General features: G+C 46.8%; 1 protein-coding gene across 4 annotated transcripts; it reads right to left on the minus strand.

Moving 5' to 3' along the window:
- Nucleotides 1–1,337: 1,337 nt before the first annotated feature.
- Nucleotides 1,338–38,950, minus strand: XPNPEP1 (X-prolyl aminopeptidase 1). Of its 4 annotated transcripts, none has more exons than XM_069754251.1 (20): nucleotides 38,849–38,950; nucleotides 30,582–30,707; nucleotides 27,483–27,546; nucleotides 27,032–27,136; nucleotides 26,617–26,709; nucleotides 26,219–26,362; nucleotides 24,619–24,714; nucleotides 24,434–24,515; nucleotides 21,862–22,072; nucleotides 19,606–19,695; nucleotides 12,729–12,779; nucleotides 12,312–12,370; nucleotides 9,117–9,194; nucleotides 8,957–9,028; nucleotides 8,324–8,384; nucleotides 8,106–8,175; nucleotides 6,295–6,468; nucleotides 5,896–5,972; nucleotides 2,405–2,503; nucleotides 1,338–1,700 (listed from the first exon to the last, which is right to left on the minus strand). In XM_069754251.1, exons 2-20 carry the CDS (start codon nucleotides 30,696–30,698, stop codon nucleotides 1,572–1,574), a joined length of 1,872 nt encoding a protein of 623 aa, XP_069610352.1. In that variant the 5' UTR covers nucleotides 30,699–30,707; nucleotides 38,849–38,950; the 3' UTR covers nucleotides 1,338–1,571. The 4 variants fall into 4 exon arrangements, with proteins under 4 accessions (XP_069610352.1, XP_069610354.1, XP_069610353.1 ...); XM_069754253.1 differs by lacking the exon at nucleotides 38,849–38,950 and adding an exon at nucleotides 35,182–35,283; XM_069754252.1 differs by lacking the exon at nucleotides 2,405–2,503.
- Nucleotides 38,951–72,089: the final 33,139 nt, after the last annotated feature.

Raw genomic sequence — 72,089 nt, forward strand, 5'->3', positions numbered from 1 at the left:
CCAGAGCCCCGAAGCCGCTCAGGCTGCTCCAGAGCCCCGAAGCCGCTCAGGCTGCTCCAGAGCCCCGAAGCCGCTCAGGCTGCTCTTGAGCCCCGAAGCCGCTCAGGCTGCTCTTGAGCCCCGAAGCCGCTCAGGCTGCTCCAGAGCCCCGAAGCCGCTCAGGCTGCTCTTGAGCCCTGAAGCCGCTCCGGCTCCACCCGTGCCCTGAAGCCGCTCCGGCGGTACCCGAGCCCCTAAGCCGCTTCGGCTGCTCCCGAAACCTGAAGCCGCTCCGGCTGCATCCGTGCCCTGAAGCCTCTCCGGCGGTACCCGAGCCCCGAAGCCGCTTAGGCTGCTCCAGAGCCTCGAAGCCGCTCAGGCTGCTCTTGAGCCCCGAAGCTGCTCCCGAGCCCTGAAGCCGCTCCAGCTGCTCCCGAGCCCTGAAGCCTCTCCGGCGGTACCCGAGCCCCGAAGCCGCTCAGGCTGCATCCGAGCCCCGAAGCTGCTCCCGAGCCTGCTCCAGTGTCCGTTTTGTCATGTGTTTCATAAAAGGAGTTAATAAGCCTGGATGCAAAGTGAATCATTTAATTCTTGTACAGGAAATTACAGCACAATCAAAATAATGCCAATTTGGTGAGTGAAAAATATGTTAAGCAGCGAGTAACATTTCGACCTCGTCCTGGTCATCCACCTGAGTACGGCTGATTAACTCCTTTTATGAAATTTGGGATTTTTCCGGTTCAGCCAGCACCTCTAATTTCTGTGAGCTGTGTGCGCCTTCCTCTTTTTCCTTGTCATGTGTTCCCGGATCAGCACTGTCTGAACCTGCATCAGTATCCCGTCCTGCTTTGGACTCAGAGTCCGTGTTTGCGATCCTAACCCTTGGGGTCAGCAGCTGCAGTGTCGGGGACGGTCCTTGGTTTGGTACATAGCGGTCACCTGCAGCTCAGGCCTAACTCCACCATCACAAGCTGAAAACCAGGTGGTCGCTTAGGTGCGCCCCTCCTGGGAGCCCGGCCCGGGTACAGTGGGTCCACGATCCACGTGAGTGAGAATAATACAGGATCAGCAGAGGATTACAGTTCTCCACTATTTGGAAAGCTCCTTCTCATACCCCTCGCTTGGGCGATAAAATAAAAGCCTATACTCACTTCCCGTGCAGGCGTCGCTGGAACATCACGGGAGGGGAGTAACGGCTTTTTTAGTTTATCAGGGCCAAACAGTGAGATCAAGAAGAGGTTGTCCTAGTAGTCCGAATAGTGGACAAACCCTTTTAGTTGCATTTCTATGCAGCGACTCCACTTTTATGTTATGTAAACTCATTGGATATGTAAATTTAAGACTCATTTGAAGCAATAAAGGAAAACAAAGAATGACGTTTCCTTTATTTCTCCATTCTGTAATATTACACTTGTCAGATCACCGCAGGCCTGATTGAGTGACTGCTCCTCCTGCTTCCCCTGAGGTTGTAAGGCCAAAAAAACATCATCTATGAAACCGTGATAAAGATGCGTCCATTACTTGGCTCACAGCAAATCTCAAAACTGTCAATGAAACGGTTAAAAAAACACCTAAGAGTATAAAAAAAAAAATTAATTCGATTTGCAGATGGGCTGCGTTTCTTTTATCAGCCACTGGAGGGCGTCCTGGCGTCCTTGCTTTTCTAATTCGGCTCCGACAACTTCTCTGCACTTGTTGTGGTAGTCGTTCACCCAGCGGATCTGGAGGAGGGAGAAACAGAGGCGAAAAGAGGTAAGAAAAGGAGCTAAACCCGCGCCGTCCACCACAGATCACGGTCACGCTGCGGAAATCAGTGATCTGATTAGCCCCCAGGACCCGCGGTTAATGCTGACAGTGGCATCTAAGTGGTTAATCAGAGGAATGACGTCCTCTTTAAGCAATGTGGCATCTCCCACTATTTCCCAGTGCTAACTGGTTATTTCTGCAGCTGGGGGTCTAACAATGGCCGTGTGTTATTGCATTTTGCATAGTTGTACTTTGTGCAACTTTTATACAACAAAAAGTGTCGGAACGGACACGAGGAAATCCCTCAAAGTGTTACAGAGATGGGGAAAAAATAAAAAAAAAGTTTAAAGTTAAAAAACACAAGTTTTCCCCTGCACAATGCTTTACTATGGGAAAAATGCAACAATGGTCGCAACCATAACCAGTTTTGGACACCAAAATTTGCAACAATTAAACGGTTTTCTTACATAATAGGGGTAAAAAATGGTGATCTGTAATGTTACGTGCGCCCCAAAGCTCAGCGGATGATATGTGGAGCCCTCGGGATATAGACAAACAATGCAGTGGATTTTTTTCTTATTTTTTTCTTCTTTTATTCACCACACTAAGGGTTTTTAAAAGGGGTTTGTCCAGTTGTGGACAACCCCTTTAAATGACATGTGGCGCCATCAGCTCTCACCTCTTTCACAGTTAGCAGGTCGACATTGATCATCTTAGTCTGGATCGGCACCAGTGTGATCGGCTCGAAGGTCAGGCTTCCCCGCTCCCGGAAGTTGTACTGGAAGTATAGGAAAGAAATCAACCTGGGAACGGCTCCTCCTGCCTCACCGCCTGTTTACACGGGGCGGAAAATCTGCAGCCGATAACAGAACATGCAACGTGCCCGGTATTTTACCAAATCTGATCCACGTGCACAGGACAGATGCACACACAGGTTTTTTTAATAATTTTTTTGGAGCCGCTTGACTGCTGAAAATACCATAAAAAAGAAAAAATAAATATTCATTTCAATGTTGATCCACTTTGCTGTTCGTGAGTCCGGTCTTTTGAGCATGCATTTAAAAAAAAAAAAAAAAAAAAAAAGGTCCTTTTCAGGAAGCAAAAAACTGCTATAAAATCTTTGTGAACAAGGAGCGTTGCCTGAAGTGGAGTCCACTATAAAACTCATTGTTTTTGATTGCGTGAAGAAAACTGTGAGCAAAAAAAGAAATACACAGCAATTCTGCATCCAGAGTTACAGGCGCCCCCTATGTATGTGTGGATGCACCATACAAGATCAGGCGGCTCCAGGGGGGACAGGATTAGGGGTCCATCAGTAAGATGAGGAGGCGGATGTTCGGGATAGATCACACACCGGGATCATCAATGTAACAAAGCCCAAACACAGCAGGGAAGAGTCAGAAGCAGACAAATATCTAATGTGCGTGGGGGTCTCCTATGTCGCGGAAAAGAACAATCTGGCACCACTTCTAATATGTCCCTTTTCTCAAACTCCTGTCCTCCTCCTTCCTCCGGGCTCCCCCTTGTCCTCCTCCTTCCTCCCCCTTGTCCTCCTCCTTCCTCCGGGCTCCCGTTGTCCTCCTCCTTCCTCCGGGCTCCCCCTGTCCTCCTCCTTCCTCCGGGCTCCCCCTGTCCTCCTCCTTCTTCCGGGCTCCCCCTGTCCTCCTCCTTCTTCCGGGCTCCCCCTGTCCTCCTCCTTCTTCCGGGCTCCCCCTGTCCTCCTCCTTCTTCCGGGCTCCCCCTGTCCTCCTCCTTCTTCCGGGCTCCCCCTGTCCTCCTCCTTCCTCCGGGCTCCCCCTGTCCTCCTCCTTCCTCCGGGCTCCCCCTGTCCTCCTCCTTCCTCCGGGCTCCCCCTGTCGTCCTCCTTCCTCCCCCTTGTCCTCCTCCTTCCTCCCCCTTGTCCTCCTCCTTCCTCCGGGCTCCCGTTGTCCTCCTCCTTCCTCCGGGCTCCCGTTGTCCTCCTCCTTCCTCCGGGCTCCCGTTGTCCTCCTCCTTCCTCCGGGCTCCCGTTGTCCTCCTCCTTCCTCCGGGCTCCCGTTGTCCTCCTCCTTCCTCCGGGCTCCCGTTGTCCTCCTCCTTCCTCCGGGCTCCCGTTGTCCTCCTCCTTCCTCCGGGCTCCCGTTGTCCTCCTCCTTCCTCCGGGCTCCCGTTGTCCTCCTCCTTCCTCCGGGCTCCCGTTGTCCTCCTCCTTCCTCCGGGCTCCCGTTGTCCTCCTCCTTCCTCCGGGCTCCCCCTTGTCCTCCTCCTTCCTCCGGGCTCCCCCTTGTCCTCCTCCTTCCTCCCCCTTGTCCTCCTCCTTCCTCCCCCTTGTCCTCCTCCTTCCTCCCCCTTGTCCTCCTCCTTCCTCCCCCTTGTCCTCCTCCTTCCTCCCCCTTGTCCTCCTCCTTCCTCCAGGCTCCCGTTGTCCTCCTCCTTCCTCCCCCTTGTCCTCCTCCTTCCTCCGGGCTCCCGTTGTCCTCCTCCTTCCTCCGGGCTCCCGTTGTCCTCCTCCTTCCTCCGGGCTCCCCCTGTCCTCCTCCTTCTTCCGGGCTCCCCCTGTCCTCCTCCTTCTTCCGGGCTCCCCCTGTCCTCCTCCTTCTTCCGGGCTCCCCCTGTCCTCCTCCTTCCTCCTCCTTCCTCCAGGCTCCCCCTGTCCTCCTCCTTCCTCCAGGCTCCCCCTGTCCTCCTCCTTCCTCCAGGCTCCCCCTGTCCTCTTCCTTCCTCCAGGCTCCCCCTGTCCTCTTCCTTCCTCCAGGCTCCCCCTGTCCTCCTCCTTCCTCCGGGCTCCCCCTGTCCTCTTCCTTCCTCCGGGCTCCCCCTGTCCTCTTCCTTCCTCCGGGCTCCCCCTGTCCTCCTCCTTCCTCCGGGCTCCCCCTGTCCTCTTCCTTCCTCCGGGCTCCCCCTGTCCTCTTCCTTCCTCCGGGCTCCCCCTGTCCTCTTCCTTCCTCCGGGCTCCCCCTGTCCTCTTCCTTCCTCCGGGCTCCCCCTGTCCTCTTCCTTCCTCCGGGCTCCCCCTGTCCTCTTCCTTCCTCCGGGCTCCCCCTGTCCTCTTCCTTCCTCCGGGCTCCCCCTGTCCTCCTCCTTCCTCCGGGCTCCCCCTGTCCTCCTCCTTCCTCCGGGCTCCCCCTGTCCTCCTCCTTCCTCCGGGCTCCCCCTGTCCTCCTCCTTCCTCCAGGCTCCCCCTGTCCTCTTCCTTCCTCCAGGCTCCCCCTGTCCTTCTCCTTCCTCCCGTTGTCCTCCTCCTTCCTCCCTTTATCCTTCTTCCTACAGACTATCCCTGTACAGCGGCGCTCCTGGCCGCTCAGTTTTCGGGCTCCTACATGTAAGTAGAGAAGTGCAGGAAGGAAGGGGTCCTAGAGTTAAGGCCCCTTCACACTAAACGACGCTGCAGCGATCCAGACAACGATCCGGATCGCTGCAGCGTCGCTGTTTGGTCGCTGGAGAGCTGTCACACAGACCGCTCTCCAGCGACCAACGATGCCGGTAACCAGGGTAAACATCGGGTTACTAAGGGCAGGGCCACGCTTAGTAACCCGATGTTTACCCTGGATACCATCCTAAAAGTAAAAAAAACAAACGCTTCATACTTACCTTCCGCTGTCTGTCCCCGGCGCTGTGCTTCTCTGCTCTGGCTGTGAGCAGAGACGTCACCGCTCTGCTCTCCGGCCGCTGTGCTCACAGTCAGTGCAGGAAAGCGCCGAGGACAGACAGCGGTAGGTAAGTATGTAGTGTTTGTTTTTTTTACGTTTACACTGGTAACCAGGGTAAACATCGGGTTACTAAGCGCGGCCCTGCGCTTAGTAACCCGATGTTTACCCTGGTTACCAGCGAAGACATCGCTGGATCGGTGTCACACACGCCGATTCAGCGATGTCAGCGGGAGAGCCAGCGACCAAAGAAAGTTCTGGACTTTCTTCCCCGACCAACGACATCACAGCAGGGGCCTGATCGCTGCTGTGTGTCAAACTAAACGATATCGCTAGCCAGGACGCTGCAACGTCATGGATCGCTAGCGATATCGTTTAGTGTGAAGGTACCCTTACACAAACCCGGGGGCCCCTCACTCTCAGGACCAATGAGTTGCTGTGTCGGCCGCACAGATCATATAGTCAGAGCCTAACCATAGCCCATCCTCATTAGCTGTGAGGATCACGGGACCCCCAGGAAGGAGGCTCCGACTTCAGACCTCACCTTAGTGGTGGCGGGAACCACAAGAACCAAGTTCTCAATCCTGATCCCAAATGATCCGTCTTCATAGTAACCCGGCTCTAAGAAGCAAAAGATAAGAAGTGCATATCTTACAGTCTCAGGAATCATTTTGCTTCCTCCTTTTGTCTCTAGTCACATCCAGAGCTGCATTCACAATTCTGCTGCGGTAATGGAGTTCTGCAGTGCACTCCAGCGGCTGCATTGCATTTGGGAAGATACAGTTTTTTTGCTTTACACATCTCCAGGAATAAACCTGGGCACACCCTGCGCCGTACACGGGGGATTGCAGAGTGACCGGAGCAAAGAAGGGGCCGGCAGAGTTCTGAGCGCTGGTTTGGCTGTGACTAGAGCAGACGTGACATTGTACGGGGCTCATCTCACCGTCAGACAGAACCATGCCGGCTTCTAAGGGCTCGTCAGCAAACGTCTTGTAGCTGATGCCGCAGGGACCTTCGTGGACGTTGAGGAAAGAGCCGACGCCGTGTCCGGTGCCGTGCAGATAATCCAGACCCGATTCCCATAACGCTGCGCGGGCAAAAGAGTCCAAGAGATGTCCTGCAAGACAGATGTACACTGGATGCAATTGTAGCAAACCCTCAGCTGTGCCAGATATTAAGGCCTCTGGAAGATGCTGGTGTAATGATCACCCCCCCAAAGGTTCCCGTTTACAGCCGGCGGGTGCAGTGAAGGCAGCACCCGGCAGTCACGGATGGAGGCGCTGGAGCCGGTGAGGCCACACGTCTCGTCTCAGCGAGCGCGGCGGATCGTAATCAGATAAATTAACGTTACGATAATTGGCAATAAACTTATTGTTCTGGAGACTGAATCCACCTCCGACATAATGAGATCCGGGGAGATACATTGTACACGCGGCTCGTGTCCTAATTAGGAGGCGATTAGTTAACAGACGTCGTCCTAATTGTTTTCTTGCCATACTGAAATTGCTACAACGACGGAGGCGACAGGCGTGAAAGTCAAAAAGTAGCGGAGGACGGAGAAAAAGAAGATCTGAAGGTTTCAGTACATCGGGGGTCTGTCTCCGCCGGCCGAGAAGAGCCCACGACATGGCTGCATGGCGGTCCTGGCCGCCCTCTGTTAGCTCCTCCTGGCAGCCCACCATTGCAAGACCACCCGCCTCTGCCCACGATGTACATTACACGGACAGGAGAACGCGTCCGTCTGTAATGTGAAGCCCATGTCCACCGCACGGCCGCCCAGGTTCATTATTCCTCCAATTAATTCATAAAAATGTAGTTTTATGTCTGCAGCTCCTCTGCAAACATGTGTCTCCATGGTAACAGACAACAAACAAACTGTGTAGTCGGATCCTGCAGACATTCTCCCTTCTACTCCCTTAAAGGATCCATGGCGTAAGTGATAAGTGCACGATTGATCAGGGTCCCGTCCCTAAGACCCCGACCAGACCTAAGGGTCCTGTATCCCGCATTTAGGAGGAGCCGTAGTCACACATATACACCTCTCCATCCATTATCTATAGGAGTTCAGCACTCGACCATCCCCCCCTCAGACCCATAGACCATGAATGTAGCGGTTGGAAGCCTGCACATTACCACACCTTGTAAATTGTAGACCCTAATTCTCATTACGCAAGGGGTCCTGCTAGTCATACACTTATTGGTTGGTGATCCAACCCTTATAAAGAGAATAAGGTACAGATGGAAGAGATAACCGCCGGATCAGACTACACCGGACGTTTGTTGTCTGTTACCATGGAGACGCAGATCTCTGCACGAAGACTGCAGATGCAAAATAACAGAATTAAAGGCTATCTGCAACATTCCGTTTTTTTAAAGGATGCACTGGAGCAATAAAAAATAAATAAAAAATAACTGGGTTCAAAGGTATAAGGTGTAGAGGAAGTGAAGAACGCTGTGGAATGCTGGGACTTGTAGTCCCGGCAAATGTGTGGAAATGCACTCTTGGCCGCACTGTGACCAGTCTCGTTCTTTAGAGATTTTTATGCTAAATTTCCGACCAGACGAGTCCCGTTACAATAACTGGAGTGCACTTGAGATCTGTTCATGGTGGTCTCAGGTGGATCAGGGTAAATGGTAGCGTTACTCCAGGGCAGTGCAGGGGTTAATTTATATCTGCCGTGGATTGAATATGCAGTAAATATGTCCGCAGTAAGAGCAAAGCCCGGTGCGGGGCGTCCGCTGCACTGTACTCACCCTTGATGCCATTGGGAAACACGGCGGAGCTGACGGCGATGTGTCCCTTTAACACATAGGTGAAGCACTCCTATAGGAAGGGAGAGAGCATGCATCACACACACCTGTCACGGCGGACGATCAGTCCGGGGTCACGCCGTGCGCTGCCGCTACTATGGCCACTTTCCCCATAACTTCAGTAAGGGCGGTAACAACTGCAGCGCCGAGGATGGGCTCACCTTCTCGTAGTCCGTGGGCGTTCCAAAGTGCACGGTTCTGGTGACATCTGTCGTTCCGTCCCTTTTCAAAGGGATAAAGAAGAATTTAGGATAATGTTTTTTTTTAAAGAAATTTCCCATCAAAAATGCATTAAAAACACCGGCAGCTCAACTCCAAGTGAGGAAGGCCGAGCTGCAATACCAAAAACAACCTGAAGACGGCCGAGGCGCTGTTTTGAGAATAAAGCAACCATATGTTTCTAATCAAGGACAACCCCTTTAAGTGCCTAACTGCAATGGCAGCCCTTAATATCCCATTGCAACGGTGGCCCCTCCCCTTTGTCTAACCACTCCAATGCCTATTCAGTTACTGATCATTTGAGGGGTTTGGCAGCCAGGATCAGAGTCACCTCTCATCCCGGCCATTACAGAAAAGCGATATAGACCTAAATCCACAATGTACCGTCCTTCGCTGCTGAGAACTGCAAAAGTGACAACTAATATGGCCGCCCGCAGACACGGTTCTTAGTTTGGTGAAAATGGCTGTTGTAACAGGACGCGAAAATACCAATGTGGATGGATAAACTGATTATCCTGCATGTATTAAAACCAGCAGGTCGCCCACGGAAACCCAGCGTCGAGCGTCGGCCTTACTTGTACTGAGCTCCGGAGTCCAAGAGGAAAATCTCTTTCACACTCAACTTCCTGTTCGTTTCGGGAACCGGCCTGTAAAGAGTAAACCGCCATCAAAAAGTCACCAATCTCTTTTCTTTTTATCCCATAAAGCATTACAAAAATATAAAAAAATTCTCACTTGTAGTGAATGATGGCGGCGTCGGGTCCGGAGCTCGAAATCGTCGCAAAACTCAAGGAAACGAAATCTTCTTGTTGGCTGAAAGGGAGAGAAATGGTTAAATCGTTTCCAATATCTGGTTACATTGTAACATTCCGTGATTCTTTTCTATTTATTGGCCGTTATTAGATCGCTGCGTGTTATCGACATTCAGATCAGAAGCCCCCCCTGGGGTCTGCTCTAGGATCGGGGGGCTGCCAAACCACGGAGGACACCCCAGTAAGTGCCATCACAGGGGTCTCCTCGGAGGTGCCTGAATTGTATAAACATCTGATGGTTGGGAGTTCTAGTGGTCGGATCTGTACAATCGCTAAAACCAGGGGGCTGCAGAGCTCTTCTGGGACCATCCAATAGGAAGAATAATAAATTATATACAGTTAAGTCCATATATATTTGGACAGACAACATTTTTCTAATTTAGGTTATAGACATTACCACAATGAATTTTAAACAAAACAATTCAGATGCAGTTGCAGTTCAGACATTCAGCTTTCATTTGAGGGGATCCACATTAAAATTGGATGAAGGGTTTGGGAGTTTCAGCTCCTTAGCATGTGCCACCCTGTTTTTAAAGGGACCAACAGTAATTGGACAATTGACTCCAAGGCTATTTCATGGACAGGATCAACTCCAGGCCTTTTATCTGCTTATTAGAGAATGCCATAACGAAGTCCATGAAATAGCCTTGGAGTCAATTGTCCAATTACTTTTAATCCCGTTAAAAACAGTGTGGCACATGTTAAGGAGCTGAAACTCCTAAACCCTTCATCCAATTTTAATGTGTCTACCCTCAAATGAAAGCTGAAAGTCTGAACTTCAACTGCATCTAAATTGTTTTGTTTAAAATTCATTGTGGTAATGTCTATAACCAAAATTAGAAAAATGTTTTCTCTGTCCAAATATATATGGACGTAACTGTATATAATATATCCTCCCATCAATAACAATTCAATATAACTTGTACTTAGTTTGCTACATTCCTGCGTGCTCTGGACTTAATCAATAACTGACCGCTTTCCCTGAGTGAGACTGCCCACCAGACTCAAACCCAGAGCAAGCAGGAATTTGACTCAATAAATAATAAAATTACACCTAATCTTTTCCCAAAAAGTTACACTGACTTCAGATATTAGAATTTATGTATTGTCCTATTTGCAGGCATGTTATGGAGCAAAAGGAGCATAGTAGATTAATGTATGGTTTTCTTGGGAAAATCTTAGGTGTAACTTGTTAAGTAAAATTCATGCTTGCTCTGGGTTTATGAGTCCGATGGGCGGAGTTACTCAATGACTTACCGCCTCCTGGACTCGTAAACCCAGAGCAAAGCGCAATATCACTCTACTCAGCTTCTCCCGCTCTATATCATGCTGCCTGCAGATAGTGTAGATTTGTATTGTTCTCTCTGCAGGCACCATGTTATAAAGCAGGAGGAACTGAGCAGATTGATATACAGCTGTCTAGGAAAAAGATTAGGTGTTAGTTATTTACATAAATCCCTGCTTTCTCTGGGTTTTGAGTCCGGTGGGTGGAGCTACTCTTACTTGATGCCCAATGGACTTGTAAATTACGGGGGAAGCAGGAATTTAGCTCAATAAATGACAAATTACACCTAATATTTTCCCAGTAATTTGGGCACCCTGCATGGTTAGTACATAGTAACGCCCCCTCTTGAAGGTATCACAGCTTGTAAACACTTTAAGAGTGTTTCAATTATTGTTTGAGGGATTTTCCTCCATTCTTCGTTGGAGAATTCTTTTCATTCTATGAGATTCCTGGGGCGTCTTGCTTCCTCTGCTATTTTGACGTTTAGCTGCAGATGCAATGATCAGGTCAGGGGACTGTGAGGGCCATTGTAAAACCTTCAGCTTGTGCCTTTAGAGGTCGTCTATAGAGGATTGTGACGTGTATTTAGGATCATTATCCATTTGTAGAAGCCATCCTCTTCCTCTTTTCATCTTCAGCTTTTTTACAGATGGTGATATGTTTGCATCACAAATTTCTTGAATTTTCATTGAATCCATTCTTCCCTCTACCTGTGAAATGTTCTCCATGCCATTGGCTGCAACACAACTGCAAAGCATGACTGATCCACCCCCATGTTTAATGGTTGGTGAGATGTTCTTTTCCTGAAGTTCTGTGCCCTTTATTCTTCACACTTTGATCATTGAGGCCAAAGAGTTCTGTTTTACCATCATCGGTCCACAGGACTTGCTTTCAAAATGCATCAGGCTTGCTTAGATGTTCTTTTGCATACTTCTGATGCTTAATTTTATGATGAGGACACAGGGGAGGTTTTCTTCTGATGACTTTTCCATGAAGGTCATATTTGTGCAGGTGTCTCTGAACAGTAGAATAATGTACCACAACTCCAGAGTATGCTAAATCTTTCTGAAGATCTTCTGCAGTAAAGCCGGGGTTCTGATTTGCTTCTCTAGGAATCCTTCGAGAAGCTCTCACTAAAATTCTGCTTGGTCTTTCAGACCTTATCTTGACCTCCACTGTTCCTGGTAACTGCCATTTCTTAATTGCAATTTTAACTGAGGAAAGGGCAACTTGAAAACACTTTGCTATCTTCTTATAGCCTTCACCCATTTTCATTTTCAGGGTGCTAGGCAGCTGCTTAGAAGAACCCATGGCTGCTGGTTTTTGGCACAAGGTTAGAGGAGGCTGGGAAATTTACATCACCCGGACTTTCCTAACACGATAGTGAAAAAGCCATAACCCTAACAGGCTAACTAAGGTCTGACACCTTTGTCAAAGTTATCTGAGCACACAAATCCCAAGGGTGCCCAATTGCATCGGCCCATTTTCCTTTTTGTAATTTTTAAAATGTAAAAAAAAATAATGACAACTTTGTTTTTGCCTTAAAATACAGAGGAAATGTGTCAGCTTTAACTTTAGGCCTTTTAGATATTATTTCATCTTCAACTTGCTTAACTGTTCACAATAACAGTACCTTTGATCAGGGGCGCACAAACATTTACGTGTATATCATACTGTCTGCAATAGGACAATATGAATACGATAGTAACCAGGTATCACACAGGTCTGACCAGTACGGACTGGCGAGGCTCCTCACCCGTGATGGGTTCTGCTGGTTACATTATTACTACACATCAGAACTAGATTATCACAGCGACATCGGAAGCGTTTTACCTGCGGAATTCCTCCGCTTTATCGGAAGCCGATATTTCTGTCACCGTGTCCTTCTGTATCTGTGATGGGAAAATACTGTAATATTAGAACAAGACGAGGCGGAATTCTGACTGTTCTCATCAAAGTCCGGAATATTCTACACCCCCCGGTCATCTGACTAATGTGCTAGACGTTTATTTGCAGTTTTGTTTTTAGAAGCTTTTTCTATTTTTTTAGTGATGCGTTGCAGGTTTTCTTTTTTTTAGCGCTGGATATCAGTGACAGATTGAGTCACCAATTTATTCATCCCCCATTCTTTATACTGCAATGCTACTTGTCAGACTGGTTTCTGCATAGAAGGATAAGAAGTCAGAGATTCAGAATTGAATCTCGATAAGAGGAGAAGACTACAATTATGCATTAGTTCGGTATTTTTACCTCTTTTTCCAGCCAGTTGAAAAATTCACATAGAGCAACAGCGTCCTTCACCTGCGAGAGGAAACAGAGAAATGATGATGGAGGTGGCAGAGGAGTCAGCAGCGAGGGGGCGTGGCCTGAACGTCCATGTAAGCGGACGCGTGACAGAGCGCTCCCGCTGCTAACGCTGAGTTTATCCTGATAAGCCGCAGCTGAGCGGCGATTCAAAGCGCTTACCGGCTGCAGGAGAGTCCCGGGAGTGCGGCGGTAAATAGCGGCGGCCCCGAGATCGGCAAACATGACCAGGAGGAGACAAAGAGACGCCGGAGCTGGCGAGGCAGGGACCGGCCAAGATGGCGCCGACGCCAGGGAGAAGGCGGAGAAGGACAACGCGGCATGCCAGAAAAGAATGGCGGTGGCGGCAAAGCTCCAGCAGTTTGCTAGAGTGGAAGCCGCAGGGAACACAGGAAAAGCAGAGGAGGACGCCGGAGGGGACACAGACACAGAAGGAGAGGAGGAAAGCCCAGCAGAGGAGCAGGAGGTACAACAGGGGAGCAGGGATGGTGACATGGCGGTGGTAGCGGGGGGACCTGAAGATAAGGAGTCAGGAGCAGAGCCCACCCTTAGAGATGTCTTTGCACTGGTATCATCCTGCAAACAATCCCTGACCCAGCAGATACAGGAGGTTAAAGGGGATACAGCCCAGATAAATGCAGCCCTGCAGAAGATTGACAAACGTGTGGGGGCTGTGGAGGAAAGAGTGAGCACGGCAGAAGATCATATAGTGCAGCTGCAGAAAGCGGAGAGGAAGTTTGCTCAAACAATATCGGAGCTGGCTGCAAAAAATGAGGATCTGGAGAATAGGTCCAGAAGAAATAACATTCGTATAGTGGGTGTCCCTGAAAAAACTGAGGGGAGGAATCCCACGGAGTATATTGAAAGCTGGCTCCTTGAGACTTTGGTGATGCAGCACTGACAAAAGTATTTGCGGTAGAGAGAGCCCACAGGGTCCCACCGAAACCACCTGTCCCTGGAGCAAGTCCCCGTACCATGCTTGCCAAAATCCTAAACTACAGAGACAGAGACATTATCCTGAGGAAGGCTAGAGACATGACGGATCTGACAATTGGAGGTCAAAGAGTTGCTATTTACCCTGACTATTCCGCCCTGGTACAGAAACAACGGATGATGTTCACGGGTATCAAGAGACGGCTGAGAGAACTGGGAGTGCAATACTCCATGATGTTTCCGGCACGACTGAGAGTGGTGGCGTTGGATAAGATTCATTTTTTCCAGACGCCGGAGGACGCTACCCAGTGGATAGATCTTAACGCTAAAAAGCTTAAAGGGAAAGGAGATTGAAAATGTGAGGCGGGTTGGTCGGGAGATATCTTAAATCTTTCAAAAAGGGGGGAAAAAAAGAGATTGATTGACAGTACACTGGTAATTGAAATGTGAAGGTTGGAGGGTGGAGCTGGGTATTATTCAGGGAATGCACTGGGAGAGCTGGTGCGGCGGTGAAATATGAGGGAGGAAGGGTGTGCAGCGTACTAAAAAGTTTATTTAGTTTCTTGCAGTTGTAATATAATACAGGTTTAATTATACTGTTCTTCTAAGAATTGCGCCGAATTCTGTTATAAACGGTAGCGGGAGGCGGAAGGAGAAGGTTGTGTTAACAAGAGTGTTCGCAATGGGTGATGGTGCCCCACTCTTGATAAGAGGCAGAATGTATAGTATTGGGGGGTGTGGGGGAGGGGGGGTAGGGGTAAGGGTGGGGAGGGAAGTTAGACAGCTCAGAACGGGAAGTAAAGACATAACTAAAGATGATGAGTCACATAATAGGGGACCGCTTTAAGATATTGAGCTGGAATGTGAGAGGCCTGGCGGATAAGTCTAGGAGAGCTGCGAGCTTGCAGTATGCGAAGGATCAGCGGGCTTCTATGATATGCTTGCTAGAGACGCACTTGATACAGGAGAAAGTGGATGTACTGAATAGACGTTGGATACAGAAGGGGTATCATTCTACCTTTTCGACGTACTCAAGAGGTGTGTCAGTGTTGGTGCCGGTGGGAGTGCAATATGAAGAGGTGAAAGTATGCGTGGATGCTGAGGGTCAGTATGTGGTGATACAATGTATATTGTATGGAGTGAGATTGTGTGTTGCGGCAATGTATATTCCACCTCCATATTCAAGTAAGAAGATCAGGGAGGTATTGGAGAGGGTGGGACGATGGGAACCACTGCCAATCTTAATTATTGGGGATTTGAACAATATCTGTGATGACTTTTGGGATAAAAATAAGAACACCCAGAATAGGTCGGAGGGGCACACTACAACATTTGGAACCTATGTGCGTGAATTAGGCATGATTGATTTATGGAGAGTTAGACATGTTGGGGAGAGAGGATACTCGTGCTATTCACCGGCTCATGCTACGCTATCCAGAATTGATATGGCACTGGGTAACCGCCTGTTGGACACAATGGTGGGGGAGGTGCGTTATCTGCCGAGGGCCCTTTCGGATCACAGTCCAATTGAGGTGGAGGTTAGGTTGTTGGGGACACGGACCGCAAGTGGGAGAGAATGGAAGATCCATCCTAACTGGTTACAGAGCATTGACTTGGACGGTATAGGGAAGGAGGTGACGGAATTCTTTGCGTTAAATGATGGGAGTACAGATGCTCTAACCGTTTGGGATGCAATGAAAGCGTACCTGAGAGGGTTACTATTTAGAGACATTAGTAGGTGTAAGAGGAGGACAAGGGAAGCGGAGAGAGTGGCGTTGGAGGAGCTGAAAGCCGCGGAGGACGAGATGGTTGTGCTGGGGACTTCCGAGGCAGAGAAAAGGTTGAGAACAGCGCAAAATTGTATGGAAAAGATTCTGCTGGGGAAACCTGAAAGGAAGCGGGAGTTTCAGAGGGTGGCTTATTTTCAGGAGGGAGAGACAGTTGGACACATGCTATCGGTGGTAGCCGCGGCTCAGCGTGGTGCCTCGTATGTACATTCGTTGGTTTCAGATGGGGGGAGCAGGGTATCTGAAACACCTGAAATTATAAAGGTCTTTGCGGACTTTTACGCGGACTTATATTCCTCCAAGGTCAATGAGTCAGCCGGAGAAACGGAGACTTTCCTTGAGAGTCTGGGTCTTCCGAAATTGAGTGAGGAGGATAGGGTGAGCCTCGATGCCCCTATCACCGAGGAGGAACTGAGTCGGGCGCTGAAGTCTATGGCCAATGGGAAGGCACCTGGGGTTGATGGGTTACCAGCCGAAATCTATAAAAGTTTGGAGGAAGTGCTGATTCCCAGATTAAAGTTAGTACTGGAGGAGGCTGGATGCCAAGGGTATCTCCCAGCATCTATGAGGGAGGCTAATATAGTGGTTATTCCGAAGGAGGATAAGGATCTGGGGAAGCCTGAGTCATATCGGCCAATCTCTCTGTTAACCATCGATGTCAAGCTCTTGGCCAAGGTGTTAGCTACCCGTTTGTCCAGCGTCATTGCTAACCTTGTACATCCGGATCAGTCTGGTTTTATGCCTGACAGGTCTACAGCGGTTAATCTGCGGAGGCTGCATATGAACCTGCAGCTGAAGTCTGACAATTGTGGCCGAAGGGTTATTGCATCCTTGGACGCCCATAAGGCGTTTGACAGTGTGGAGTGGGGATATCTCTGGCGGGTGTTGAAATGTATGGGTATTGGTCCGCAATTTGTGGCGTGGACTCAACTGTTATACTCACTACCAACAGCTAGAATTAGAGTGAATGGGGAGCTTTCTCAGCCTATAAAGTTGGCCAGAGGTACGAGGCAGGGTTGCCCACTGTCGCCCCTTCTGTTTGCCTTAGCTGTGGAGCCACTGGCCGCCAAGATCCGGCAATCGGATGAGGTCCCTGGGTTCAGATATGGGAGTGTGGAGGAGAAGATTGCATTATATGCAGATGACATCTTACTGTTCCTGGCGGACCCGGATGAAGCCTTGAAGGGGGCTATCGAGATCGTTGGGAAATTTGGAGACTTATCGGGATTGAGGATAAACTGGGATAAATCGGTCCTCTTTGAGGTGGATGAGGTGGAGGAGAGTAGAAGTGAGCCATTGGGAGAGGGGCGGCTTAAGGTAGTATCCCTTTTCAGATACCTGGGAATATGGATCTCGATGCCAGTTACAGAGTTTTTATATAGGAATTTGACACCTCTCATGGGCGCTCTTAAAGCAAAAGTGGATGCGTGGAATAAATTACACTTATCGGTGGTAGGTAGGGTTAATCTCATTAAAATGGTTGTGATGCCCAAATTACTCTACGTCCTACATAATGCGCCAGTTTGGATTCCACGTGGGAAATTCCGGCAGATTAATGCTCTATTTAGAAGTCTGATATGGGGGAGGCGGTACCCACGTATTCGCCTGGAGACGCTTCAGCGACCCAAGGAAGATGGAGGATTGGCTTTACCTAATCCTGAGTTATATTTTCTTGCAGCCCAGAGCCAGCATTTGAAGGGCTGGGCGCGGGAGGCGTCCTCCAGTGCGGTACAGCACTTGATGGAGAGGGTGACAGACCGACGACCGGTAGCGCAGTGTCTGGAGGATGGTTCCTTGGATGCATTGGGGAAATTATACCCAACTATGTTTTTGATATATAAATTATGGACCAGACTGCGACAGATTCGGGGGGTCACGGGGCTGACTAAATTTACACCGATATGGTTTAATAATAATTTGGTTGAGTTTGCGGCCCTTGGAGTGCTGGCGGAGTGGCAGGCCAAAGGAATCCACTTGGTGGCTCAGATAATTCAACAACAAGGATTAAAGTCCTTTTCGCAGCTGCAAGGGGAGTTTGGACTGAGACCGACTGGGGAATATCAATATGCTCAGATGAAACATGCTTTTAAAGCTCAGAACAAGGGCGGTGGTGTTGAGATCCAAGAGGACATAGTTCTGGAATACGTGTGTGGGGAAGGGTCCACAAGGGGAGTCATTACCACCCTTTATAAGGACCTTCTACATGCACATTTGCTAGACTTCCCTTTAAAAGCGAGAGCGAAATGGGAAAGAGATTTAGGCCCAATGGAGGATGAAACCTGGGAGTCGGTGTTGGAGTCGGTTCCACGAGTGTCGCTGAGCGAGCCGTATAGACTATCGCAGCTGTACATCTTGCACAGAGTCTATAAATCACCGGAAGTGTTGTGCAGAGCGGGGTTGCGTGCTGACTCTGAATGCCCGAGATGTAAGACTGGGAATGCAGGAATATACCACATAATGTGGACATGTCCAAGACTGGTTGCTTTCTGGTTGGTGGTAATGAGCCGTGTGGAAGGGGCGTATAAATGCAGAGTGCCGAGAGAACCGATGGTGTGCTTACTGGGATATGTGGAAGAAATCAGAGTGGATAACACCTGGAAGATAGCAATAGCTAGGCTATTATATATGGCAAGGAAGGTAATAGCAAGGAACTGGATCAAAGAGGAACCGCCTACAAGGGGTGAATTCCTGAATTATGTTAAATATGGTCTCAATCTGGAAAAGGGGGTCTATAAAAGACGTGGGAAAATAGAAACATTTGACAAAATGTGGTCTCCGTGGCTCGAGCTGGGATGAGTAGTTATGGGAAATGGGAGGATGAGGGCCTCTGAAAGGAAGAGAGTGCTAGAGGAACAAGCGAACATAAGTGAGTCAAATGGCTCAAAGAACCATCAATACTGGTAACAAAAGTATAACTGGGTATGAGCTGTCAGGGGAGGGGGGGGGGGGTTAGGTTTTGTTGGGATTGTTGGGGGCTTGGAAAATGTTAAAATTTTGCAAAATACTGGAAAATGCATAAATTGTATTGTTCACATTTGCTTTCAATAAAAAACTATTTAAACAAAAAAAAAGGAGTCAGCAGCGAGCAGAAGAAAAGCGTTACAGGAAACGAGCGGCCCCCACCACGAGACTAATGCGTCCCCCAGCCACGAGACCAGAGCTCCCCCCCACCACGAGACCAGAGTGTTCCCACCAAGCCACGAGATCAGTGTTCCCACCATGCCACGAGACCAGAGCTCCCCCCAAGGCACGAGACTAATACGTGCCCCAGCCACAAGACCAGAGCTCCCCCCAAGGCACGAGACTAATACGTGCCCCCAGCCACAAGACCAGAGCTCCCCCCCAGCCACGAGACCAGAGTGTTCCCACCAAGGCACGAGACTAATACGTGCCCCAGTCACAAGACCAGAACCCCCCCCCTCCACGAGACCAGTGTTCCCACCAAACCACGACACCAGAGTGTTCCCACCAAGCCACAAGACTAATACGTTCCCCCAGCCACAAGACCAGAGCTACCCCCCCCCCCCCCAACGACGAGACCAGAGCGGCCATCCCCCCCACCCCAACGACGAGACCAGAGCCTCCCCCACTCACAGGCCCAGAGCGACCCCCCCCAAGCCACGTGACCGCAGCGCCCCCTCCCCAGCCATAACCCCAGAGTGGACCCTAGAGGGACAGCAGCAACCCACCCCCTCCACCTATCAACCCAGAGCAGCCCTGTAAACCAAAGCCCGCCAGCCACGGGATGATCAAATAGCTGGAGAGAATGATCCCCCTAAGGGGAAATCGTAGCCCCTCAAAAACACCAGATTACATAGAACGTTTACTCTTCTGTCCAGTTATTAATTCTTCTTGGACTTCCGAATATCAAATCTGCCGAGTTCCCAGTGATATCTGGACACGAGAAACAGCACTAAAATCGTACACATTCAGGCATCTGGGAAAGGTGGGTGACCACCTGCCCTGTAACGGCGCCATTGTGAGCCGAGACACCAGTGGGTGGGGGGTCTCATTACACATAGTCCCCATTAATGTGCATGGATGAGGGGAGTCCTTACGCAAGACGATTAATAGTAGTCCCATTGCCCCGTCCCTGTACTCACATGCGCCCGTCTCATGCCCTCCACCTCCCTGGCGTTCTTCACAGCTTTGGAAAGACATACAGGTGTGTATGGGGACAGGTACCTCTGAGTCTGCGCACGGAGAAAAAATAATAATAATATAAGTGATATTAAATCTCAATCTAAAAACAGCAAAATCTCAAACATGGAACCAGTATAAAATAGAAAAAAAATTATATATACAGTACAGACCAAAAGTTTGGACACACCGTCTCATTTAAAGATTTTTCTGCATTTTCAAGACTATGAAAATTGTACATTCACACTGAAGGCATCAAAACTATGAATTAACACATGTGGAATTATATACTTAACAAAAAAGTGTGAAACAACTTAAATGATGTCTTATATTCTAGGGCAGGGGTCCCCAACTCCAGTCCTCAAGGCCCACCAACATGTCATGTTTTCAGGATTTCCTTAGTCTTGCCAAGGTAATAATTGCATCACCTGTGCAATGCAAAGGAAATCCTGAAAACATGACCTGTTGGTGGGCCTTGAGGACTGGAGTTGGGGACCCCTGTTCTAGGGTCTTCAAAGTAGACACCTTTTGCTTTGATGACTGCTTTGCACACCCTTGGCATGCTCTTGATGAGCTTCAAGAGGTAGTCAGCGGGAATGGTTTTCACTTCACAGGTGTGCCCTGTCAGGTTTAATAAGTGGGATTTCTTGCCTTATAAATGGGGTTGGGACCATCAGTTGTGTTGAGCAGAAGTCTGGTGGATACACAGCTGATAGTCCTACTGAATAGACTGTTAGAATTTGTATTATGGCAAGAAAAAAGCAGCTAAGTAAAGAAAAACGAGTGGCCATCATTACTTTAAGAAATGAAGGTCAGTCAGTCTGAAAAATTGGGAAAACCTTGAAAGTGTCCCCAAGTGCAGTGGCAAAAACCATCAAGCGCTACAAAGAAACTGGCTCACATGAGGACCGCCCCAGGAAAGGAAGACCAAGAGTCACCTCTGCTTCTGAGGATAAGTTTATCCGAGTCACCAGCCTCAGAAATCGCAGGTTAACAGCAGCTCAGATTAGAGACCAGTTCAATGCCACACAGAGTTCTAGCAGCAGACACATCTCTACAACAACTGTTAAGAGGAGACTTTGTGCAGCAGACCTTCATGGTAAAATAGCTGCTAGGAAACCACTGCTAAGGACAGGCAACAAGCAGAAGAGACTTGTTTGGGCTAAAGAACACAAGGAATGGACATTAGACCAGTGGAAATCTGTGCTTTGCTCTGACGAGTCCAAATTTGAGATCTTTGGTTCCAACCACCGTGTCTTTGTGCGACGCAGATGGGGTGAACGGATGGACTCTACATGCCTGGTTCCCACCGTGAAGGATGGAGGAGGAGGTGTGATGGTGTGGGGGGCTTTACTGGTGACACTGTTGGGGATTTATTCAAAATTGAAGACATACTGAACCAGCATGGCTACCACAGCATCTTGCAGCGGCATGCTATTCCATCCGGTTTGCGTTTAGTTGGACCATCATTTATTTTTTATCAGGACAATGACCCCAAACACCTCCAGGCTGTGTAAGGGCTATTTGACCAAGAAGGAGAGTGATGGGAGCTACGCCAGATGACCTGGCCCCCACAGTCACCAGACCTGAACCCAATCGAGATGGTTTGGGGTGAGCTGGACCGCAGAGTGAAGGCAAAAGGGCCAACAAGTGCTAAGCATCTCTGGGAACTCCTTCAAGATTGTTGGAAGACCATTCCCGGTGACTACCTCTTGAAGCTCATCAAGAGAATGCCAAGAGTGTGCAAAGCAGTCATCAAAGCAAAAGGTGGCTACTTTGAAGAACCTAGAATATAAGACATATTTTCAGTTGTTTCACACTTTTTTGTTAAGTCTATAATTCCACATGTGATAATTCATAGTTTTGATGCCTTCAGTGTGAATGTACAATTTTCGTAGTCATGAAATTACGGAAAAATCTTCAAATGAGACGGTGTGTCCAAACTTTTGGTCTGTACTATGTATGTATGTATGTATGTATGTATGTATGTATGTATGTATGTATGTATGTATGTATGTATGTATGTATATATATATATATCTCCGTCACACTCAGGGGGACCTGATCCCGGCTGTAGCTGATCACAAACCTCTGCATTGAAGCCAACAGGAACTATTTCTTTTAATGGTGGGTGACGGCATTTGCTGTCATTTCGGGTAGAATGAGGACATGAGGACCCCCAGTTTGGGGGTCTCGGTGTCCGATCACAGCGACTGCACCTTGGGAATGGTCTCTGACAGCGCGTAGCTGGCCTTGTCGCTGATCCACACCCTCTCCTTCGGGGGCAGCGCGGCACACACACCCTGCAGGGCGCTCAGTACGGACTCGTACGGCTCCAGCTGGATGCTGAACTCAGCGGGAGGAGAAGAGTCCAGGAGGAGGTGCTGTCTGACAGCGGGATCCCGCACTCGCTCGCCAGAAATGAACAACCTGTACATGGGCAACAGGGAGATTTATCATAGCAGACTGACATGCCATTATTTAGGAACAGCGGCTGCATCCTGCGAAAGGCGCCGGCTAAATGCCAATCATCCGCACATCGCACTGACGCTGCATCCTGCACTGAGCTCGATTTATTTCATGTCTATACTAATGGCATAAATATCCCCTGCCTGCATCGTCAGTGGCTCATGCTGATCCTTCTCCCCCTGCTTTACACTGCAGCACTGTGTTCAGTGCACACACTCTATACGAAGAGCTGATTAATAACTATTGCTAAACTGAACAAAAACGGTTCATAGATTACCAGCAAACACAAAGGGAGGAGCTATGAATAGGAGGAGCTGCGAGAAGGAGGAGCTATGAATAGGAGGCGCTATGAGAAGGAGGAGCTATGGAGGAGGAGAAGGAGCTATGAGAAGGAGGAGCTATGGAGGAGGAGGAGAAGGAGCTATGAGGAGAAGAAGGAACTATGAGGAGGAGAAGCTATGAGTAGAAGGAGCTATGGAGGAGGAGAAGAAGCTATGAGGAGGAGGAGAAGGAGCTATGAGGAGGAGGAGAAGGAGCTATGAGGAGGAGAAGGAGCTATGAGGAGGAGAAGGAGCTATGAAGAGGAGAAGGAGCTATGGAGGAGGAGGAGAAGGAGCTATGAGGAGGAGAAGGAGCTATGAGGAGGAGAAGGAGCTATGAAGAGGAGAAGGAGCTATGAGGAGGAGAAGAAGGAGCTATGAGGAGGAGAAGAAGGAGCTATGAGGAGGAGAAGAAGGAGCTATGAGGAGGAGAAGGAGCTATGAGGAGGAGAAGGAGCTATGGAGGAGGAGAAGGAGCTATGAAGAGGAGAAGGAGCTATGGAGGAGGAGAAGGAGCTATGGAGGAGGAGGAGCTACGGAGGAGGAGAAGGAGCTATGAGAAGGAGGAGCTATGGAGGAGGAGAAGGAGCTATGAGAAAGAGCTATTAGAAGGAGGAGCTATGAGAAGGAGCTATGAGAAGGAGGAGCTATGAGAAGAAGGAGCTATGAGGAGGAGCTATTAGAAGGAGGAGCTATGAGGAGGAGCTATTAGAAGGAGGAGCTATGAGGAGGAGGAGCTATGAGGAGGAGGAGCTATGAGGAGGAGGAGGTATGAGGAGGAGGAGCTATGAGGAGGAGGGGCTATGAGAAGAAGGAGCTATGAGAAGAAGGAGCTATGAGAAGAAGGAGCTATTAGAAGGAGGAGCTATGAGGAGGAGAAGGAGCTATGGAGGAGGAGAAGGAGCTATGGAGGAGGAGAAGGAGCTATGGAGGAGGAGAAGGAGCTATGGAGGAGGAGCTATGGAGGAGCTATGGAGGAGGAGCTGGAGCTATGAGAAGGAGGAGCTATGAGAAGAAGGAGCTATGAGGAGGAGCTATTAGAAGAAGGAGCTATGAGGAGGAGGGGCTATGAGAAGGAGGAGCTATGATGAGGAGGGGCTATGAGAAGGAGGAGCTATGAGAAGAAGGAGCTATGAGAAGAAGGAGCTATGAGAAGAAGGAGCTATGAGGAGGAGCTATTAGAAGGAGGAGCTATGAGGAGGAGGAGCTATGAGGAGGAGAAGGAGCTATGGAGGAGGAGAAGGAGCTATGAAGGAGGAGAAGGAGCTATGGAGGAGGAGAAGGAGCTATGAGAAGGAGGAGCTATGAGAAGGAGCTATGAGAAGGAGGAGCTATGAGAAGGAGCTATGAGGAGGAGCTATGAGGAGGAGCTATTAGAAGGAGGAGCTATGAGGAGGAGGAGCTATGAGGAGGAGGAGCTATGAGGAGAAGAAGGAGCTATGAGGAGGAGCTATGAGAAGGAGGAGCTATTAGGAGGAGCTATGAGGAGGAGGGGCTATGAGAAGGAGCTATGAGGAGAAGGAGCTATGAGGAGGAGGAGCTATGAGGAGGAGGGGCTATGAGAAGGAGGAGCTATGAGAAGAAGGAGCTATGAGAAGAAGGAGCTATGAGAAGGAGCTATTAGAAGGAGGAGCTATGAGGAGGAGGAGCTATGAGGAGGAGGAGATGAAGAGGAGATATGAGGAGGAGCTATGAGGAGAAGGAGCTATGAGGAGCAGCTATGAGAAGAAGGAGCTATGAGAAGGAGGAGCTATGAGGAGGAGGAGCTATGAGAAGGAGCTATGAGGAGGAGAAGGAGCTATGAGGAGGAGCTATGAGAAGGAGGAGCTATGAGGAAGAGGAGCTATGAGGAGGAGGGGCCTGGAGAACCATTACATATAAGACTAATTTTTTATTTAGTTACAGATCAGCTGAATTAAATTTCCGAACCTTAATTTGACACAACAGCCCCATGGGCAGTGACTGCGGAGTGGCCCTTCATAGATCCGGGGCAGAATCTCACCTGATCGTATCCGTCCCTATTATGGCGTACGCAAAGAAGACCGGATTATATTCCACATCCGAACCGCGGAGGTTGAAGAGCCCTGAACAAGGAGGAGACACGATCAGATGAAAGCCCCCGCTGACATTTCCCACTCACTGTAGAGGCAGCTGCAGGGGTCTGAGGTCTTATATATCACCGCTTACACGCAACCTCGTCCAACGCAGTCAGGACGATCCACGCGGCTTTCCTCTCCGCCATCTTAGCCCGGAGCGCCAAAATCTTATCCTGCCACGACGCCCCTGTGGATACAGAGATATTCATCACATTGCTAGAGAATTTTTAACCCCAGGATCTAAATCACAGGATGGAAGCCAACAGCAGCCATGACACCTGCGGGGGCCACAAGCTCTACGAGGAGGGGTCCTGGTTTTATGGAGACAAATCTGAATCATAAAAAGTTGTGCAACTTTCTAATATTGATTTTTTACGGCAATTGTTCCTTTTTTCCCCTCTACCGTTTGGTGTTTTCTTGCCAGTTTTAGGTCTGCACCAATATATTCTTTTAATATGCGCCTTTCTTCACGTCTATGTTAATTCCTCTTTTAGTTTTTATATGTTCATGAATGTGGGGAGAATTTTTGCTATCCAGACGATTTATCAATTGGGACTTTAAAAAAAAAAAAAAAAAAAAAAAAAAAAATTGCAACATTTTGCTCCAATGTTCTCTGGTCCTTGCCCCCTAGAGTGATTTTATATCCGGCTGCAATTTTATTTTATTTTATTTTTAGTAATTTTTCTGACATTTCAGCACAACATAAGACAAGATGCAAGAAAAAAGAAAAAAAAAAAAAAAGATAAGCTTTGATTTTGTGCCAAATTCATCATCATGTGAGACATGTTAAAGAATTTGGACCAAAAAAAAGTGAATTGAGCCGTCTGTTAAATTTCTTACCCTTGTCAATATCTCTGCATGCTGTCAGTAAATACAAACTCTTTTTTACTAAATGCTGGCCTAATGAGGGTTTCCTACAATTATTCTCAGTCCAGGTAATCCTCTAGTGTTCCGCTCCGACTGATACATTGTAGCAAACACTCAAACGTGCTATCATGGATATGGGTGGCAGCCAAGAAGCTTGTGTCCTCTAGTACAGGGGTCCCCAACTCCAGTCCTCAAGGCCCACCAACAGGTCATGTTTTCAGGATTTCCTTTGCATTGCACAGGTGATGCAATTATTACCTTGGCAAGACTAAGGAAATCCTGAAAACATGGCCTGTTGGTGGGCCTTGAGGACTGGAGTTGGGGACCCCTGCTCTAGTGTTCTGCTCTGGACTGATACATTGTAGCAAACACTCAGAACCGTGCTATCATGGATATGGGTGGCAGCAGAGAAGCTTGTGTCCTCTAGTGTTCTGCTCTGGACTGTTACATTGTAGCAAACACTCAGAACCGTGCTATCATGGATATGGGTGGCAGCCAAGAAGCTTGTGTCCTCTAGTGTTCTGCTCTGGACTGTTACATTGTAGCAAACACTCAGAACCGTGCTATCATGGATATGGGTGGCAGCCAAGAAGCTTGTGTCCTCTAGTGTTCTGCTCTGGACTGTTACATTGTAGCAAACACTCAAACGTGCTATCATGGATATGGGTGGCAGCCAAGAAGCTTGTGTCCTCTAGTGTTCTGCTCTGGACTGATACATTGTAGCAAACACTCAGAACCGTGCTATCATGGATAGGGGTGGCAGCCGAGAAGCGTGTGTGAACAGAGCCTGATGGCGTGGCCTCGCGGTGACGGCATATACAAACCCGTGTAATGAAGCCCCAGTGTTATCAGGGACTGACAGGGCCTCTCGGGGCGATCGCTCCATATGGCATCAATCAGGTTTTCCTGGACAGGTACCAGGAGGTGGCCGGCGTTCTTCAGGGACAGGGACATGCTCTTCCACTGATCTGCAGGGCGATAAAACAAATAAAATGAAGTCTTAAAGGGGATGTCCAGCTAAAAAGTCCCAAGCCGAAAATGGGCTGGGACTGGAGTGACAAAAGTCATCAGAAAATATTTATTTTGCTACCAGAGACACCAGTTTTTGGAAAACTACAACCCCTAGCATGCTCTAACAGACGACTGCTGGGAGTTGTAGTTGTGTAACTGCTGGTTAGCCACACAGTACAGAAGGGTATATCATTAGTCGTGGTCACATTACCGGTTTGTATGATAAATGGGTCGACCCCGACCCGGGAGCCCTCCGGGAGCACACTGACCAGCCAGTCCTCCTGCGTCGGGGTGTCCTTCAGCCCTGAAACCAATAAAGAGAGATTATAATCTGGATACAAAATGGGAGAAACATTCGGACGTCCAACAGCGACCAGAAATGAGAGCGGCCCTAGTAAAGAGTCTTCGCTGACAGGTTGGATTGTTGGGGGTCCAGATGGAAGGAGCAGAGACCGGATACAACGGGCCACACTTGGGGGTCTGGGAGCCGGACTCCCACTGATCTAATATTGATGCCACCCTAATGGGGTCTTCAGCCCCGATAAACCCACATAAAAAGGGGCAACACCTGTATAATACAGAGAAGACCCCACAGGCAGGGAGGAGCCGGCGACGATGCACCTCACCCATCTTCATCAGCGTCCAGTTACTGTCCATCTGCTGAGCCGCTTGTAGGAAGTAGCGTCCGTCGGTCCACATCGCTGCGTTCTGCTCCGTTACGATTGCGGTGCCTGTTCACACCGACAAAACAAGACGCCGTCAGATCAAACGTGCAAAATAAGCTGCCATGCTATACAAAGAAGCGGAGACATGGGGGGCTGTGTGCAGGGTCGCTGACTGGTGATCACTCTATGCCCTAACTGTACAGTGCGGCTTCTCTACAAACAGCTCCTCATATCTCCAGGTCACCTGTGCCAGCAGGTAAAGGAGATGCTGGGCTTTGCTGCAAACTGTCCGAATTATCAGGCAGTTGTGTCTACACCACATGGCGAGTTACTGGAATGGACGAACTACTGGATTACACAAATGTTTAACTGAAGGAGACAGAAAAATACCATTAATCCATCATGCACTCACCTGCCGAACCATCGAACCCCGAGATAAACTCCCGTCTGCAGTCACAGGGGGCGATGTATTCACTCTGCAGAGTGGAAGAGCGAGAGGTAAGAGAGCGCGTCCTGCCACTTCCCAGACTGACCGGAAAAACAGTCCCCGAGCAGAAGGGCACCAGAGGAGGAGCGCGGAGGAGGAGCGCGGGACCGAGGGGCCTCCGGCCGAGGAGAGGCGCCGGACCGAGGGGCCTCCGGCAGAGGAGGAGCGCGGGACCGAGGGGCCTCCGGCAGAGGCGGAGCGCGGCACCAAGGGGCCTCCGGCGGAGCGCGGGACCAAGGGGCCTCCGGCGGAGCGCGGGACCGAGGGGCCTCCGGCAGAGGAGGAGCGCGGGACCGAGGGGCCTCCGGCAGAGGAGGAGCGCGGGACCGAGGGGCCTCCGGCAGAGGAGGAGCGCGGGACCGAGGGGCCTCCGGCAGAGGAGGAGCGCGGGACCAAGGGGCCTCTGGCGGAGCGCGGGACCAAAGGGCCTCCGGCGGAGCGCGGGACCGAGGGGCCTCCGGCCGAGGAGGAGCGCGGGACCGAGGGGCCTCCGGCCGAGGAGGAGCGCGGGACCGAGGGGCCTCCGGCCGAGGAGGAGCGCGGGACCGAGGGGCCTCCGGCAGAGGAGAAGCGCGGGACCGAGGGGCCTCCGGCAGAGGCGGAGCGCGGGACCAAGGGGCCTCCGGCGGAGCGTGGGACCAAGGGGCCTCCGGCGGAGCGCGGGACCAAAGGGCCTCCGGCGGAGGAGGAGCGTGGGATCAAGGGGCCTGCGGCAGAGCGCGGGACCAAGGGGCCTCCGGCGGAGCGCAGGACCAAAGGGCCTCCGACGGAGTGCGGGACCAAAGGGCCTCCGGCGGAGCATGGGACCAAGGGGCCTTCGGCGGAGCGCGGGACCAAGGGGCCTCTGGCGGAGGAGGAGCGTGGGACCAAGGGGCCTCCGGCAGAGGAGGAGCGTGGGACCAAGGGGCCTCCGGCGGAGGAGGAGCGCGGGACCGAGGGGAAGCGAATGTAGAGATTCTTACTTTTTCTGGCATTGGAGCCATTGATGAGGGGCTCCTAGTGACGGACAACCCTTTTACATGCATGTACTTAAAACTAAAAATAATTCTACAAGTTGGGTTTCATGAAAAATCTTGCACCTTCTGCTTTTTGGGATTTTTCTTCCACAGGCTATTTGCTTGCCTGTACAATGAGGCATCTTAGTATCCGTTAGTGAGCTCGTCCTCATAGGGCGCTTGTAACTCTTATCTGTCTTTTGCAGAGCTTCTCTGTAATGATTTATAAAAATCAGCACAGAGGAGATCAGATAATGACAAATAAAAGAGCGATGAACTCTGCATCAGATCGAGCTCACTGACAGATTCTTAGTTACCTCAATAAGCTGGAAAAGAAGGTGCAAAATTTGTACATAAATACATGATTTACGTAAAAAAAAGAAACAGCCCCAGAAGGTGCCAACAACATATATGGCGCCATGTCCTTGCTCATACAGGGAGATCAGCCTGTAAAGAGATGTGCAGGGCGCCATTAATTATGCAACATCATAATGAAGGTATCAGAAATGTAAGAAATTCCCATACACAGGAGCATTTATAGAAAAGTCCGGAATCTCCCATAATCCAGCAGCTGTCCCCTGGGAGCCGGATTACTGGGCGTTCCCCTGCTTTGTGCCGGACTTTGTGGTTTTACAAATCCCGATCAATACAAAATATATAAAAAAAATTTAAAAAAAGGAAACAGAAATTGGCAGAAAACATTGTTCTCTCCGGCCCCCGGGAACCTGCAATATCCCAGATTACACCTCCCAGTTCACAAACTGGTTTTACTGGTTCTCTAATTTATTCGGACAACTTTACCATCCTGTATTCGGCCGCTTATGATGAGGATGATGATGATGATCTTTGTATAACATGCAAAATAAATACCAAAAATTCTAAGAAATCTTTAGGCCATCGTCTTCTGTAAAGTTGTTTAAAGTTCTATTCAATTATCTCTTTCTGGAAAAGCTGGGTGACAGCAACATGGCCACCAGAAATCCAATAGGGGTCGTCACCCAGCTTTCCTCTATGCAGTGGCTGCAGGATTACTTCATAAGTACAAAGATTTCACACTCTGGGAAAGCTGGGTAACGGAACCTCTTGAAGTTGTTGTGTCCATATGGGTCTTCACCCAGCTTTTCCTGACTCCTGTGTCTGCAGTGATACTTCTGTAATAAAAGTGTGTGTTCATAACTACAAATATATCACATTCAGGATTCTGGGAAAGCTAGGTGACAGTCAATATGGCCATTAGAACAAGGATCTTCACCTAGCTTTCTCAGACTCTTTAGTGTAAAATCTTCTTTGGCATGCAGTGATCGCCCTGCTCGCTCCTCACTGCAGGCTCAGGAGTCATGGAAAAGCTGGATAACAACGTTTGTTGTAGTCATAGCGGCCATATTGGTTGTCACTTAACTTTTTAAGACCCCCTAAATTTCAAATCTTCAGGTAAGGATACTCGTGCTCACACCTCACTGCACAACTAGTCAGATCCAAGACTTCAGAAAAACACAGCAATAGTCTCATATCTTCAATAGGGGCTGTGGTTCAGCTTTCCAAGACCCCTGAACGTCAACCGTGCCTCACAATCGTCTGTTATCCCGACATAAGATTATGCCTAGAAGTAGTCACACAGCTTTCCCTGACTCCTGAGTGTCAATGTTGCATTTACAGAACTTCATCTCCCTGTTCACATACTGCTGCATAACTAAGAAGGCAGCCATGCAGCAAACTTGGAAAGCTGAGTGTCATCAAGAATAGATGCTATGACATTGGGTTTGTCACTCAGCTTTGCCAGCCACCTGAACGGTAAATCAGCCTGAGAATGCTTGATATAGTAGCTGGACATGTCTCTGTGAAACGCTGGAGTGGTCTGCCATTCAGGAGCCAGGAAAAGCTGAGTTATAACCTTTTAATATCAAATTAGACAAGACTTTCTTTTTTCTATGGGAAAAAGGTCCCTTTAAAGTTAAACGCACTGGAGGCTGCAGAGATGAGGAGCGAGGCACAGGGGGCCACATGGAGCCCCGGACTATGGGGGGATTACCTGGTGTGCGTCCCCGGACGGCACAATGTAGGCTTGGATGGGCTCGGCGACGCTCCGGGAGGACTTCATGGTCTGGCGCAGTTGGCGCAGGAGCTCGGTCGTTATCTTTGGCGCCATTCTTATTGCCTGAAATTAAAAAAATGAATCCGTCACGAGAATAAGCAAATCAGTCCGCTGATCCGGAGAAAGTCCTTTAATCCGATAGTCAGGCACAACCTGAAATGTGCAGAAACACGCGGCGTCTGCGGCTTCCGTAATTGAGAAGCTGTATAATCAGAGCCGACCGTGCCGGATTATCAGATTACCACAAATTAGCCCTAGAGAATATTCCAGCATGTCATCATCGGCCAACACTGACGAGTAAACCTCAGGTCGATACAATGTATCAGTGCAGGGAAAGTGTAACAATGCGAGACAGAGATTATTCCACACTGGATACAATTGTAACAATCCCTCAGCCGTGAGAAGTTCATTAATGTTCATTAAAATATATTTATAACCTACGGTTTTGTTCACAAGGAATTTTTTAGACGGCCTTTGATGCGGATCCGTTCCAAAATCCACATAATAAATGTCATATACGCTTCGATTACTTGTCCTGTTCATTTCAATGGGAATTATTTTTTTTACGGTTTTTTTTTGCCTCAACTCAAAAAAAAAAAAAAAAAAAAAAAAAGCGACGTCCCCTATTTCAGGGTAATTTTTTGTGGCAGCGACTTCAAAACTGAGAAAAGCAAATTTAATAAAACAAAAACGTTTACTGAAGTGGATTTCTCTTTGAAAAAAAAAAAACTGACAAAATGACGGCTGGGTTAACAAAAAGTTTTTGAAGTGGAAAAAGCTTCAGGGAACGCTCCTTCCTTGGGGTATGTGCACACAGTCTTTTTGCAACTCAAAATGCCTTAAACACCATTAGTTTCCATTCAGTTTCTGCTCCAAAAACTCAGCAAAAAGATTCAATGTGCACAGAGCCTTTATCGGAATTGTGGGAGAGTTTTTCTTCCTGTAGTTATCTTTGCAGCCTTCTGATTGGACGGAGCCTGGCTTAGAGTGGATTCTATCGGGATCCACTTCAAAGTAACTGCAATTTTTTTTTTCCACCAGGAGTTTTTCAAACCATTTTAAAGGTAAAAAAAAAAAAAAAAAAAAAAGCCTGAAAACCCCAATTCTACTAACGGCAAACTGGACTGCGCATAGAAATGATTATGAAGTTTTTCAAAAGTTTTGGAAGAAATTATTGAGGAGGATTTTGGAGATGATCTGCTTCCAAAACCGTCCTCTCAAAAACTGTGTGTGGGCAAAACCTAAGAGATCACACAGAGTTTTATGTAGTGCATTTTTCTGCTCCAAAATCCACATAAAAAAGGTATGTGTGTGTGTGTGTGTGTGTGTGTGTGTGTGTGTGTGTGTGTGTGTGTGTGTGTGTGTGTGTGTGTGTGTGTGTGTGTGTGTGTGTGTGTGTGTGTGTGTGTACATGTGATCTTTTTCAGGTTTAGTCCCCCTGGAATCCACCTAAAAAAAAGTGCATAGAGAAAAAAAAATCTCCAAAAGAATGAAGATAATGCACAGAAATGTCAAGATGCTCTATCTGCAAATGGAGTTTTTTTTTTTACTTTGTTTTTAAAAGCCTGAAAAATAGTTAAAAAAAATACCGCTGGTCATATGTTCAGTCTTTTGGGTATTTTTTTTCACTCTGAAGTTCTGAAAAACTTCTTGTGGAAAAAAGAAAGTTCAAGACATTTCTTCAAAGCGGATCCTGAAGGAAATCACTTCAAGCTAAACACTGTCCAATCGGAGGGCTGCAAGAAAAAAAAAATCTTCAGGAGAAAACTCTTCTGGACCTTGTTCCCACGTGCAAAAATACGGCTTTATTTCAGCTGCGTTTCTTAAGCATACAACAACAAAATAGTGTGAGAGCCGGGTCCCAAAACACTTCAAAACCTCCGCAGAGAAAAAGCCTTTCTTGGGGCAGTTTCCACTAGAAAACTCAGCGATTCTGATAACTTGTGCACGGAGACTAAAGATGAGAACACACTGAGGTTTTGTTTTCTTTGCCGAGTTTTCCTATCAAACTCATGTTTTTTGGAGAGTTTCTGCTTGAAAACTCCTGAAAGAAACGCTCAGTGTGAACACTCCTGTGCCCGGCTCCCTCAGTGATAAACCTTCCTCTTCAGGTTCTGCTCGCTCAGCGTTTTTTTTCCTCAATAAATGCTGCTCTATAAACTCTTGGAAACTCTTCCTTTTCATCACTTTGCTGTTTATGAGATTTTTGAGCCTTTTTCCCCTGAATGACTTTGTGCACATGGAGTTTTCAAGACGTTCAAAACCCGTAAGTTTCCAAGAAGAAACGCTCCCGTTTTCTGAGGATTTTTTTGGTTTCTTTCCAGTTTTCTGATTGGTCACGGCCCAATTTGCGGCGGTTTCCATCAAGATCCTCTTTCTAGAACTGACTGCACTTTAAAAAAAAAAAAAAAAAAAACGCTGCAGGGAAAATAAAAAGTCCAAAACTCTCCTCAGATGATCAGCAAAGTGCATTTCACATCTAAATGAACTATAAAAGTTTTCCAGGAGTTTTGGAAGAAATTTCTGAGGAGGATTCGCTCCAAAAAACTCCTGAAAAAAAACTCAGTGTGAACAGAAGCCAAAGAGTCGTATACTGGACGCAGAGTCCCAGAACGTCGGACGACCCAGAAACCCCAGACGACCCAGAATGTCGGACGACGGCCCAGAAAGCCCCGACGACCCGGAATCCCCGGACGACGGCCCAGAAACCCCTGATGATCCGGAATCCCCGGACGACGGCCCAGAAACCACTGATGACCCGGAATCCCCGGACGACGGCCCAGAAACCCCTGACGACCCGGAATCCCCGGACGACGGCCCAGAAACCCCTGACGACCCGGAATCCCCAGACGACGGCCCAGAAACCCCTGACGACCCAGAATCACCGGACGACCCAGAAACACCAGACGACCCAGAATGTGAGACGACGGCCCAGAAAGCCCCAACGACCCAGAATCACCTGACGACCGCCCAGAAACCCCTGACGACCCGGAATCACCGGACGACGACCCAGAAACCCCAGATGACCCACAATGTCGGACGACGGCCCAGAAAACCCCGACGACCCAGAATCACCGGACGACGGCCCAGAAACCCTTGATGACCCGGAATCCCCGGACGACGGCCCAGAAACCCCTGACGGCCCGGAAACCCCTGATGACCCGGAATCCCCGGACGACGGCCCAGAAACCCCTGACGACCCGGAATCACCGGACGACCCAGAAACCTCAGACGACCCAGAATGTCGGACGACGGCCCAGAAAGCCCCGGCGACCCAGAATCACCTGACGACGACCCAGAAACCCCTGACGACCCAGAATGTCGGACGACGGCCCAGAAAACCCCGACGACCCAGAATCACCGGACGACGGCCCAGAAACCCCTGACGACCCGGAATCACCGGACGACAGCCCAGAAACCCCCGACGACCCCGAATCATCAGTCGACCCAGAAACCCCAGACGACGGCCCAGAAAGCCCCGACAACCCAGAATCACCGGACGACGGCCCAGAAACCCCTGACGACGCGGAATCACCGGACGACCCAGAAACCCAGACGACCAAGAATGTCGGACGACGGCCCAGAAACCCCTGATGACCCGGAATCACCGGACGACGGCCCAGAAACCCCTGACGACGGCCCAGAAACCCCTGATGACCTGGAATCACCGGACGACGACCCAGAAACCCCTGACGACCCAGAAACCTCCGAATCACCGGACGACGGCCCAGAAACCCCTGACGACCCGGAATCACCGGACGACGACCCAGAAACCCCAGACGACGGCCCAGAAAACCCCGACGACCCAGAATCACCGGACGACGGCCCAGAAACCCCTGACGACGCGGAATCACCGGACGACCCAGAAACCCAGACGACCAAGAATGTCGGACGACGGCCCAGAAACCCCTGATGACCCGGAATCACCGGACGACGGCCCAGAAACCCCTGACGACGGCCCAGAAACCCCTGACGACGGCCCAGAAACCCAGACGACCTGGAATCACCGGACGACGGCCCAGAAACCCCTGACGACCCGGAATCACCGGACGACGACCCAGAAACCCCAGACGACGGCCCAGAAAACCCCCGACGACCCGGAATCTTCTCCGGACAACCCAGAAACCCCAGAATGTCGGACGACGGCCCAGAAACCCCTGACGACCCGGAATCACCGGACGACCCGGAAAAAAAGAATTAAAAAAAAAAAATCTACAAAACAATCAGCGCTGGTCACTGGGATAATAATTCCCCCAAATATATGTCTACAGACCCCAATATCGCTAGGTCACAGCACAAATCCCCCGCCGCCCCCATTTCCTGCGCCTATGGCGGCCACATCGGACGGTCGTGTTCTGCGAAGGCGACAGCGCGGATTATTCCCATTGGCTCCTGATAACCCAGTGGTGTCATGTGACCCCAATGTTGGTTCTGTGGCCCCCCAATCTGTCAGTCACACACCAGGCCCCATTATAGGTGACATTACAGTCACCCCCCGATCACGTGACCCCAGTCCGCAGCCCCCCGACCTCCTCACCATGCACCGACACCCCGACTTCCTCCTGCTCAGTGGAGCCGCTCTCTGCGCAGCCGGTGTCGCGGTGGCTGCCGGGAGCTGTAGTCCGGACACATCTTCCTCCCTGCTTACTGCTATCTACCAATGAGGAGGCAGAACTACACGTCCCGGCGTGCACCGCGCCTGCTGCGTCCTGTCACTTGTGTGCGGCCGGCGCCGGTCTATGGCCGGGACCAAGAGGCGATTCCGTCCTGACCCGGAGGTGTGTGAGATACACGAGACTGGGGAACTACAAGGCTCAGCAGGCCTAGAGGGATATCATGCGGTTTATTATAGTACTGCTGGCGGATTGACCCATTATTGACCATTTCTTCTTCCACGAATCGTCTCCTGTTATTTTCCCGACAACATCGCTGACGCCAAACCGAGGGGGGAGGGGGAGCTGCACCCTGACTTTTTTTTTTTATTGATTTCATTTTGGGGGAATTACGACATTTGAACCTCTTTTTATACCATGAGGTGCAAAGACCGAAAAATGGCAAATCAGCATTTATTGTTATATATATAGATATAGTATATTTTATTTTATTGGGTTTTATATGATATTTTTATGTGATATTTGGATAAGACTTTACATACACGATTATGCTCATTTTTTTCATGGTTTTCGATGGTGATTTGTCTTTTTAATCATTAAAATTTTTTAGATATTTTTAAAACATTTTTTAAAAAAACATTTAAACATTAAACATTTAAAAAAAAATCTTGAGTTTTTTTTACTTTTTTCTTTTTAAAACTTTTTATTTTTGATATTTTCAAAACTTATTTATGTTTCGGAGACTTCTTTTGCTTTTTTAACCTTTTTTTTGTTATTTTAAATCTTTATATTTGATATTTTTAGAACTTTTGCGTTTTTGGTTTTTTTTTTTACTGGATTTTTTTATTTTTAGGGACTTGAACTTTCTATCATTTGTTCACTTGTTTTCTTTTCTTCGGTGTGTAGTAGAAATCTCAGGTTCCTGTGAACGGGTGTACCAAGATGGCGACTATATTGGGGGGTCTACTGGTGCCATGGCAACGCATTGGGATCCATTGTAGGCATCTCTCCCGGAACCCCCCGGAACATTCACAGCAAGACAAGGCCATGGACGTCACCATCGCTGGTCTCCTCAGGTGTGAGGCTTTGCAGCAATGACAGTCTGAAGTCTGGAGGCCATGGACGTCACCATCACTGGTCTCCTCAGGTGTGAGGCTTTGCAGCAATGACAGTCTGAAGTCTGGAGGCCATGGACGTCACCATCGCTGGTCTCCTCAGGTGTGAGGCTTTGCAGCAATGACAGTCTGAAGTCTGGAGGCCATGGACGTCACCATCGCTGGTCTCCTCAGGTGTGAGGCTTTGCAGCAATAACAGTCTGAAGTCTGGAGGCCATGGACGTCACCATCACTGGTCTCCTCAGGTGTGAGGCTTTGCAGCAATAACAGTCTGAAGTCTGGAGGCCATGGACGTCACCATCACTGGTCTCCTCAGGTGTGAGGCTTTGCAGCAATGACAGTCTGAAGTCTGGAGGCCATGGACGTCACCATCACTGGTCTCCTCAGGTGTGAGGCTTTGCAGCAATGACAGTCTGAAGTCTGGAGGCCATGGACGTCACCATCGCTGGTCTCCTCAGGTGTGAGGCTTTGCAGCAATAACAGTCTGAAGTCTGGAGGCCATGGACGTCACCATCACTGGTCTCCTCAGGTGTGAGGCTTTGCAGCAATAACAGTCTGAAGTCTGGAGGCCATGGACGTCACCATCACTGGTCTCCTCAGGTGTGAGGCTTTGCAGCAATGACAGTCTGAAGTCTGGAGGCCATGGACGTCACCATCGCTGGTCTCCTCAGGTGTGAGGCTTTGCAGCAATGACAGTCTGAAGTCTGGAGGCCATGGACGTCACCATCGCTGGTCTCCTCAGGTGTGAGGCTTTGCAGCAATGACAGTCTGAAGTCTGGAGGCCATGAACGTCACCATCGCTGGTCTCCTCAGGTGTGAGGCTTTGCAGCAATGACAGTCTGAAGTCTGGAGGCCATGAACGTCACCATCGCTGGTCTCCTCAGGTGTGAGGCTTTGCAGCAATGACAGTCTGAAGTCTGGAGGCCATGGACGTCACCATCGCTGGTCTCCTCAGGTGTGAGGCTTTGCAGCAATGACAGTCTGAAGTCTGGAGGCCATGGACGTCACCATCACTGGTCCCCTCCTATGTCAGGCTTTGCCGCCTTTACTGCAGTGACTTCAGTTGTTTATTGTTTGTGGCTCTTTCTCCCTTCAGTTTTGTCTTCAGCCTGTGAAATGCGACTCGATGGCTGAGATCTGGTGATGACTCGGCCAGTGCAGAATATTCCATTTGTTTGGTTTTGCAGGATGTGGTTGAATCTGAGCAGAAAGTCTCGCCCTGTACACACAGGATTCATCCGGCTGCTTCTGTCGCATCATCAATAACCACTAGTGACTCGGTGCCATTGGGAGCCATGCATGTCCGCACCATCACACCACCTCCACCATGTGACACAGGACGTGCTGAGGATCAGGAGCCGCTCCAAGCCTTCTGCAGACTTTCTTTCCCCCCCCCCCCCCCTCTTCATTAAAGAAACACACTGCACAGTGTACAAGTCTTACTGCGCCCCCTGCAGGGTAAAGAAATTGTCTTGCTCCTGTGTTATCGTTTGTCTGCCCTATCACCTTTCTGGTGCGGCTTTATATTTTATTCCCCTGCTGGTATTTCCTGCTGGTGATAGTTTCTTGTGGATGTTCAGCCATTCTGCTATTGCGTAAAGCTAGTTAGTAAAAGACCAGCTGGGGGTTTATCACTCTGCTGTTTCTGTTCTTTATCCTGCACCTGCCTTCTGGATTTTTTTTTAGGAAACACGCATATTCTCTAACATTTCATACTTTATTTTGTACTTCATGATTTACTTTACTCACTCTGGGATCTTTCCTTTTTTCAGCACACTTTCCCTTCTGTAGGTCATTTACACTCTGCTCTGCCCTCCGCTCCTTTAGGAGGAATGTGAAGAGGTCGACGGCCATTCAGGCAGCATAGGTCCGAGCTGCCATTGTCTCGGCTCATGCAGGAACCGCTAAATACTGCGGGGTCAGGATCTGCAGTCTGTACAGGAACAAGCAGGGTCAGGTGCAGTTTTTTACTTTGTTACCTATTACTCTTATTATAGCACAGTAGCTTTAAAGTGAGAATAGATTTGCTGGTGCACATTGGCCCAGTCTGTGCCACATGCCCCTTTCTTGGGATATCCTTGGTCTACAGCACGTTTATATAGTGCACACCAGGAGCTTTCATCGCCCAAATGTGCAAAATACAGAATGTGAAACGAGTCTAATCTGTACCCGCCTGGACTCTGTTTAGTCTACAGCAAATTGTGTACACTGTAACAAAATCTCAGCTGTGGCAAATATCCGAACAAAGAGGTTTCAGTTTGTGAACATGAGTTAGCATGTTCCTTTTCACCGGCAGCAAGCAGAGGTCTTCAAAATGGTTCAGAATTTAAAACATAAACTGTTAGAAAGTTGCAGAACTTTCCATCGTGTAACGATCCAGCTTTGTACATAAAATGGGAAGATGTTAATTCTTCTTGGATTCGCGACGAATCTGCAGAAAGGTGTAATAATTATAGGCCAAGCAGATAATTCTCACCTCTATAAGGTCCGGCCGTCTCCGATCCTCAGCGTTCAGGTCGCCCGACGGGAGTGATTGTACTTTACCCTCTCCTAGAGGAAACACTGGCTGCTTCACTGACCCTTGGACGCGGCAGAAGATGTCATCCATAACTTTGTATCACGTGATTGCGATAAAGACGTCGACGCTGTATCCTGAGCGTCAAGTCCAGAATTTACTGCGAGGAAAGGGGGGAAAATGCCGAAAATAAAGCATGACTTTAGACGCCACTTCAAGAGTCGAATGTCAGTAGAATGGCTGCTCTTAGAGAATAGAGAGCGCACAGAATCCGGCCTTAGATACATTACCTCTCGTCTTAAAGGGATTTTCCCCCAAATCTTCCATCCACTGATGGCTGGTGATCCAGACTACAAGGCTCTACCTCTGCTCCATTCATTGTCTATGGGACTGCTGAGTACAGCGCTTGCCTATCTCCGGCAGTGCCATTGACAATGAATGGAGCAGCTGAGAGAAAGCATGGCCGACATACCGACCAGAAAAGTATCAAACGGCTGAACTGAATTTATTTATAAATCAGAAATCCGAGCGGTAAAATCATATTTGCGACTCCCATCCAGCATCTACGGACCCCTGACGTTTACTGCAAATATTTTTCATTTGGGAGCAAGTGTCACTATATTCTTAAAGCCAACACTAGAGGGCAGCAAAAATCAACACATCGATGCTTGGTCCTCTAGTCTATGTCTGTACAGGGCCCTATGTCCCCAGCATTGGGGGGGTACAGTACATTGGTGGGGGGGCTTCAGTACTGCTGATGGGTTTTGACTCCAGATTTACAGAACTTCTGTTCAACAGAATATAAGAAGATGTTGGTTAAGAGTCATAAGCTGAGATCATGGAAACGCATATAGGCATTGTACGTTCTTCATCCGCAGCTATTGTAATCCATGACCCATATTTCCAACGTCTCCTAGCAAAGACCAAAATAATTGCTTCTAATCAGACTGGTGAAAAATGTCCGCCGGTGATACATTGGGGTCACAGAACTTAAAGAGAAGCTGTCGGCAGAATGTAACACTATAAAGTAAATGCCCAGCTGCAATGGCGGAGTGATGCCGACAAAACTGACTCCTGCCGTGAAAGAATCAGAACTCGGGTTATTGTTTAATCCGCCACTAAAGTTCTCTTCTAATGACGTCATCTGTACATCTGGCGGGCAGCGGGGGTTGGGTCTTCTGCTCCTCCGCCAGCCTCCTGTGTGCTTATGACCGGTCAATGCTTCCTTTTTGAAATTTAGTCATCAGATTAGTGGCTGATCAGGCAATAACCAAAGAATGGATTCCTACAAGAATGTTGTAACTTACTATAATACTGCCACTATGTACAAGAATATAACTACTATAATACTGCCACTATGTACAAGAATATAACTACTATAATACTGCCCCCTATGTACAAGAGTATAACTACTATAATACTGCACCTATGTACAAGAATATAACTACTATAATACTGCACCTATTTACAAGAATATAACTACTATAATACTGCCCCTATGTACAAGAATATAACTACTATAATACTGCCCCTATTTACAAGAATATAACTACTATAATACTGCCACTATGTACAAGAATAAAACTACTATAATACTGCCCCTATGTACAAGAATATAACTACTATAATACTGTCTCCTATGTACAAGAATATAACTACTATAATACTGCCCCTATGTACAAGAATATAACTACTATAATACTGCCCCTATGTACAAGAATATAACTACTATAATACTACCCCTATGTACGGGAATATAACTACTATAATACTGCTCCTATGTACAAGAATATAACTACTATAATACTGCCCCTATGTACAAGAATATAACTACTATAATACTGCCCCCTATGTACAAGAATATAACTACTATAATACTGCCCCTATGTACAAGAATATAACTACTATAATACTGCCCCTATGTACAAGAATAAAACTACTATAATACTGCCCCTATGTACAAGAATATAACTACTATAATACTGCCCCTATGACAAGAATATAACTACTATAATACTGTCCCCTATGTACAAGAATATAACTACTATAATACTGCCCCTATGACAAGAATATAACTACTATAATACTGCCCCTATATGCAAGAATATAACTACTATAATACTGCCCCTATGTGCAAGAATATAACTACTATAATACTGCCCCTATGTACAAGAATATAACTACTATAATACTGCCCCTATGTACAAGAATATAACTACTATAATACTGCCCCTATGACAAGAATATAACTACTATAATACTGTCCCCTATGTACAAGAATATAACTACTATAATACTGCCCCTATGACAAGAATATAACTACTATAATACTGCCCCTATATGCAAGAATATAACTACTATAATACTGCCCCTATGTGCAAGAATATAACTACTATAATACTGTCTCCTATGTACAAGAATATAACTACTATAATACTGCCCCTATGTACAAGAATATAACTACTATAATACTGCCCCTATGTACAAGAATATAACTAATATAATACTGCCCCTATGTACGGGAATATAACTACTATAATACTGCTCCTATGTACAAGAATATAACTACTATAATACTGCCCCTATGTACAAGAATATAACTACTATAATACTGCCCCTATGTACAGGAATATAACTACTATAATACTGCCCCTATGTACAAGAATATAACTACTATAATACTGTCTCCTATGTACAAGAATATAACTACTATAATACTGCCCCTATGTACAAGAATATAACTACTATAATACTGCCCCTATGTACAAGAATATAACTACTATAATACTGCCCCTATGTACAAGAATATAACTACTATAATACTGCCCCTATGTACAAGAATATAACTACTATAATACTGCCCCTATGTACAAGAATATAACTACTATAATACTGCCCCTATGTACAAGAATATAACTACTATAATACTGCCCCTATGTACAAGAATAAAACTACTATAATACTGCCCCTATGTACAAGAATATAACTACTATAATACTGCCCCTATGACAAGAATATAACTACTATAATACTGTCCCCTATGACAAGAATATAACTACTATAATACTGTCCCCTATGTACAAGAATATAACTACTATAATACTGCCCCTATGACAAGAATATAACTACTATAATACTGCCCCAATATGCAAGAATATAACTACTATAATACTGCCCCTATGTACAAGAATATAACTATTATAATACTGCCCCTATGTACAAGAATATAACTACTATAATACTGCCCCTATGTACAAGAATATAACTAATATAATACTGCCCCTATGTACGGGAATATAACTACTATAATACTGCTCCTATGTACAAGAATATAACTACTATAATACTGCCCCTATGTACAAGAATATAACTACTATAATACTGCCCCTATGTACAGGAATATAACTACTATAATACTGCTCCTATGTACAAGAATATAACTACTATAATACTGTCCCCTATGTACAAGAATATAACTACTATAATACTGCCCCTATGTACGGGAATATAACTACTATAATACTGCTCCTATGTACAAGAATATAACTACTATAATACTGTCCCCTATGTACAAGAATATAACTACTATAATACTGCCCCTATGTACAAGAATATAACTAATATAATACTGCCCCTATGTACGGGAATATAACTACTATAATACTGCTCCTATGTACAAGAATATAACTACTATAATACTGCTCCTATGGTGATGGCGAACTCAGTCGAGGGGTTCAAGAGAGGCCTGGATGTCTTCCTGGAGCAGAACAATATTGTATCATACAATTAGGTTCTGTAGAAGGACGTAGATCTGGGGATTTATTATGATGGAATATAGGCTGAACTGGATGGACAAATGTCTTTTTTCGGCCTTACTAACTATGTTACTATGTTACTATGTTACAAGAATATAACTACTACAATACTGCTCCTATGTACAAGAATATAACTACTATAATACTGTCCATATGTACAAGAATATAACTACTATAATACTGCTCCTATGTACAAGAATATAACTGCTATAATACTGCTCCTATATACAAGAATATAACTAATATAATACTGCTCCTATGTACAAGAATATAACTACTATAATACTGCCCCCTATGTACAGGAATATAACTACTATAATACTGCCCCCTGTGTACAAGAATATAACTACTATAATACTGTCCCTATGTACAAGAATATAACTACTATAATACTGCTCCTATGTACAAGAATATAACTACTATAATACTGCTCCCTATGTACAAGACTATACTATAATACTGCTCCTATGTACAAGAATATAACTACTATAATACTGCCCCCCATGTACAAGAATATAACTACTATAATACTGCCCCTATGTACAAGAATATAACTACTATAATACCGCTCCTATGTACAAGAATATAACTACTATAATACTGCCCCCTATGTACAGGAATATAACTACTATAATACTGCTCCTATATACAAGAATATAACTACTATAATACTGCTCCTATGTACAAGAATATAACTACTATAATACTGCCCCCTGTGTACAAGAATATAACTACTATAATACTGCTCCCTATGTACAAGAATATAACTACTATAATACTGCTCCTATGTACAAGAATATAACTACTATAATACTGTCCATATGTACAAGAATATAACTATTATAATACTGCTCCTATGTACAAGAATATAACTACTATAATACTGCCCCCTGTGTACAAGAATATAACTACTATAATACTGCTCCCTATGTACAAGAATATAACTACTATAATACTGCTCCTATGTACAAGAATATAACTACTATAATACTGTCCATATGTACAAGAATATAACTATGATAATACTGCTCCTATGTACAAGAATATAACTACTATAATACTGCCCCCCATGTACAAGAATATATCTATCATAATACTGCCCCCTATGTACAGGAATATAACTACTATAATACTGCTCCTATTTACAAGAATATAACTACTATAATACTGCTCCTATGTACAAGAATATAACTACTATAATACTGCTCCTATGTAAGAGAATATAACTACTATAATACTGCTCCTATGTACAAGAATATAACTACTATAATACTGCCTCTATGTACAAGAATATAACTACTATAATACTGCCCCTATGTACAAGAATATAACTACTATAATACTGCTCCTATGTACAAGAATATAACTACTATAATACTGCCTCTATGTACAAGAATATAACTACTATAATACTGCCGCTATGTACAAGAATATAACTACTATAATACTGCCCCTATGTACAAGAATATAACTACTATAATACTGCCCCTATGTACAAGAATATAACTACTATAATACTGATCCTATGTACAAGAATATAACTACTATAATACTGATCCTATGTACAAGAATATAACTACTATAATACTGCTCATATGTACAAGAATATAACTACTATAATACTGCCCCCTATGTACAAGAATATAACTACTATAATACTGCCCCCTATGTACAAGAATATAACTACTATAATACTGCTCCTATGTACAAGAATATAACTACTATAATACTGCTCCCTATGTACAAGACTATACTATAATACTGCTCCTATGTACAAGAATATAACTACTATAATACTGCCCCCCATGTACAAGAATATAACTACTATAATACTGCCCCTATGTACAAGAATATAACTACTATAATACCGCTCCTATGTACAAGAATATAACTACTATAATACTGCCCCCTATGTACAGGAATATAACTACTATAATACTGCTCCTATATACAAGAATATAACTACTATAATACTGCTCCTATGTACAAGAATATAACTACTATAATACTGCCCCCTGTGTACAAGAATATAACTACTATAATACTGCTCCCTATGTACAAGAATATAACTACTATAATACTGCTCCTATGTACAAGAATATAACTACTATAATACTGTCCATATGTACAAGAATATAACTATTATAATACTGCTCCTATGTACAAGAATATAACTACTATAATACTGCCCCCTGTGTACAAGAATATAACTACTATAATACTGCTCCCTATGTACAAGAATATAACTACTATAATACTGCTCCTATGTACAAGAATATAACTACTATAATACTGTCCATATGTACAAGAATATAACTATGATAATACTGCTCCTATGTACAAGAATATAACTACTATAATACTGCCCCCCATGTACAAGAATATATCTATCATAATACTGCCCCCTATGTACAGGAATATAACTACTATAATACTGCTCCTATTTACAAGAATATAACTACTATAATACTGCTCCTATGTACAAGAATATAACTACTATAATACTGCTCCTATGTAAGAGAATATAACTACTATAATACTGCTCCTATGTACAAGAATATAACTACTATAATACTGCCTCTATGTACAAGAATATAACTACTATAATACTGCCCCTATGTACAAGAATATAACTACTATAATACTGCTCCTATGTACAAGAATATAACTACTATAATACTGCCTCTATGTACAAGAATATAACTACTATAATACTGCCGCTATGTACAAGAATATAACTACTATAATACTGCCCCTATGTACAAGAATATAACTACTATAATACTGCCCCTATGTACAAGAATATAACTACTATAATACTGATCCTATGTACAAGAATATAACTACTATAATACTGATCCTATGTACAAGAATATAACTACTATAATACTGCTCATATGTACAAGAATATAACTACTATAATACTGCCCCCTATGTACAAGAATATAACTACTATAATACTGCCCCCTATGTACAAGAATATAACTACTATAATACTGCTCCTATGCACAAGAATATAACTACTATAATACTGCCCCTATGTATGATAATATATCTCGTGCCGTATATGATGTGTGTTGGGGTCTTGCACTACCCTTGCTTTCGCACAGATGTTCCTGCACCTTTGTATCAGTTTGCGGTGAGTTTTCCACATGTCAGTAATATTATTTCTTTGTGTTTCCATAGTTTTCTGCTCCTCGGTCCACATCAAGCACAGTATGTGCGGTTACTATGTGGCGGTGCTGGATGTGGGGGCAGCGGATGCTTTTGTCTCACTGATCCATCCTCTTCCAAACAGGAAACTGGTGAAGCTGCTTTTAATTTTCATTGGGGAAAAATCTGTGAGTTCCCACGGCTCTGAAAATACAGAAAGTAAAATGAAGGCCGGAGCTGAGAAGATCGAGAGCTGCGGAGCCTAATGGGCGACACGAGGAAAACGAGGCGCTGCACTGAGAATGGGGGCGAATCCTGCAGAAACACATAGAAGTGCGGAAATACCGATACACAAGATGTATACCCAGCATTCAGTGCATCTAACCCCACCACTGTGATACTGATGGCTGAGCTGTGTATCTAATCCTACTGTGTGATATGGTCTACTGAATTACTGTATCTAATTATAACTTGAATCTCTATCTAATCCTGCAATGTGTGATACTGTCTGCTGAGCTACTGTATCTGATCCCTAGTATGATACTGTCTACCTAGCTACTGTATCTGATCCCTAGTGTGATACTGTCTACCTAGCTACTGTATCTGATCCCTAGTGTGATGCTGTCTGCTGAGCTACTGTATCTGATCCCTAGTGTGATACTGTCTACCTAGCTACTGTATCTGATCCCTATTATGATACTGTCTGCTGAGCTACTGTATCTGATCCCTAGTGTGATACTGTCTACCTAGCTACTGTATCTGATCCCTAGTATGATACTGTCTGCTGAGCTACTGTATCTGATCCCTTGTATGATACTGTCTGCTGAGCTACTGTATCTGATCCCCAGTGTGATACTGTCTACCTAGCTACTGTATCTGATCCCTAGCTTGATACTGTCTGCTGAGCTACTGTATCTGATCCCTAGTGTGATACTGTCTACCTAGCTACTGTATCTGATCCCTAGTGTGATACTGTCTGCTGAGCTACTGTATCTGATCTCTAGTATGATACTGCCTGCTGAGCTACTGTATCTGATCCCTAGTGTGATACTGTCTACCTAGCTACTGTATCTGATCCCTAGTGTGATGCTGTCTGCTGAGCTACTGTATCTGATCCCTAGTATGATACTGTCTACCTAGCTACTGTATCTGATCCCTAGTGTGATACTGTCTGCTGAGCTACTGTATCTGATCCCTTGTGTGATACTGTCTACCTTGCTACTGTATCTGATCCCTAGTGTGATACTGTCTACCTAGCTACTGTATCTGATCCCTAGTGTGATACTGTCTGCTGAGCTACTGTATCTGATCCCTAGTGTGATACTGTCTACCTAGCTACTGTATCTGATCCCTAGTGTGATACTGTCTGCTGAGCTACTGTATCTGGTCCCTAGTGTGATACTGTCTACCTAGCTACTATATCTGATCCCTAGTGTGATACTGTCTGCTGAGCTACTGTATCTGATCCCTAGTGTGATACTGTCTGCTGAGCTACTGTATCTGATCCCTAGTATGATACTGTCTACCTAGCTACTGTATCTGAGCCTTAGTGTGATACTGTCTACCTAGCTACTGTATCTGAGCCCTAGTGTGATACTGTCTGCTGAGCTACTGTATCTGAACCCTAGTATGATATTGTCTGCTGAGCTACTGTATCTGATCCCTAGTATGATACTGTCTACCTAGCTACTGTATCTGATCCCTAGTGTGATACTGTCTGCTGAGCTACTGTATCTGATCCCTAGTGTGATACTGTCTACCTAGCTACTGTATCTGATCCCTAGTGTGATACTGTCTACCTAGCTACTGTATCTGATCCCTAGTGTGATACTGTCTACCTAGCTACTGTATCTGATCCCTAGTATGATACTGTCTGCTGAGCTACTGTATCTGATCCCTAGTATGATACTGTCTACCTAGCTACTGTATCTGAGCCCTAGTGTGATACTGTCTACCTAGCTACTGTATCTGATCCCTAGTATGATACTGTCTACCTAGCTACTGTATCTGATCCCTAGTGTGATACTGTCTACCTAGCTACTGTATCTGATCCCTAGTGTGATACTGTCTACCTAGCTACTGTATCTGATCCCTAGTGTGATACTGTCTGCTGAGCTACTGTATCTGATCCCTAGTGTGATACTGTCTACCTAGCTACTGTATCTGATCCCTAGTGTGATACTGTCTACCTAGCTACTGTATCTGATCCCTAGTGTGATACTGTCTACCTAGCTACTGTATCTGATCCCTAGTGTGATACTGTCTGCTGAGCTACTGTATCTGATCCCTAGTGTGATACTGTCTACCTAGCTACTGTATCTGATCCCTAGTGTGATACTGTCTACCTAGCTACTGTATCTGATCCCTAGTGTGATACTGTCTACCTAGCTACTGTATCTGATCCCTAGTATGATACTGTCTGCTGAGCTACTGTATCTGATCCCTAGTATGATACTGTCTACCTAGCTACTGTATCTGAGCCCTAGTGTGATACTGTCTACCTAGCTACTGTATCTGATCCCTAGTATGATACTGTCTGCTGAGCTACTGTATCTGATCCCTAGTATGATACTGTCTACCTAGCTACTGTATCTGAGCCCTAGTGTGATACTGTCTACCTAGCTACTGTATCTGAGCCCTAGTGTGATACTGTCTGCTGAGCTACTGTATCTGAACCCTAGTATGATATTGTCTGCTGAGCTACTGTATCTGATCCCTAGTGTGATACTGTCTGCTGAGCTACTGTATCTGATCCCTAGTGTGATACTATCTGCCTATCTACTGTATCTGAGCTCTAATGTGACACTGTCTGCTGAGCTACTGTATCTGGTCCCTAGTGTGATATCTTCTGTTATTCTGTATCTAAGCCCTGGTGTGATACCGTGTAGGTGCAGTTGTTGGTTGTGACCTCATTTTTGGTTTATAATAATTCTTGTCATTCTTACATTGATTTTAATAATCAGAATGGCGGAGTGCGGGGGCGCGGAGGAGATTTGGGGGATTATCCGGGGACGCCGTTCCCTCATTTTACACTTTTCAGCCTCTAATTTTAGCCTAATAGAAGAGGGTAGAAACGATTTCGCAGGACCCGGGGTTGGCCGGCGATGATGGTGGACGACACTGAGGAGCCGCTGTCACCGGTACTGCAGCATATATGTAAAATGGAGGCGACAAACCAAGCTGAGCCCCTCCTAAAATATCTGCCCCCCCCCCCCCCCAGAAGCACAGAAGAATCCGTGTTCCACCTTCACTGATACATTGTAACAACCTGCAGACACAATTGTAGCAAACCCCCAGCTGTGAGAAGTATCAGCTGGGTGCTGGTTTGTAACTTCTGGGTAAGAAACATTCACTGACAGCAAGCAGAGATTGTGAAAATGGGGAGAAACATGAAGTACTTAAGAAAGTTTGGGAAGCAGCAGTTCTCCCTCCTGGGTGTATCCCCCCTTTGGGGCGATGTCGCCTTCTTGTGTCCCTTCATATGAAACTCCTCTGTATAAGAAGATTTTCTGCCATTTTTGTGTTTTGCCGCAGAGTGATGAGTCCTTGTTGAGGGGCTGACATCGTTACAGTGTATCAGTGACTGTACTGCAGACAGAAGCTTCAGCCAAAAAAACACAGAAGGTCAAGTCCTGAGATCAGAATGAATCCTGGCGGAGGACACAACGGGGTTAATACGCTGGGTATGGATTACTCCCGAGATCTGCTGATCCTGCAGAAAATACCTGACAAATAGTGATTTTCCTCAGCAAGAAAACGAGCGTCCGCACTGCGAGGAAACACAAAACCTGCAGCAAACTGCACCAGCGGCCTGTGAAGTATAAACCCCAGATTATAGGAAATTATATATAATCCCAGCATAGATAGACATCACGGATTATATCCCACCGTAGACTGTGACATCACAGGTTATATCCCACCATAGACTGACATCACAGATTATATCCCACCATAGACTGTGACATCACAGATTATATCCCACCATAGACTGTGACATCACAGATTATATCCCACCATAGACTGTGACATCACGGATTATATCCCACTGTAGACTGTGACATCACGGATTATATCCCACCATAGACTGTGACATCACAGATTATATCCCACCATAGACTGTGACATCACAGATTATATCCCACCATAGACTGTGACATCACGGATTATATCCCACTGTAGACTGTGACATCACAGATTATATCCCACCATAGACTGTGACATCACGGATTATATCCCACTGTAGACTGACATCACAGATTATATCCCACCATAGACTGTGACATCACAGGTTATATCCCACCATAGACTGACATCACAGGTTATATCCCACCATAGACTGACATCACAGATTATATCCCACTGTAGATTGTGACATTACAGATTATATCCCACCATAGACTGTGACATCACAGATTATATCCCACCGTAGATTGTGACATTACAGATTATATCCCACCATAGACTGACATCACAGATTATATCCCACCATAGATTGTGACATCACAGATTATATCCAACCATAGACTGTGACATCACGGATTATATCCCACTGTAGACTGTGACATCACGGATTATATCCCACCATAGACTGTGACATCACAGATTATATCCCACCATAGACTGTGACATCACGGATTATATCCCACTGTAGACTGTGACATCACGGATTATATCCCACCATAGACTGTGACATCACAGATTATATCCCACCATAGACTGTGACATCACGGATTATATCCCACAGTAGACTGTGACATCACAGATTATATCCCACCATAGACTGTGACATCACAGGTTATATCCCACCATAGACTGACATCACAGGTTATATCCCACCATAGACTGACATCACAGATTATATCCCACCGTAGATTGTGACATCACAGATTATATCCCACCGTAGATTGTGACATTACAGATTATATCCCACCATAGACTGTGACATCACAGATTATATCCCACCATAGACTGTGACATCACAGATTATATCCCACCATAGACTGACATCACAGATTATATCCCACCATAGATTGTGACATCACAGATTATATCCCACCATAGACTGTGACATCACAGATTATATCCCACCGTAGATTGTGACATTACAGATTATATCCCACCATAGACTGACATCACAGATTATATCCCACCATAGATTGTGACATCACAGATTATATCCAACCATAGACTGGCATCACAGATTATATCCCACCATAGACTGTGACATCACAGATTATATCCCACCATAGACTGTGACATCACATTATATCCCACCATAGACTGTGACATCACAGATTCTATCCCACCATAGACTGTGAAATCACGGATTTTATCCCACCATAGACTGTGACATCACAAATTATATCCCACCATAGACTGTGACATCACAGATTATAGCCCTTGTTACATCATAGATGATATTGTTTTATACCGTATATGACATTATATCATACAGTACTGGGAGCCGACCCTTCAGATCTGTCCTCCAATTGTGACTTGCAAAAGTATTCACCCCCTTAGCTTTTTTTCTGAAGGTTTGCATCAGTTCCTGTGAAGAACATGCTGACAACTGTGAGCATTTGGTTTTCTTTTTATTGTGAATCAAACAACAGATAGAACCAAATAACTGAAAACTTCAGTGTGCAGAACTATTCATCAGTACTTGTACAGCCTCCTTTTGCGCCAATTACAGCTGCAAGACCCTTTGGATGCGTTCCTATGAGCTTTCCACATCTGGCCACTCGGAATTTTTGCCCATTCCTCAAGGCAAAACAGCTTCAGCTCTTTCAAGTTAGATGTTTCCTCTGGTGAACAGCGATCTTCACGTCTGACCACATATTATCCATTGGATTAAGGTCTGAGCTGTGACTCGGCCACTTCAAAACATTTACACGGTTCCCCTTAAACCACTCGAGTGTTGCTTTAGCAGTATGCTTTGGGTCATTGTCTTCTTGGAAAATGAACCTCCATCCCAGTCTCAAATCACTCACAGACTGAAGCAAGTCTTTCTCAAGAATATTCCTGTATTTCGCCCCATCCATCTACCCCTCAACTCGGACCATATTCCCTGTCCCTGCTGTCGAAAAGCATCCCCACAGCATGATGCTGTCACCACCATGTTTCACTGTGGGGATGGTGTTTTGGGGGTGATGAGCTGTATTGGTTTGGCGCCAGACATAGTGTTTACCTTGGTGGCCAAAATGTTAGATTTTGGTCTCCTCTGAACAAAGTTTTTTCCTTTGTCTCCCACATATCTTGGACAACTCAAAACGAGTCTTACAATTTTATGTGTAAGTAAAGGTTTTTTTCTGCCCACTCTTCCATAAAGACCACCTCTATGGAGTGTGTATGGCTTATTGTGGTCGTATGGACTGATACTCTGCAGCACCTTCAGTGTTACCTTTGGTCTCTGTGCTGCCCTTCTGATTAGTGCCCTCCTTGCCCTGGCTGAGAGTTTTGATCGGCGTCCTCTCTGAGCTGGTTTGTTGTGGTGCCATGTTCTTTCCATTTGATGATAATGGATTTGATGGTGCTTCGGGAGGATCATCAGAGACAAGGATAATTTTTTTTTATATCCCAACCCTGACTTGAACTTCTCAACATCTTTGCCCCTGACTTGTTTGGAGATCTCCCTAGTCTTCATGGTGTTGTTTGGAGATCTCATTGGTCTTCATGGTGTTGTTTGGAGATCTCTTTGGTCTTCATGGTGTTGTTTGGAGATCTCCTTGGTCTTCATGGTGTTGTTTGGAGATGTCCTTGGTCTTCATGGTGTTGTTTGGAGATCTCATTGGTCTTCATGGTGTTGTTTGGAGATCTCATTGGTCTTCATGGTGTTGTTTGGAGATCTCATTGGTCTTCATGGTGTTGTTTGGAGATCTCTTTGGTCTTCATGGTGTTGTTTGGAGATCTCCTTGGTCTTCATGGTGTTGTTTGGAGATCTCCTTGGTCTTCATGGTGTTGTTTGGAGATCTCTTTGGTCTTCATGGTGTTGTTTGGAGATCTCATTGGTCTTCATGGTGTTGTTTGGAAATCTCCTTGGTCTTCATGGTGTTGTTTGGAAATCTCCTTGGTCTTCATGGTGTTGTTTGGAAATCTCCTTGGTCTTCATGGTGTTGTTTGGAAATCTCCTTGGTCTTCATGGTGTTGTTTGGAAATCTCCTTGGTCTTCATGGTGTTGTTCGGAGATCTCCTTGGGCTTCATGGTGTTTGGTTAGTGGAGCCTCTTACTAATGGTGTTGCAGCCTCTGTGGCCTTACAGAGAGGGTAAAGTGTATATACTGTCAGACGTGTGACACTTAGATGCACACAGGGGACGCCCGTCACTAAGCATGGGACTTATGAAGGGAATTGCTTGCACCAGAAATTTTGGGGGGCTTCATCGCAAAATGGCTGAATACATATGTGCATGACAATTTTTAGCTATTTGATCCCATAAATTAAATTTGAGTATATTTTTCTCACTTTACCAACTTAAACTATTGAGTGCTGATGACCCCCATTCCCCAGCACATAGAAATGTAACACAAAACAAATTATTTTATAAACATAATTTATATAATTCCACATGTGTTAATTCATAGTTTTGATGCCTTCAGTGTGAATTTACAATTTTCATAGTCATGAAAATACAGAAAAATCTTTACATGAGAAGCTGTGTCCAAACTTTTGGTCTGTACTGTATATACACACATAATCTAGTGATGGGGACTAGAGATGAGGGGTTCGGGGTTGCCAGGATCCAACAGCTAAATGGTTACTTTATACTTTGTATAAAACAGACAAGTAAATAAATGGAACAATGTAACATTGTATCATCTGCCCCTACATAGAGGCAGGAGTCCCTCATGTCTGTGTGTGCTGTGTATGGGAGACATCATGTCAGCACCCACTAGCTCAGAGACAACTGGAAATTAGAGATGGATCCTTCACCGGGGAAAACTGGAGGAAAATGCAGCAGACAAGTCATACGGTATATGTCACTCCCACAACCGTTTTTGGTCGAACATTCCTTTTCCATCCCAGGACAAGTTCGGGATTGTTGGCAGCGGTGCCGATCCTGACTTCACAGGACAGTTACGCTTTGGCGAGATCTGTTTTGTGATTTGGCGCCGATCACTCGCTGGCGGCTCCGGTGAAGCGCAGGTGCAGTAGACTTTATTGCGGCCAGTGAGGGGCACAGTATAGGACACGTTGCTGGATCCTGGGTGGTCCACACTTCTGATCAGTTGTCACAGTAACAAGAAATTCAGATAAGTCTTAAGAAAAAGTCGCTGCAGATCCCCCTCCCCCATAATAGAAGGAACGTCTTCCATTCCTGTCGCTTCCTCATCATTTCTCGTCCGCTGCCGGCTTCTGACGTCCTTGAGTCGTCCTCCATCCTGGAGATCAGATCTGTATCTGGGAAAGCTGGGTGTCTACTGCAGCCACTGCCATCACCCGGGATGGCAACTTCTACTTACAGCATCCTCGAGTCACATCCAGAGCTGCAATCACAACTCTGCTTGTGCTATTACAGAGCAGTGCATTATGGCAAGAGACTGCGGCGTAAAGATGGAGCTGCGTCCAGCCAGCACAAATTAGAAGGCTGCTCTCGGAGTGACTGGAGTAAGAGACGTGATGTGACACAGTCGGCAGAATTTTATTTGCAGCTTTGCATCTAATTGGAGCATAAGACAAGGTTTACTCCAGGCAGCTGAGCTAGGAGGCAGCTCTGAGTGTGATTGGAGCAAAAGACAAAGTTTAACGCAGCTTTGAGGGTGAATAGAGTATAAGATATGTGTCTCAGTCTGCAGAACTTTGAATGCAGTTTTGGGAGTATTTGGAGCGTAAGACACAGAGTAACTCAGCAGAATGTAGAATGCAGCTTTGGGTGTGATTGGAGAATAAGACGTGATGAACGAGCAGCGATAGACGAGTAATCCCGTATTGGCAATGGCTCTCTGCATTCAGGGTGATGGCCGGACCCGGGAACATCAGACCCCCCTGCAGTTCCTGCACTCCCCTCCTGTTTTACGTTTTTGTTGCACAGGTCAATCATACGTGGTTCTGACCCACGGCCGCCGCCATCACCTCCCTCCCCCGCCCGGAACGATCAGCGGCCATATTTAATAGAACAATTCCATCCTCCAGAATCCTGAGCGCAGCTGCCAAAGTCCACAAGGGCCGCCGGAACATCTGGAGAGGATGACCGCACTGTTATTGTGTGTCTACAGGGCGGCATCATAAAAAAGTATGTGCACCCCCCACATCCATAGACATTAATATGGAGGAAAGTATGTGCCCCCCACATCCATAGACATTAATATGGAGAAAAGTATGTGCCCCCCACATCCATAGACATTAATATGGAGGAAAGTATGTGCCCCCCACATCCATAGACATTAATATGGAGGAAAGTATGTGCCCCCCACATCCATAGACATTAATATGGAGGAAAGTATGTGCCCCCCACATCCATAGACATTAATATGGAGAAAAGTATGTGCCCCCCACATCCATAGACATTAATATGGAGAAAAGTATGTGCCCCCCACATCCATAGACATTAATATGGAGGAAAGTATGTGCCCCCCACATCCATAGACATTAATATGGAGAAAAGTATGTGCCCCCCACATCCATAGACATTAATATGGAGGAAAGTATGTGCCCCCCACATCCATAGACATTAATATGGAGGAAAGTATGTGCCCCCCACATCCATAGACATTAATATGGAGAAAAGTATGTGCCCCCCACATCCATAGACATTAATATGGAGGAAAGTATGTGCCCCCCACATCCATAGACATTAATATGGAGGAAAGTATGTGCCCCCCACATCCATAGACATTAATATGGAGAAAAGTATGTGCCCCCCACATCCATAGACATTAATATGGAGAAAAGTATGTGCCCCCCACATCCATAGACATTAATATGGAGGAAAGTATGTGCCCCCCACATCCATAGACATTAATATGGAGGAAAGTATGTGCCCCCCACATCCATAGACATTAATATGGAGAAAAGTATGTGCCCCCCACATCCATAGACATTAATATGGAGAAAAGTATGTGCCCCCCACATCCATAGACATTAATATGGAGGAAAGTATGTGCCCCCCACATCCATAGACATTAATATGGAGAAAAGTATGTGCCCCCCACATCCATAGACATTAATATGGAGGAAAGTATGTGCCCCCCACATCCATAGACATTAATATGGAGGAAAGTATGTGCCCCCCACATCCATAGACATTAATATGGAGAAAAGTATGTGCCCCCCACATCCATAGACATTAATATGGAGGAAAGTATGTGCCCCCCACATCCATAGACATTAATATGGAGAAAAGTATGTGCCCCCCACATCCATAGACATTAATATGGAGGAAACTATGTGCCCCCCACATCCATAGACATTAATATGGAGGAAAGTATGTGCCCCCCACATCCATAGACATTAATATGGAGAAAAGTATGTGCCCCCCACATCCATAGACATTAATATGGAGGAAAGTATGTGCCCCCCACATCCATAGACATTAATATGGAGGAAAGTATGTGCCCCCCACATCCATAGACATTAATATGGAGAAAAGTATGTGCCCCCCACATCCATAGACATTAATATGGAGGAAAGTATGTGCCCCCCACATCCATAGACATTAATATGGAGGAAAGTATGTGCCCCCCACATCCATAGACATTAATATGGAGGAAAGTATGTGCCCCCCACATCCATAGACATTAATATGGAGAAAAGTATGTGCCCCCCACATCCATAGACATTAATATGGAGGAAAGTATGTGCCCCCCACATCCATAGACATTAATATGGAGGAAAGTATGTGCCCCCCACATCCATAGACATTAATATGGAGGAAAGTATGTGCCCCCCACATCCATAGACATTAATATGGAGAAAGTATGTGCCCCCCCACATCCACCTCCGGGGGCTTCTCTGTCCTCATCTACATCCATAGACATTAATATGGAGAAAGTATGTGCCCCCCACATCCACCTCCGGGGGCTTCTCTATCCTCATCTACATCCATAGACATTAATATGGAGAAAGTATGTGCCCCCCACATCCACCTCCGGGGGCTTCACTGTCCTCATCTACATCCATAGACATTAATATGGAGAAAGTATGTGCCCCCCACATCCTCCTCCGGGGGCTTCTCTGTCCTCATCTACATCCATAGACATTAATATGGAGAAAGTATGTGCCCCCCACATCCACCTCCGGGGGCTTCTCTGTCCTCATCTACATCCATAGACATTAATATGGAGAAAGTATGTGCCCCCCACATCTACCTCCGGGGGCTTCTCTGTCCTCATCTACATCCATAAACATTAATATGGAGAAAGTATGTGCCCCCCACATCCTCCTCCGGGGGCTTCTCTGTCCTCATCTACATCCATAGACATTAATATGGAGAAAGTATGTGCCCCCCACATCCATAGACATTAATATGGAGGAAAGTATGTGCCCCCCACATCCATAGACATTAATATGGAGGAAAGTATGTGCCCCCCACATCCATAGACATTAATATGGAGGAAAGTATGTGCCCCCCACATCCATAGACATTAATATGGAGAAAAGTATGTGCCCCCCACATCCATAGACATTAATATGGAGGAAAGTATGTGCCCCCCACATCCATAGACATTAATATGGAGGAAAGTATGTGCCCCCCACATCCATAGACATTAATATGGAGGAAAGTATGTGCCCCCCACATCCATAGACATTAATATGGAGAAAGTATGTGCCCCCCCACATCCACCTCCGGGGGCTTCACTGTCCTCATCTACATCCATAGACAGTAATATGGAGAAAGTATGTGCCCCCAACATCCTCCTCCGGGGGCTTCTCTGTCCTCATCTACATCCATAGACATTAATATGGAGAAAGTATGTGCCCCCCACATCCACCTCCGGGGGCTTCTCTATCCTCATCTACATCCATAGACATTAATATGGAGAAAGTATGTGCCCCCCACATCCACCTCCGGGGGCTTCACTGTCCTCATCTACATCCATAGACATTAATATGGAGAAAGTATGTGCCCCCCACATCCTCCTCCGGGGGCTTCTCTGTCCTCATCTACATCCATAGACATTAATATGGAGAAAGTATGTGCCCCCCACATCCTCCTCCGGGGGCTTCTCTGTCCTCATCTACTTCCATAGACATTAATATGGAGAAAGTATGTGCCCCCCACATCCTCCTCCGGGGGCTTCTCTGTCCTCATCTACATCCATAGACATTAATATGGAGAAAGTATGTGCCCCCCACATCTACCTCCGGGGGCTTCTCTGTCCTCATCTACATCCATAGACATTAATATGGAGAAAGTATGTGCCCCCCACATCCATAGACATTAATATGGAGGAAAGTATGTGCCCCCCACATCCATAGACATTAATATGGAGGAAAGTATGTGCCCCCCACATCCATAGACATTAATATGGAGGAAAGTATGTGCCCCCCACATCCATAGACATTAATATGGAGAAAGTATGTGCCCCCCCACATCCACCTCCGGGGGCTTCACTGTCCTCATCTACATCCATAGACAGTAATATGGAGAAAGTATGTGCCCCCAACATCCTCCTCCGGGGGCTTCTCTGTCCTCATCTACATCCATAGACATTAATATGGAGAAAGTATGTGCCCCCCACATCCACCTCCGGGGGCTTCTCTATCCTCATCTACATCCATAGACATTAATATGGAGAAAGTATGTGCCCCCCACATCCACCTCCGGGGGCTTCACTGTCCTCATCTACATCCATAGACATTAATATGGAGAAAGTATGTGCCCCCCACATCCTCCTCCGGGGGCTTCTCTGTCCTCATCTACATCCATAGACATTAATATGGAGAAAGTATGTGCCCCCCACATCCTCCTCCGGGGGCTTCTCTGTCCTCATCTACTTCCATAGACATTAATATGGAGAAAGTATGTGCCCCCCACATCCTCCTCCGGGGGCTTCTCTGTCCTCATCTACATCCATAGACATTAATATGGAGAAAGTATGTGCCCCCCATATCCACCTCCGGGGGCTTCTCTGTCCTCATCTACATCCATAGACATTAATATGGAGAAAGTATGTGCCCCCCACATCTACCTCCGGGGGCTTCTCTGTCCTCATCTACATCCATAGACATTAATATGGAGAAAGTATGTGCCCCCCACATCCTCCTCCGGGGGCTTCTCTGTCCTCATCTACATCCATAGACATTAATATGGAGAAAGTATGTGCCCCCCACATCCTCCTCCGGGGGCTTCTCTGTCCTCATCTACATCCATAGACATTAATATGGAGAAAGTATGTGCCCCCCACATCCACCTCCGGGGGCTTCACTGTCCTCATCTGTCATGATCCCAATGACAGGGAATCACTAAAGGACAAGCACAGATACAAACAAGCTCTAAGGCGATGGAACCTGAGCTGACCGCGACCCTGAACCTAACACACAAATAAAAGTAGCCGGGGAACGTGCCTACGATGATCCTAGACGTCTCGCTCCAGCCGAAGATCTAACTTCCCCTATTAGAAGAAACACAGACCTCTCTTGCCTCCAGAGAAATACCCCACAGAAATAGCAGCCCCCCACATATAATGACGGTGAAATGAGAGGAAAGCACATACGCAGTATGAAAACAGTTTCAGCAAAATGAGGCCCGCTAAAGCTAGATAGCAGAGGATACAAAAGTGAACTGCGCGGTCAGCGAAAAACCCTTCAAAAAACCATCCAGGAAATTACTTGAACTCATGTGCCAACTCATGGTACATGAGGAGCAATTTCAGCCCACTAGAGCAACCAGCAGCAAAGAATCACATATCTGCAGGCTGGACTAAAAAACCAAATAAAGCAAAACACCAAAACAGGAAAATCCAAACTTAGCTTGACCAGAAGGTTCTAGGAGCAGGGAGCAGAGGTAACAAGACACACTGGATACATTGCTAACCGGCGAGGAAATGCCAGCAAAGCCAGGTTAAATAGGAAACTCCCATATCCTGATGGAACAGGTGGAACCCAGAGACCCAGGAAAGACAAGTCACCCAGTACCATCAGTAACCACCAGAGGGAGCCCAAAAACAGAACTCACAACAGTACCCCCCCCTTGAGGAGGGGTCACCGAACCCTCACGAGAACCACCAGGGCGATCAGGATGAGCCCTATGAAAAGCGCGAACCAAATCATCAGCATGAACATCCGAGGCAACCACCCAAGAATTATCCTCCTGACCATAACCCTTCCACTTGACCAAATATTGGAGTTTCCGTCTGGAAACACGAGAATCCAAGATCTTCTCCACAACATACTCCAATTCTCCCTCCACCAGCACTGGAGCAGGAGGCTCAAGCGAAGGAATAACAGGTACCTCATACTTCCGCAACAACGACCGATGGAACACATTATGAATAGCAAACGATGCCGGGAGATCCAAACGAAACGACACAGGGTTAAGAATTTCCAAGATCCTATAGGGACCGATAAACCGAGGCTTGAACTTAGGAGAAGAGACCTTCATAGGAACAAAACGAGAAGACAACCACACCAAGTCCCCAACAAGAAGTTGAGGACCCACGCGGCGACGGCGATTAGCAAACTGCTGAGCCTTCTCCTGGGACAACTTCAAATTGTCCACCACATGACTCCAAATCCGATGCAACCTATCCACCACCATGTCCACTCCAGGACAATCAGAAGGTTCCACCTGACCAGAGGAAAAACGAGGATGAAACCCCGAATTACAAAAGAAAGGAGAAACCAAGGTAGCAGAACTAGCCCGATTATTAAGGGCAAACTCGGCCAGCGGCAAAAAGGTAACCCAGTCATCCTGATCAGCAGAAACAAAACACCTTAAATAAGTTTCCAAGGTCTGATTAGTTCGTTCAGTCTGGCCATTCGTCTGAGGATGGAATGCAGACGAAAAGGACAAATCAATGCCCATCTTAGCACAGAACGTCCGCCAAAATCTAGACACAAACTGGGATCCCCTGTCAGAAACGATGTTCTCAGGAATCCCATGCAAACGAACCACATTCTGAAAAAACAGAGGGACCAACTCAAAGGAGGAAGGTAACTTAGGCAAGGGTACCAGATGAACCATTTTAGAAAAGCGATCACACACAACCCAGATGACGGACATTTTTTGAGAGACAGGGAGATCCGAAATAAAGTCCATGGAAATGTGCGTCCAAGGCCTCTTCGGGATAGGCAAAGGTGACAACAATCCACTGGCCCGAGAACAGCAAGGCTTAGCCCGAGCACAAACCTCACAAGACTGCACAAAAGAACGCACATCCCTCGACAAGGAAGGCCACCAAAAAGACCTGGCCACCAAGTCTCTAGTACCAAATATTCCAGGATGACCTGCCAACGCAGAAGAATGGACCTCGGAGATGACTCTACTGGTCCAATTATCCGGAACAAACAGTCTCTCAGGCGGCCAACGATCAGGTTTAACCGCCTGAAACTCCTGCAAAGCACGTCGCAAGTCTGGGGAGACAGCAGACAAAATCACCCCATCCCTAAGGATACCAGAGGGCTCAGAATTTCCAAGGGAGTCAGGCACAAAACTCCTAGAAAGAGCATCCGCCTTCACATTCTTTGAACCTGGCAGGTATGAAACCACAAAATTGAAACGAGAGAAAAACAGTGACCAACGAGCCTGTCTAGGATTCAGACGCCTGGCAGACTCAAGGTAAATCAAATTTTTGTGATCAGTCAAGACCACCACACGATGTCTAGCACCCTCTAGCCAATGACGCCACTCCTCAAATGCCCACTTCATGGCCAAAAGTTCCCGATTACCAACATCATAATTCCGCTCAGCCGGCGAAAACTTTCTAGAAAAAAACGCGCATGGCTTCATCACTGAGCCATCGGAGCTTCTCTGTGACAAAACCGCCCCCGCTCCAATCTCGGAAGCATCAACCTCAACCTGAAAAGGGAGCGAAACATCTGGCTGACGCAACACAGGAGCAGAAGAAAACCGGCGCTTAAGTTCCTGAAAGGCCTCCACAGCCGCAGGAGACCAATTAGCAACATCAGCACCCTTCTTAGTCAAATCCGTCAAAGGCTTAACAACACTAGAAAAATTAGTTATAAAACGACGATAGAAATTAGCAAAGCCCAAGAACTTCTGTAGACTCTTAAGAGATGTAGGCTGCGTCCAGTCACAAATAGCCTGAACCTTGACGGGATCCATCTCAATAGTAGAAGGGGAAAAAATATACCCCAAGAAAGAAATCTTCTGGACTCCAAAGAGACACTGAGCCTTTTACAAACAAGGAATTGGCCCGCAGGACCTGAAACACCTTCCTGACCTGCTGAACATGAGACTCCCAGTCATCAGAAAAAACCAAAATATCATCCAAATACACAATCATAAATTTATCCAGATATTCACGGAAAATATCGTGCATAAAGGACTGGAAGACTGAAGGAGCATTAGAAAGTCCAAAAGGCATTACCAAATACTCAAAATGGCCCTCAGGCGTATTAAATGCGGTTTTCCACTCATCACCTTGCTTTATTCGTATAAGATTATTCGCACCCCGAAGATCAATCTTAGTGAACCATTTAGCCCCCTTAATGCGAGCAAACAAATCAGTCAACAATGGCAAAGGATACTGATATTTTACGGTAATCTTATTCAAAAGACGATAATCTATACAAGGCCTCAAGGAACCATCTTTTTTGGCCACGAAAAAAAAACCTGCTCCCAAAGGGGACAAAGATGGACGGAGATGTCCCTTTTCCAAGGACTCCTTAACATAATCCCGCATAGCAGTATGCTCTGGCACTGACAGATTGAACAAACGACCTTTAGGAAATTTACTGCCTGGAATTAAATTTATAGCACAATCGCAATCCCTGTGAGGAGGAAGCGAACTGAGCTTAGGCTCCTCAAAAACATCCCGATAGTCAGACAAAAACACAGGAATCTCAGAAGGAGTAGATGAAGCGATAGAAATCGGAGGTGCATCATCATGAACCCCCTGACAACCCCAGCTTAACACAGACATCGATTTCCAGTCAAGGACTGGATTATGAGTTTGTAACCATGGCAGACCAAGTACTAGAACATCATGCAAATTATACAGTACCAGGAAGCAAATCACCTCCTGATGAACGGGAGTCATACGCATGGTCACTTGTGTCCAGTACTGAGGTTTATTCATAGCCAAAGGTGTAGAGTCAATTCCCTTCAAAGGAATAGGGACTTCCAGAGGCTCCAGACTAAACCCACAGCGATTGGCAAATGACCAATCCATAAGACTCAGGGCAGCGCCTGAATCCACATAGGCATCGACGGAAATGGATGATAATGAACAAATCAGAGTCACAGACAGAATGAACTTAGACTGTAACGTACTAATGGCAACAGACTTATCAACCTTTTTTGTGCGTTTAGAGCATGCTGATATAACATGAGCTGAATCACCACAATAAAAGCACAACCTTTTTTCCGCCTATAATTTTGCCATTCACTTCTGGACTGAATTCTATCACATTGCATTATCTCAGGTGACGGTTCAGACGACACCGCCAAATGATGCACAGGTTTGCGCTCCCGTAAACGCCGATCAATCTGAACAGCCATAGTCATAGACTCATTCAGACCAGCAGGCGCAGGGAACCCCACCATAACATCTTTAATGGCCTCAGAAAGGCCATCTCTGAACTTTGCAGCCAGAGCGCACTCATTCCACTGAGTAAGTACCGACCACTTCCGAAATTTTTGACAATAAATTTCTGCTTCATCTTGCCCCTGAGAGAGGGCCAACAAAGCTTTTTCAGCCTGAATCTCTTGGTTAGGTTCCTCATAGAGCAAACCCAATGCCAGAAAAAACGCATCCGCATTAAGCAACGCAGGGTCCCCTGGTGCCAATGCAAATGCCCAATCCTGAGGGTCACCCCGCAGGAAAGATATAATAATCTTGACTTGCTGAGCAGGGTCTCCAGAGGAGCGAGATTTCAAAGAAAGAAACAACTTGCAATTGTTCCTAGAATTCAGAAAACGAGATCTATCTCCAGAAAAAAACTCTGGGACAGGAATTCTAGGTTCAGACATAGGAGCGTGTACAACAAAATCCTGTATATTTTGAACCTTAGCGGCAAGATTATTCAGGCTGGAAGCCAAACTCTGGACGTCCATGATAAACAGCTGAGGTCAGAGCCATTCAAGGATTAAGAGGAGGAGGAAGTAGCCAGGCTGCAATAAGGCTAGGCAGCAAATTCTGAGGGAAAGAGAAAAAAAAAAAAAAAACTTCCTCAGACTACTTATCCTCCTACTTCAGCCAATACAATTAACACTTTGTGGGTCGGTTATACTGTCATGATCCCAATGACAGGGGATCACTAAAGGACAAGCACAGATACAAACAAGCTCTAAGGCGATGGAACCTGAGCTGACCGCGACCCTGAACCTAACACACAAATAAAAGTAGCCGGGGAACGTGCCTACGATGATCCTAGACGTCTCGCTCCAGCCGAAGATCTAACTTCCCCTATTAGAAGAAACACAGACCTCTCTTGCCTCCAGAGAAATACCCCACAGAAATAGTAGCCCCCCACATATAATGACGGTGAAATGAGAGGAAAGCACATACGCAGTATGAAAACAGTTTCAGCAAAATGAGGCCCGCTAAAGCTAGATAGCAGAGGATACAAAAGTGAACTGCGCGGTCAGCGAAAAACCCTTCAAAAAACCATCCTGAAATTACTTGAACTCATGTGCCAACTCATGGTACATGAGGAGCAATTTCAGCCCACTAGAGCAACCAGCAGCAAAGAATCACATATCTGCAGGCTGGACTAAAAAACCAAATAAAGCAAAACACCAAAACAGGAAAATCCAAACTTAGCTTGACCAGAAGGTTCTAGGAGCAGGGAGCAGAGGTAACAAGACACACTGGATACATTGCTAACCGGCGAGGAAATGCCAGCAAAGCCAGGTTAAATAGGAAACTCCCATATCCCGATGGAACAGGTGGAACCCAGAGACCCAGGAAAGACAAGTCACCCAGTACCATCAGTAACCACCAGAGGGAGCCCAAAAACAGAACTCACAACATCATCTACATCCATAGACATTAATATGGAGAAAGTATGTGCCCCCCACATCCTCCTCCGGGGGCTTCTCTGTCCTCATCTACTTCCATAGACATTAATATGGAGAAAGTATGTGCCCCCCACATCCTCCTCCGGGGGCTTCTCTGTCCTCATCTACATCCATAGACATTAATATGGAGAAAGTATGTGCCCCCCACATCCTCCTCCGGGGGCTTCACTGTCCTCATCTACATCCATAGACATTAATATGGAGAAAAGTATGTGCCCCCCACATCCTCCTCCGGGGGCTTCTCTGTCCTCATCTACATCCATAGACATTAATATGGAGAAAGTATGTGCCCCCCACATCCTCCTCCGGGGGCTTCTCTGTCCTCATCTACATCCATAGACATTAATATGGAGAAAGTATGTGCCCCCCACATCCACCTCCGGGGGCTTCACTGTCCTCATCTACATCCATAGACATTAATATGGAGAAAGTATGTGCCCCCCACATCCTCCTCCGGGGGCTTCTCTGTCCTCATCTACATCCATAGACATTAATATGGAGAAAGTATGTGCCCCCCACATCCACCTCCGGGGGCTTCTCTGTCCTCATCTACATCCATAGACATTAATATGGAGAAAGTATGTGCCCCCCACATCCACCTCCGGGGGCTTCTCTGTCCTCATCTACATCCATAGACATTAATATGGAGAAAGTATGTGCCCCCCACATCCTCCTCCGGGGACTTCTCTGTCCTCATCTACATCCATAGACATTAATATGGAGAAAAGTATGTGCCCCCCACATCCACCTCTGGGGGCTTCTCTGTCCTCATCTACATCCATAGACATTAATATGGAGAAAGTATGTGCCCCCCACATCCACCTCCGGGGGCTTCTCTGTCCTCATCTACATCCATAGACATTAATATGGAGAAAGTATGTGCCCCCCACATCCTCCTCCGGGGGCTTCTCTGTCCTCATCTACATCCATAGACATTAATATGGAGAAAGTATGTGCCCCCCACATCCTCCTCCGGGGGCTTCTCTGTCCTCATCTACATCCATAGACATTAATATGGAGAAAGTATGTGCCCCCCACATCCACCTCTGGGGGCTTCTCTGTCCTCATCTACATCCATAGACATTAATATGGAGACAGTATGTGCCCCCCACATCCACCTCCGGGGGCTTCACTGTCCTCATCTACATCCATAGACATTAATATGGAGAAAGTATGTGCCCCCCACATCCTCCTCCGGGGGCTTCTCTGTCCTCATCTACATCCATAGACATTAATATGGAGAAAGTATGTGCCCCCCACATCCACCTCCGGGGGCTTCTCTGTCCTCATCTACATCCATAGACATTAATATGGAGAAAGTATGTGCCCCCCACATCCTCCTCCGGGGGCTTCTCTGTCCTCATCTACATCCATAGACATTAATATGGAGAAAGTATGTGCCCCCCCACATCCTCCTCCGGGGGCTTCACTGTCCTCATCTACATCCATAGACATTAATATGGAGACAGTATGTGCCTCCCACATCCTCCTCCGGGGGCTTCTCTGTCCTCATCTACATCCATAGACATTAATATGGAGAAAGTATGTGCCCCCCACATCCTCCTCCGGGGGCTTCTCTGTCCTCATCTACATCCATAGATATTAATATGGAGAAAGTATGTGCCCCCCACATCCTCCTCCGGGGGCTTCACTGTCCTCATCTACATCCATAGACATTAATATGGAGAAAGTATGTGCCCCCCACATCCTCCTCCGGGGGCTTCTCTGTCCTCATCTACATCCATAGATATTAATATGGAGAAAGTATGTGCCCCCCACATCCTCCTCCGGGGGCTTCACTGTCCTCATCTACATCCATAGACATTAATATGGAGACAGTATGTGCCCCCCACATCCACCTCCGGGGGCTTCTCTATCCTCATCTACATCCATAGACATTAAAGGGATTCTGTCACCCCGAAAATCGCGGGTGAGGTAAGCCCACCGGCATCAGGGGCTTATCTGCAGCATTCTGTAACGCATTCTGTAATGCTGTAGATGAGCCCCTGATGTTACCTGAAAGAGGAGAAAAAGACGTTAGATTATACTCACCCAGGGGCGGTCCCGGTGCTGGTCCGGTCGGATGGGTGTCTCTGGTCCGCTGCGGCGCCTCCCATCTTCATTACAAGACGTCCTCTTCTGATCTTCAGCCACGGCTCCGGCGCAGGCGTACTTTGCTCTGCCCTGTTGAGGGCAGAACAAAGTACTGCAGTGCGCAGGCGCCGGGCCTCTGACCTTTCCGGCGCCTGCGCACTGCAGTACTATCCTCTGCCCTCAAGAGGGCAGAGCAAAGTACGCCTGCGCCAGGCCGTGGCTGAAGATCAGAAGAGGACGTCTTGTAATGAAGATGGGAGGCGCCGCAGCGGACCGGAGACGCCCATCCGACCTGACCTGCAGCGGGACCGCCCCTGGGTGAGTATGATATAATGTCTTTTTCTCCTCTTTCAGGTTACATCGGGGGCTTATCTACAGCATTACAGAATGCTGCAGATAAGCCCCTGATGCCGGTGGGCTTACCTCACCCACGATTTTCGGGGTGACAGGTTCCCTTTAACATGGAGAAACTATGTGCCCCCCACATCCTCCTCCGGGGGATTCACTGTCCTCATCTACATCCATAGACATTAATATGGAGAAAGTATGTGCCCCCCACATCCTCCTCCGGGGGCTTCACTGTCCTCCTCTACATCCATAGACATTAATATGGAGAAACTATGTGCCCCCCACATCCTCCTCCGGGGGCTTCACTGTCCTCATCTACATCCATAGACATTAATATGGAGAAACTATGTGCCCCCCACATCCTCCTCCGGGGGCTTCACTGTCCTCATCTACATCCATAGACATTAATATGGAGACAGTATGTGCCCCCCACATCCTCCTCCGGGGGCTTCACTGTCCTCATCTACATCCATAGACATTAATATGGAGAAACTATGTGCCCCCCACATCCTCCTCCGGGGGCTTCACTGTCCTCATCTACATCCATAGACATTAATATGGAGAAAGTATGTGCCCCCCACATCCTCCTCCGGGGGCTTCTCTGTCCTCATCTACATCCATAGACATTAATATGGAGAAAGTATGTGCCCCCCACATCCTCCTCCGGGGGCTTCTCTGTCCTCATCTACATCCATAGACATTAATATGGAGAAAGTATGTGCCCCCCACATCCTCCTCCGGGGGCTTCTCTGTCCTCATCTACATCCATAGACATTAATATGGAGAAAGTATGTGCCCCCACATCCTCCTCCGGGGGCTTCTCTGTCCTCATCTACATCCATAGACATTAATATGGAGAAAGTATGTGCCCCCCCACATCCTCCTCCGGGGGCTTCACTGTCCTCATCTACATCCATAGACATTAATATCGAGTTATCTACTCTGCAGATATAACGGTTCTGCTCTTCTGGGAAGGATTTCTACAAGATTTTGGAGATGTCTATGAGAATTTTTGCTCCATCCTTGTGCTTGGTGATGTACGGCTGTGTGCAGCTTCTCGGCCATGAAGCCCCCGGTGGGGGAGCAGTGTTTGTTCTGATACCAGAGGAGGTCTGGAGTCTGCAGTTATGGGGTCAGTAGAGCGGTGGTGACTTTTCTGCACTCGGCCCCCCCGCTCTGTAACATTATGGAGTCTCCACTTCGTGGCTGAGTTGCTGCGGTTCCTTCCATTTCCCAACAATATCACTCACAGGCAGGCTCGGACTGGCCCACCGGGAAACCGGAGGATCCTCCGGTGGGCCCTGGCACTGACACCTGCTGGCAGGGCCTCCCCCCGCTCCAGGGCCCCCTCCCCCGCCGCCGCCCGCCTTGAATACTCACCCTGCCTGCTCCAGAGATGGTCTCGGAGTCTGCACTGCAGCTCGTCCTGAACGAGCTGTCTTGTGACACCACTCATTAAGATCATGAATATGCGCATATTCATGATCTTAATGAACGGTGTCACATGACCGCTCAAGCAGGAAGAAGGTGTTGCGCCGGCGCCGCCGCCTGGAGTCGGGACAGAGCGCGAGGGATGTCGGCACGGTCGTGCAGTGGAACAGGTGAGTATGAGGGACGGGGGGGGATAAAGGAGGACATAGGCCGGCGCGCCGAGCAGGAGCAGGTGCAGAGAGATAAGCGTGCATACAGGGGGGAATAAAAGCCATGCAGGGGGGGGGAGTATGAGCCGTGCAGGGGGGGTGGGGGAATATGAGCCATGCAGGGGGGGGGGGAATATGAGCCATGCAGGGGGGGGGGGGGGAATATGAGCCATGCAGGGGGGGGGGAATATGAGCCATGCAGGGGGGGGGAATATGAGCCATGCAGGGGGGGGGGAATATGAGCCATGCAGGGGGGGGGAATATGAGCCATGCGGTGGGGGAATATGAGCCATGCAGGGGGGGGGGGAATATGAGCCATGCAGGGGGGAATATGAGCCGTGCAGGGGGTGGGAAATATGAGCCATGCAGGGGGGGGGGAATATGAGCCATGCAGGGGGGTATATAAGCCATGCAGGGGGGAATATGAGCCATGCAGGCGGGGGGAATATGAGCCATACAGGGGGGAATATAAGCCATGCATACAGGGGGGGGATATGAGCCATGCATACAGGAGGGGGGGTCATTATACAGTATTGAGCATCATGTGTGGCTGTTATACAGGATGGAGCATCATGTGTGGCCGTTATACAGTATGGAGCATCATGTGTGGCCGTTATACAGTATGGAGCATCATGTGTGGCCGTTATACAGTATGGAGCATCATGTGTGGTGGCCGTTATACAGTATGGAGCATCATGTGTGGCCATTATATAGTATGCAGCATCATGTATGGCCATTATACAGTATGCAGCATCATGTGTGGCCATTATACAGTATGGAGCATCATGTGTGGCCATTATACAGTATGCAGCATCATGTGTGGTGGCCGTTATACAGTATGGAGCATCATGTGTGGCCATTATATAGTATGCAGCATCATGTATGGCCATTATACAGTATGCAGCATCATGTGTGGCCATTATACAGTATGGAGCATCATGTGTGGCCATTATACAGTATGCAGCATCATGTGTGGTCATTATACAGTATGGAGCATCATGTGTGGCCATTATACAGTATGCAGCATCATGTGTGGCCATTATACAGTATGGAACATCATGTGTGGTGGCCGTTATACAGTATTGAGCATCATGTGTGGCCATATTTTTGTTTGCTTATAATTATTGTATATAAAACAGTGTGATCAGCAGTGCTAAATAGCTGCGGTTGGGACGTGGATATGGGTGTGACTAGTTGTGAAATGGGTCTGGTCAGAGGCGTGGCCTAAAATTTGCCGCGGCGCACTACGCGCGCCGCAAACTTAATACCTCCTTCCCTTCAAAAGTTGGGAGGTATGGTACCACATTTCCAGATCACGGCAAGTGCCGCAAATCCCATAGGGAATGAATGAGGCCGAACGCAGTGTTGCCATAAGTGATCCCTTACGAGGCAGATGCAGAAAAACTGCCCGATCTACTGCAAAAGGCGACTTTCACATCAGCGATTCTTGCCAAAGTCACTGCCGATAGTGTCATACTCACCAGAGGGGGAGGCAGCGCTAAAAGTGCCTAGGGCAGCAGAAACTCTAAATACGGCCCTGGGGGGCTACATTATATTCTGTGGGGGGACTGCATTATACTCAAGGTACTATATTATATTATGGGGGGCTACATCATACTATATGAGGGGTTACAGTATACTCTATGGGGGGCTGCATTATATTCTGTGGTGGGGCTGCATTATTCTCTCAGGGGACTACATTATATTATGGGGGGCTACATCATACTATATGAGGGGTTACAGTATACTCTATGGGGGGCTGCATTATATTCTGTGGTGGGGCTGCATTATTCTCTCAGGGGACTACATAATATTATGGGGGCTACATCATACTATATGAGGGGGCTACAGTATACTCTATGGGGGGGGCTGCATTATATTCTGTGGTGGAACTGCATTCTCTCAGGGGACTACATTATATTCTGTGGTGAGTGGCATTATACTATATGAGGGGGGGCTGCATTATACCCTATGGGGTGCTACATTATATTCTATGGTGGGGACTGCGTCATACCTGAGAGGGTTGCATTATATTTTGTGGGGTGCTGCATTATATTCTATGAGAGGGGACTGCATTATATTTTATGAGGGGGCTACATTATATTCTGTGAGGGGGCTACCCCAACCCTTGCTACATTATTAAGACGTGAACTACCTTATATTATACCCTGATATTAGCACTTTTTACCGCACAATTGGTGGTCTTGTATCTATTTCTATGTAGCTACATAGTGGGCCCCAAGAATGATTTTCTCTGGTGGGCCCAAGGTGCTCCAGTCCGACGCTGCTCACAGGTGATAGGAGAAGAGTCAGGAGGTAGAAATGTCATGGACGGACTTGTTCCCCGGAGGCTCCTATTACAGGACCGCGCTGGTATCAGGAGCTCTGTCACATGGTAGTAACGGCAGACGGCATGGCGGGGGGGCGGAGGTTATATATCAGGGCCGGGGGGCCGGGGATATACACCGGAGCACACACACACACATATATATATACAGTATACACATATATATATACACACATGCCCGCACACCATGTATAGGAGCCGTAGGATGTATTTATGCCGGTCTGTAACTCCCAGTTTCCATGGTGAGAATGATTTGCAGCTGTAGAGATGGAAGAATGAGCCAAGAACAACAGCGATCATCAGCCGCAGCGCGAAACTAACACTAATTACATGTCAGACTTCAGAGGGTCAGAACCATCTGCAGCAAAGCCGACCGCACCCCGACATATTGTATCATCATCTTATGTGTATCTAATCCCATCATATGTGATACTGACTGCTGAGCCGTGTATCTAATCCCATCATATGTGATACTGACTGCTGAGCCGTGTATCTAATCCCCTCTTGTGTGATACTGCTGAGCCGTGTGTCTAATCCCATCATATGTAATACTGACTGCTGAGCTGTGTATCTAATCCTATCCTGTGTGATACTGACTGCTGAGCTGTGTATCTAATCCCATCATATGTGATACTGACTGCTGAGCCGTGTGTCTAATCCCATC

The sequence above is a fragment of the Ranitomeya imitator genome, chromosome 2, assembly GCF_032444005.1.
Source record: "Ranitomeya imitator isolate aRanImi1 chromosome 2, aRanImi1.pri, whole genome shotgun sequence".
NCBI lineage: Eukaryota > Metazoa > Chordata > Amphibia > Anura > Dendrobatidae > Ranitomeya > Ranitomeya imitator.

Excerpts from the sequence above, each read along its gene's own strand:
- XPNPEP1 (XM_069754253.1), bottom strand. Across the intron at positions 19,696-21,861 it reads TGTCAGAGACCATTCCCAAG|ACTCAGAGGTACCTGTCCCC; the intron begins GTGCAGTCGCTG and ends CTCCGTGCGCAG. Across the intron at positions 8,385-8,956 it reads GACTCCGGAGCTCAGTACAA|GGACGGAACGACAGATGTCA; the intron begins GTAAGGCCGACG and ends CCCTTTGAAAAG.